This window comes from Nicotiana tabacum, chromosome 14, assembly GCF_000715075.1.
Source record: "Nicotiana tabacum cultivar K326 chromosome 14, ASM71507v2, whole genome shotgun sequence".
Classification (NCBI taxonomy): Eukaryota; Viridiplantae; Streptophyta; class Magnoliopsida; order Solanales; family Solanaceae; genus Nicotiana; species Nicotiana tabacum.
Window position 1 is genome coordinate 24,987,275 of NC_134093.1, and position 66,950 is coordinate 25,054,224.

Here is a 66,950-nt window from a genome sequence, read left to right on the forward strand (position 1 = left end):
ATTGGTTACTTGGCCCGATTACATTTGTCCCACCACCCCGCGAGCATAGCAAAAAACTTGAATCCAAATTGGGGGCTCAATTCATAAGTTCGATATGGAGACAAAAAGTGCTTCAAATCTTGCCGCGATGTTAAATCAAGCGCTTGTTGGGAGGCAACCCAACTTTACTGTTTTCTTTTATTTTTATTTTTATTATATTATTTTTGTAGTGTCTATATATATTTTGTAGGATTATAAGCATAGGAAGCAAAGCCATTGGAAGAGTGCAAAAGCGAGCTAGATGGTGAGAACTAAGTGTGGGGTGCCCACACAAAGGACCATACTTGAGGGAAGTCTGAGTACCTCGTGAGCCGCTATTGCTTCGGCCTTTGTCCTTTCAGGGAGTTTCTTGTCCACCCTCATTATTGTTTTACTTTATTTGTGCATTGGGGACATTGCACTTTTTTAAGTATGGGGTTGAAGAATTCCTCTAGATAATTAGTAGTAGTATGTTAGAAAAATGTTAACTTCTTATTTTGATTTTAGCTTCTTATTTTTTATTTTCGTAGTTGTGCAGTATTTTAGTAGCTTAAATAAAGAAAAATAAAAATAAAAAAAGGTAGAAAAATTGAACTTTTCCCGACGATGGATCTCCTAGACAGTTTTCTTGAGGGATTAAAGTCTAAACAAAAATCCAATAGGATTGACAAACCGACTACAACCCTGGAATCTATATCTCCCTTGGTCAAGTGTTTAAATTTTGCAATAGTAGCCGTAATAAGAAAACTTGGATAGTTAATTGATTTTAGTTTGCTTAGTTAATAATTAATCTAAGTCTCTATGGGTTCGACATCCGACTTTCGAATCACTTTATTACTTGACGGCCATGTATACTTGCATGTACGTGGAGAACCAACAATAGCCATCTTGTTTTCTCAATATAACACTCTAACACAGAGATACATCAATATAAGAAGGACTAAAATTTTTAATACCAATGTATTTGTAATGAAACAATAAAGAAGAATATTGCAAAGAAAGAGAGAGAATTCTTATTGATTTGGGATGAATTACAATAGAATAGAACACCTCTATTTATAGAAAAAAAATGGCTTAGCCACCAGGTAACACATCCTAAGATCTCTCTAAAATATAAACATTCATCTTAAATATAATTCTATTTATAACACTCCCCCTTGCATGTCTATTCAATAGATAATGTGCCTTGTTCAAACTTTAACTAAAATAAAACCTAACGGGAAAAAATTCTAGTGAAGGAAAAAGCGTACACATGTTTAGAAATACGCTTTTTGGTTGCCTCGTTAAAAACCTTGCAAGGAAAACCTAGTGGGACAAAACTCTGTAAGGAAAAAAGAGTACAATGCTTATTAGCTCCCCCTGATGAGAGCATCAATTCACATCCTTGAGCCTTCGCATCTCAATCTTGTACACTAGTTTCTTGAAGGTTGACATCGGTAGAGATTTGGTGTTTAAATCAGCCATATTATCACTTGAACGAATCTGCTGCACATTGATATCATCATTCTTTTGAAGATCATGTGTGAAAAATAACTTTGGTGAAATGTGCTTTGTCCTATCTCCTTTGGTGAATCCTCCCTTCAATTGGGTTATGCATGATGCATTGTCGTCATACAAAATCGTGGGTAGTTTATCACGCTCCAAACCATATTTTTCTCGAATAAAATGTATTATAGACCTCGACCATACACATTCTTGACTTGATTCATAAATAGCAATTATCTCAGCATGATTAGATGAAGTAGCTACGATTAATTGATTGGTCGATCGCCAAGATATGACAGTGCCTCCGCATGTAAACACATAGTCTGTTTGAGATCGAGTCTTGTGTGGGTCAGATAAATACCCAACACCGGCATAACCAAAAATATTGAGACTACAATTATTGTCATAAAATAAGCCCATATCGGTAGTCCCTTTTAGATACTGCAATATGTGTTTGATTCCATTTCACTGTCTCCTTGTAGGAGTAGAGCTATATCTTGTTAAGACATTAAATGAAAAAGTTTTTTCAGGCCTTGCAATATTAGCAAGATACATTAGTGCACCAATTGCACTAAGATATGATACTTCAGTACCAAGAAGCTCTTCATTCTTTTCTTGAAGTCGGAACAAATCTTTATCCACATCAAATGATCGAACGACCATCGGAGTAATTAATGGATGTGCTCCATCCATGTAAAACCATTTCAATACCTTTTCTTTGTAGGTAGATTGATGAACAAAAATTCTGTTTGCCAAATTTTCTTTTTTCAAAACGAAACATTGCATTGTCTTTCCGAGATCTTTCATCTCGAATTCCTTCTTTAAATAATCAATTGCCTTTTGGAGTTCTATAGGAGTTCCAATAAAGTTTATGTCATCAACATATACGACAAGTACAACAAATTCCAATATTTTTTATTTATTTATAAAAACACATGGACAAATAGCATCATTTATATAACCTTCCTTTAATAAATACTCACTAAGGCGGTTATACCACATTCTTCGTGATTGCTTTAGACCATACAAAGATCTTTGTAATTTGATTAAAAATATTTTCCGAAACTTTGAATTATGTGCCAGACATTTTAAATCTTTCGAGAAATTTCATGTATATCTCATTATCAAGTGAGCCGTAAAGGTAGGCTGTAACCACATCCATTAAATGCATGTTAAGCTTTTCATGGACAACAAAACTAATGAGATAACGAAATGTTATTGCATCCATAACAAGTGAATATGTCTCTTCATAATCGACTCCAGACCTTTGTGAAAATCCTTGTGCAACAAGGCGTGCCTTATACCTTTATACCTCATTTTTCTTACGTACAAAGACCCATTTATGGCCAACAGGCTTAACACCATTAGATGTTTGGACTACAAGCCCAAAAACATCACGTTTCGCAACTGAATCCAACTCGGATTGGATTGCTTCTTGCCATTTTAGCCTATCACGTCTTTGTCGACATTCTCCAATAGACTGAGGTTCAAGATCCTCACTATCTTGTATAATGCTAGATGCAACATTATATGCAAAGACATAATCCACCACTATATCCAATCGATTAATTATATGCGTGTAATATTTGATTTGCTATTTTCTGCAAATGAATAATATTTTGCACCTCTTTTTCACAAATAGAGGCATGTGGATCAAGATGAGACAATGATGGATTTTTCTACGAAATTTCCCATTTGGTTTAACAAATATCTCCCCTAATTTTGGGAAAAATGCCTCATCGAATCGACAATATGCAAATCGAGTAGTGAACAAATCTCCCGTTAATTTCTTGAGGTAGCGAATAATGGAAGGCGATTCAAAACCAACATATATTCCTAACCTTCTTTGGGGACCCATTTTGGTGCAATATGGATGTGCTACAAGCACATATACTGCACATCCAAATTTTTTTAAATGGGATATATTAGGTTCATGACCCAAAACTAATTGTAATGGGAAATATTTATGATAATTTGTCTTGTCTGAGACGAACTAGCATTGTTGCATGCAAAATGGCTTGACCCCAAACAGAAGTGGGTAACCTCGTTTTCGTGAGTAACAATCTTGCTATCAATTGCAGACATTTAATCAAAGACTCTTCAAGGCCATTATGAGTATGAACATATGCTACAAGATGTTCCATTTTTATCCCAATTGATAAGCAATAATCATTAAATGCTTGGGATGAAAACTCAACAGCATTATCAAGTCTAATAGACTTAATTGGATTATCGGGAAACTATGCATGTAAATGAATTATTTGTGCCATTAATTTTGCAAACGCGAAGTTGCGAGATGACAATAGGCACATATGAGACCATCTAGAAGATGCATATATTAAAACCATAAAGTATCTAAATGGCCCACTAGGTGGTGAATAGGTCTACAAATATCCCCTTGTATACGTTTCAAAAACACAGGGGATTCAATCCCAACCTTTGTTGGTGATGGTCAAATAATTAACTTGCCTTGATAACAAGAAATGCAAGAACATTAATTATTTAAAAGAATCATTAAATTCTTTAATAGATGCCCATTTGAGTTTTCTATAATCCGTCTCATCATAATTGACCCAGGATATCCCAATCGATCATGTCAAAGTACAAAAGTATTGGAATCAGTAACCTTTTGATTTACGATAGAATATGCCTCAATTGCACTAATTCTTGTCCAATACAGGCCACAAGAAAAAGATGGAAACTTCTCAATAAGCCTTTTCTGGCTAGAGACATTCTTGGTAACGATGAGATATTCAAGGTTATTCTCATCTATTGTATCAATATGATATCCATTTTGGCGGATATCTTTAAAACTCAACAAGTTCTCCTAGACTTGGAGGAGAACATTGCATTATCACTATGACAATCTAGAATAGCATGACATGGAGATAACCAATCCATACCCAATATCACATCAAAGTCAACCATACTGAGCAACAATAGATCCACTCGGGTCTCCAGACCCCCAATAGTCACCGCATATGACCGATATACGCGGTCCACAATAATAGTATCGCCCACAAGAGTAGATACATGTACAGATGAAACTAAGGACTTATGGGGCATATCCAAAAAATGAGCGAAATACGAGAAAACATATGAATACGTGGAACCAGGGTCAAATAATACCGAGGCATCTCTGTGACAAACTGAGACAATAATTGTAATCACAGCATCTGAAGCAATAACATCTGGCAGGGAGAGCATAGAAACGGGCCTGACCACCCCCTGATCTGCCTCCCACTCTAGGGCGACCCCTAGCTAACTGACCTCTACCCCGAGCTGACTAGGCGGGTGGTGAGGTAGCTTGTGCTATAGTCGGAGGCTGACTCCTCTGCTGAGATAGACCTCCATGATGATGAGGACACTGCCTCCACATATGCCCAAGCTCCCCACACTCAAAACAACTCCCTGCTGCTGGCGGCGGAAACTGAAGGGAACCCCTAGCACCGAGATGACTAGTAGAAGAACCTGGCATGGAAGAGCCCTGAACAGGTGGAGCACGGGATGAACTCTGAATTGGAAGGGAACTAAGTGATGAGTGGCCCTGATGAGAACTGTGAGAACCATGGACAGATGATGCACCCCGATGAAATGGCCGAGCTGACTGAGCCTGTCTGAAATGACGACCTCTACCGTGCTGGAATTGACCCCCAAAAGGAGAACTGCTGAATCCACCCTGACCACGAGGCCTCTTGGCCTCCCGCTCAACCCTCTCCTGACCGCGAACCATCTCAATCTGCCAAGCAATATCGACAACCTCATCAAAGGTAGCACCCGAAACCCGCTCCCTGGTCATGAGCAACTGTAGCTGATAAGTGAGGCCATCAATAAACCTCATGATCCTCTCTCTGTCCCTGGGAACCAACCAGATAGCATGACGGGCCAACTCGGAGAACCGCATCTTATACTGCGTCACAGACATATCACCCTGGCGATGCCGCTCAAACTGTCTACGCAGCTCCTCTCTACGGGATCGAGGCACGAACTTCTCCAAAAAGACCACGGAGAACTGTGGCCAAGTAAGGGGTGCTGCGCCAACAGGCCTACGCCTCTCGTAAGTCTCCCACCATCTGAGTGCAGCCCCAGAAAACTGAAAGGTAGTGAAAGAGACCCCACAAGTCTCCAAAATACTAGCAGTACGGAGTATCCTCTGATACCTTTCCAAAAAGTCCTGAGCATCCTCTCTATCTGCGCCACTGAAAGGTGGTGGCCGGAGTCTCTCAAACCTATCCAACCTACGCTGATCATCCTCAGGCATGGCAGGAACCACATAATCCTGAGCAATAATAACCGACTGTGCTGGTGGTGGCTCTGGAGTCTGAAGTCCCTAAATAACCTGCTTGGGTGTGCGAGCGACGGGAGTCTAAGTGCCTCCCCTGGCCTGAGAAGTGGTTGCGGCCGTCGAAATAGAGACCGCCTGAGCAAGGCGAGTACATGCTGTCAGAATCTGAGCTAAGGCCTCCTGAAGGCCTGGAATCACAGTAGGCACAGGTGGTGCCTGAGCTGGTGCATCAACAACTGGAACTTGATCCTGATCTGGGACAACCGGTGGATCTGTAGGTACTGCCCCAACTGTTGTATGGGCTACACCTCTGCCCCTACCACGGCCTCTACCGTGGCCTCGGCCTCTCACGGCCCTGGCTGGTGGTACTAGTGGCTGTCCCTCCTGACCGGTAGTACGAGTCCTCACCATCTAAGAGAGAATGAAACAACAGATGTTTAATTACTAGAAACAACAAATTCGCACGACAAGAATCCAAGATTGTGAAGTTTCCTAAAGGTTCTCCAGCCTCTCAAAGATAAAGTACAGATGTCTCCGTACCGATCCGCAAGACTCTACTAAACCCGCTCATGACTCGTGAGACCTATGTAACCTAGGCTTTGATACCAATCTGTCACGACCCAAAACTAACCCCTGTCGTGATGGCGCCTATCGTGGAACTAGGCAAGCCGACTCATTTCCAAAACAAACTGATATTTTAATTTTAAAGATAATTCCAAGTTTATTTAACATAAAACCCCCATTTAAAGAGTTCAAATAAAAAAAAAATAGAAATGCGGAAAAAAAAGCCCGACATCAGGGTGTCACTAGTCATGAGCATCTACAACAATTTGTCTAACAATATCAAGGCTAACTCATCCTGAAAAATAGCTAAATATAACTAAAGGAAGATAAGAGGGAGAAGAGCAGGGGCTGCGATCGCCAAACAGCTACCTTGCTATCTCCAAGAAAAATCTGCAACCAAAACACTCAATAATCGCTACCGTGTCTAGCTATACCTGAATCTGCACAATGGGTGCAGGGAGTAACGTGAGTACGCCAACTCAGTAAGTAACAACAATAAATAAAGATTGAGTAATAGTGACGAGCAATAAAGCATATAACGTTCATATCAGGAAATCTCAGTAAAATACTACATGCTTTTTAAAAAAATACGGATTTGAATCAAATTATCTAGTTTAAACCCAATTCCAGTAAAAATCATTTAAAGACATTTTTTCCAACAGTTTTTCAAACAAAGGCTTAATGCAAAGGTGATAAAAAATGATGAAATCATAAACAGCCCCTCGGGCAAAACATCACTCATATACAGCCCCTCGGGCAAACCTCACAGTCACTCGTGCCACTCGGGCATACCTTACAATCACTCTTGCCACTCGGGCATACCTCACAATCGCTCATGCCTCCCAGTCACTCAGCACTTATACTCAGTAGGTACCTGCGCTCACTGGGGGTGTGTACAGACTCTGGAGAGGTTCCTTCAGCCCAAGCGCTATAATCTGCACGGACAACTCACGTGCGATAATAATAAAATATGCTGCAGGCGGGCAACCCCAATCCACACTCATCCTCACCAATCAGGCCCTCGGCCTCACTCAGTCATAAGTATGCTGCAGGCGGGCAACCCCGATCCACACTCATCCTCACCAATCAGGCCCTCGGCCTCACTCAGTCATAAATATCTCAAACCACTCGGGCATTTCAGTAAAACAGGGTATTCGGCCCAAAATATTTATATGCATCAAAATAGAGTCATAAAAACTGAGTTATGCGGTAAACAAGTATAAACATGACCGAGTATATATTTTTAATTGAAAACAATGAGAGGATGGTAAGAAACAGCCCCTAAGGGTCCAAACAGCATTGGCGCAAGGCCCAAACATTGCATTCAGCCCAATTTACAGAAATTCTTTCTAAAACATATAAGTATCAAATTTCAACAAAGTATGCAACTTTACAGTTTCTACGGGACGGACCAAGTCATAAATCCCCAACAGTGCATGCTCACATGCCCGTCACCTAGCATGTGCGTCACTTCAAAATAGTAGAATGATACAAAATCCGGGGTTTCATACCCTCCGGACTAGATTTACAATCGTTACTTACCTCAAAACGTGAAACTTTTTACTCTGCTATGCCTTTGCCTCGCAAATCGGCCTCCGAATGCCTCGAATCTAGCCACAAATAATTCATTTCAGTCAATAAAATTTATTGGAAGTAATTCCATAAGAAAATACTAATTTTTCATAAAAATCCGAAATTTAGCTCAAAAATCGCCTGTGGGGCCCACGTCTCGGAACCCGACAAAAGTTATAAAATCTGAAAACCCATTCAACCACGAGTCTACCCATACTAATTTTACCAAAATTCGACCTCAACTCGACCCTCAAATCTACAAATCTTATTTCTAAGTTTCTAAGTTCCAATCTCCGATTTACACCTCAAAATCATGTAATCTAGTCGGATTATTCGATGCTAATTCAATATTATGGACTAGAAATGATCACAAGGGACTGACCTCAAGTTTTCCTTAAAAATATATCAAAAAATCGCCTCTCCTCAAGCTCCAATTTGTCAAAAATGGCAAATGGGACGAAGTCCATATTTTTATAATTCCGCCTAGACAACCTCAGTTCCGCCTCGATCTTGGCCTTCGATAGAGGTCCTCGATCCTGGTTCTCGATCCTAGGCCTTCGATCATCACCCTCGTCCCTGGGCTCGATAATTACTTCGATCGTGGCCCTCGACTCTGGGCTCGATCATGGCCCTAGACCCTGGGCTCGATCATGGCTTCGATCGTGGCCCTCGACCCTGGGCTCGATCATGGCCCTCGACCATGGGCTCGATCTGGGCTCGATTCTGAGAGATTTCTGGTCTTGAATCTGGCAGAAAATAATTTCGAACAGAAGGAAATTGCAGCAGCTGTTGTAGTTCAATTTTTGATCCGTTAACCATCCGAAACTTACCCGAGACCCTCGGGACCTCGACCAAATATACCAACAAGTCCAAAAACATCATACGAACTTAGTCGAATCCTCAAATTACCTCAAACAACGCTAAAATCATGAATTACGCCCCAATTCAAGCCTAATGAACTTTGAAATTTTTAATTTCTACAAACAACTCCGGAACCTATGAAATCACGTCCGATTGACCTCAAATTTTGCACACAAGTCCTAAATACCATAACAGAGGTATTTCAATTTTCAGAATCGGATTCCGACCCCGATATCAAAAAGTCAATCCCCAGTCAAACTTCTCAAAAATAAAACTTTCGGTATTTCAAGCCTAATTCCTCTACGGACTTCCAAATAATATTCCGGACACGTTCCTAAGCCCAAAATCACCATACAGAGCTATTGGAATCATCAAAATTCAAATCCAAGGTCGTTTACACATAGGTCCATATCCGATCCACTTTTCTAACTTAAAATTTTTAATTATGAGACTAAGTGTCTCATTTCACTCCGAGTTCCTTCCGGACTTGAACCAACTAACCCGATATAACATAATATAGCTGAATAACACAAAAAGAAGTAGAAATAGGGAAAACGGGATTATAACTCTCGAAACGACCGGCCGGATCGTTACATTAAGTCATTAACTCAATAATGACATTGTAATTTCGAGCAAACTCTGATTATGATACAAATAATTCCTGTTAATAGATTGTGACTGAAAATTAAAAAATTTAATAGTTTTCAGAAGAGGACGTGTATTTCCGTGGGGTATGTCACACTTCACCGCTGTCATTTTCCCTTCCAGTTAACAGTTCTTAATTCTTAACTTTCAAAATCCTCTTCGGAACTTACAAAGGAAACAAACTGAAAAGACCAAGAAATATACTAATTTATTATTGGTAAGCAGAAAGAGGCCAAAAAGAAAACAAGATGACGAAGTTCCACGAGATATCACTGGAATTACAATCACATATAACTAATTACCCACATGCATTATGCAAGTAGAAAAAGGTCATGACAACATGTTATGCACCAAAACATGTATTATTATTGATGATTTCTTTAAAACAAATACTAGAACTCCATTTAATCAAATGAACTAACACTATTTCATAAAATAAATAGTACTAATTTGTACTAATGACTACTCATTAAAAAAATGTGATTAGATGAAGTTTATTCACTAGCTACTACGAATAGGTAAAAAGAAAAATAAAACTACTCAATCATCTTTAACCACGGATCCATCACCGATCAAGTAGTCTATTTTTCCATCAGGGTGCTCAAAAAAGTCTGCCACATCCAAGTGGGTGGTGTCAAATTTATTGGCAGAGACAAAATTAGCTTCAGGGTCTTTGATCTTTAAGGATGCTTGATAAAGCTCAACCAAATGTCTTGGTGTACGACAAATATTTGCCCAATGTCTTTTTCAACCGCAACGATAATATTTAGTTTCTGAACCCTTTGCTTTTGGCTTCTCATCTTTCCCTTTTCACTTTTGGTGGTTATTTTTCTTTGGGGGATGATTAACACCAGGAAATTTTTTTCCTTGGCCACGGCCACGAACAGGGCCACGACCTTCTCTACGCTTAGTATAATGGGAATTCACCTCATCCACTTCAAGCAATGGTGTAGACCCAGTGGGTCGATTAACGTGATTTCTCATGAGCAATTCGTTATTTCGTTTAGCCACAAGGAGAAGAGAAATCAACTCAGAGTATTTCTTGAAACCTTTCTCTCGCTAATGCTATTGCAAGACCATATTGGAGGCATGAAATGTTATGAACATTTTTTCAAGAATATCATAGTTAGTGATACTATCTCCACAGAGTATCAATTTAGAACTAATTCTGAACATCCTAGAATTATATTCAGAAACAGACTTAAAGTCTCGGAGCCTCAGATGAGCCCAATCATATCGTGCTTGTGGAAGTGTGACCAACTTTAAGTTCTCATATCTTTCCTTTAAGCCATTCCACAAAATAAATAGATCTTTGACTGTGAGATATTATATTTTCAACCCTTCATAAAGGTGATGACGCAAGAAAATTAAGGCCTTAGCATAGTCTTGGGTAGATGATTTATTTTTATCTTTTATGGCATCTCCAAGACCCATTGTATCTAAATGAATTTCAACATCCAAGACCCATGTCATATAGTTCTTGCCCGAAATTTCAAGGGCAACGAACTTTCGTTTCATAATATCAGTCATAGTTAAAAGATGAGAAAAACTATACCTTAGTCTTCTCAAAGAGCTTCTTGAGATGGTAGAATCTCGTGCTGATAACGTGTAAGGAAACACCTCTGTTTATAGGAAAAAAATGGCTTAGCCACCAAGTAACAAACTCCAAAATCTCTCTAAAATATAGACATTCACCTTAAATATAATTCTATTTATACCATTATTGATTTTTTACAATATTGCACCCTATTTTGCACAAGATAAAACAAACTACAACTTATAGTACTCTACAAGGGTAATTAAGGTTTAGAGTCGCCACCTGGTATTTAAGGTATACTAGGACACCTATATTACACTATATAATGTACACTAAATTATGGTATGCAAAATCGTTGAGATTCCAAGTAAGGATTCAGGTTATCTCGAGGGAAAATGTCATGACTCAAAACTCAACCTGTCGTGATGGTGCCTATCATGATACTAGGCAAGCTGACAACTCACACATACCAACACTTTCAATTTAAAAATATACTAAAACAAGTTTAAATAAGTGAAAATCTCATAAAACTAGATGAAAACGCCTCAACTCATTACAAAAGTTTTTCCCAAAATCTGGGTGTCACTGAGTACATGAGCATCTATATAGTAACACAATCTAATACACTGTCTAAGAAAGTAGAATAGAATAATCAAAAACTGAGCGATAGGGGAGGAGAGTCAAGGTCTACGGATGCCAAAGCAGCTACCTCGATAATCTTCGAATAGGTAAAACTCCATGATAAACAACAACCATGCCAGGAAATTTCTGGATCTGCACACGAGGTGTAGGGTATAGTATGAGTACAACTAACTCAATAAGTATCGTAAATAAACGAGGCAAGGTAAGAGTAGCTAAAATTAATGAGGATACTAGTTATTCCAGTGTAATTTTGCCTTTTTAGACAAGCATAACACAATATTTAAAACTAACTCATAAGGCTTCGTGAGAAGAATATCTATGTGTGCATGTGCACTTTTTCTCAAATACCATGCTCAAACAGTGTTATGGCTTGTAGAGGAAGGAAACAAGTAAATTAAATAAATGATCAAGAAATACAAGTTCCATACACTGCACGGACAACTCACGTGCTAACAATAGAACCTGCACGGACAACTCACGTGAGACACGGATAACTCACGTGCCAATATTAACAATATATGGATCTGCACGGACAACTCACATGCTTCGCGGATAACTCAAATGCCAATAATATCAATACATGGATCCCCACGGACAACTCACGTACTGCACGGACAACTCACGTGCCAATAACATATCCGCTGGCATAGCCGCATGCCCCTAGTGAAAACATATCATACAAAAGAAATAAAGCACGTATACAAGTATATGATGAATGAAATAAGATTCTCATGTCCCTGGACTTGTGTAAATGACACGCTAAAGTGTAGGCATGTGCAAAGTGTGCTATCATAGCTCAAACCGACAATTTCATCAATGAAAAGCATTTACCAAGTTCGTTTTGGGGTTAAACCTCTATGTAGCCTCATTGTGGCTCAAATAGATCACATAAACTGTTACAGCATGTGAGATAACATAGCCTAAAGCTTAATAGTCATTTCTAGGATTATAAGAGCCCGAGCACAACCCAAACATGAATATATATTCCCGGTGCCCGCATGTGGGCTCATCCCTATGCATGTGCATACACAAAAGCACGTGGCTATCATAATAATTCAGCCAACTAGTACCTCAACCGAGTTTAAATACGATACTTACCTCAAGCAAATGGAATCACTGCGCTAGAAAGCCCTTGCCTCGCGTATCGGCCTCCGAACGCATCGAATCTAACCACAAACAATTTGATACAATCAACTCAAGCTATTGGAATCATTTCCATATGAAAATTCTAAATTCTTAATCAAAAGTCAACCCACGGGCCCACATCTCGGAATCCAATAAAAGTAACAAAATTTGAAAGCCCATTCAACTATGAGTCAAACCATACCAAATTTACCAAATTCCGACACCAAATCGTCATTCAAATCCCCAATTTTTACTATTCAATCCCTAGCCTAAAACTCCCAAAATTCCACCTCAAAAACACATAAACTAGGTGAGAAATTCAATGGGGAAATAATATTATTGCATAAAAATGATCAAGAGTGACTTACCTCAAGAAACCCCTCGAAATCCCTCTCAAAATCACCATAGTCCGAGTTTGCAAAGTCCAAAATAATAAAAATTACGAAAACCCTTTGACCTATATTCTGCCCAGAGATTTTCGCACATGTAACCCTTTTTTTCGCTTTTGTGGTCAAGTCTCCGCATCTGCGGAACTCACTTAAAACTCTGCCCCATCACTTCTGCTGCCCCCAATCCCGCATTTGCGGGCTTGCTCCTGCACAACAAGGTTCGCTTATGCGAACTACCATTTCCAGCTCACCCTCCGCTTCTGCGGAGCCACACACGCATATGCAGCATTTCCCTCGTACATGCGACCCATCAGCAGCCCAGTGAAACTCACTTCTGCTACACCATCCCCCCACCTGCGGCCTCGCACCTGCGACCATGACCCTCGCAGGTGCGATCACCCCAGTTCAACACTTTTAAGCTATTTCTCAAGTCTAAAATTCACGTCCGATTGACCTAACATTTTGCACAAAAGTCATAAATGACACAACGAACATATTGTAACTCCCGGAACCAAAATCCGAGCCCGGTAACCACAAATTCAACTCTCGGTCAAACCTCTGAACTTTCGAAACTTCTAATTTTCCAACTTTGGCCGTTTCAAGCCAAAATCAAATACGGACCTCCAAATCACTATGCAGACACACTCCTAACTCCAAAATCACCCTACGGAGCTATCAAAACTATCAAAACTCCATTCCAGAGCCACTACACATAAGTCAACATCTGGTCAACCCTTTCAACTTAAGCTTCCAACCTTGGGACTAAGTATCCCAACGCATTCTGAAACATCCTCGGAACCAAACCAACTACCCCGACAAGTAACATAACGACAATCGAGCATAAAATAAGTAGTAAATGGGGGAACGGGGCTATAACGCTCAAAACAACCAGCCGAGTCGTTACATCCTCCCTCTCTTAAAAAAATATTCGTCCTCGAATGGGTCTAGAATCATACCTGGAGTCTCATATAGGCGTGGATATCTGCTCCGCATCTCCCGCTCGATCTCCCAAGTAGCCTCCTCGACTGGCTGACCTCTCCACTTTACCTTCACTGAAGTTATGTTCTTTGACCTCTACTTTCGAACTGTGCTGAAGTCCAAAACATGAGATGGATCGCCGACATACTTCCGGAGCATGAAAACATGAAACACTGGATGAATAATCGACAGACTAGGCGACAAGGCAAACTTGTAAGCCACCTCTTCAATCCTCTGAAACACCTCAAAAGACCCAATATACCGAGGGCTCTACTTGCCCTTCTTATCGAATCTCATAACACCCTTCATGGGTCAAACCTTGAGTAATACATTCTCCCCCACCATGTAAGAAACATCGCGAACCTTTCAGTCGGCATAACTTTTCTGTCTAGACTGCGCCATGTGAAGCCGATCATGAATCACTTTAACCTTTTCCAAAGCATCCTGAACTAAGTCAGTACCCAATAGCCTAGCCTCACTCGGCTCAAACCAACCCACCGAAGACCGATGCCTTCGCCCATACAAAGCCTCATACGCAGCCATATGAATGCTCGATTGGTAGCTAATGTAATAGGCAAACTTGGCAAGCGGCAGAAATCGATTCCAAGAACCCTCGAAATCTATGACATAAATGCGTAGCATATCCTCCAATATCTTAATAGTATGCTCTGACTATTCATCCGTCTGAGGGTGGAATGTTGTACTCAACTCAATTTGCATGCCCAACTCTCATTGCACTGCTCTCCAAAACTATGATGTAAACTGCGTGCCCTGATCCGAAATGATGGACACCAGCATACCATGAAGGCGAACAATCTTGTGGATGTAGATCTCAGCCAACCGCTCCGAAGAATAAGTAGTCCCAACTGGAATGAAGTGCGCGGACTTGGTTAACGATCCACAATCACCCAAATAACATCAAACTTCCTCGAAATATGTGGGAGCCCAACTACAAAATCCATGATGATAAACTCCTATTTCCACTCCGGAATCTCAAGCCTTTGAAGCAATCCGCCCGATCTCTAATGCTCGTACTTCACCTACTGATAGTTTAGGCATCGAGTACAAACCCCACGCTGTCTTTCCTTATTCTGCTCCGCCAATAGTGCTGCCTCACGTCCTGGTACATATTTGTGGCACCCGAATGAATGGAATACCGCGAACTGTGGGCCTCATCAAGAATAAACTCACGTAGCTCATCCACATTGGGCACACAAATCTGACCCTGCATCCGCAACACCCCATCATCCCCAATAGTGACCTCCTTGGCATCACCGTGCTGAACTGTGCCTTTAAGGACAAGAAAATGGGGATCATCATACTGGCGCTCCCTGACTGATAAGGCTTCGTGAGAAGAATATTCGTGTGTGCATGTGCACTCTTTCTCAAATACCCTGCTCAAACAGTATTATGTCATGTAGAGGAAGTAAACAAGTAAATCAGATAAATGATCAAGAAAATACAAGTTCCACACACTACACAGACAACTCATGTGCTACACGGACGACTCATGTGCTAACAATATAACCTGTACGGACAACTCACGTGCGACACAGACAACTCACATGTCAATAGTATCAATATATGGATCCGCACGAACAACTCACGTGATGCACGGATAACTCACATGCCAATAATATCAATACATGGATCCGCATGCACAACTCAAATGATGCACGGATATTCTGCCCAGTGCTTTTCGACCTATATTCTGCCCAGTGCTTTTTGCACCTGTGACCCTTTTCTTCGCTTTTGCTGTCAAGTCTACGCATCTGCGGAACTCACTTAAAACTCTGACACATCACTTTTACGGCCCCCAATCCCGCATATGCGGGATCGCTCCTGCACAACAAGGTTGGCTTATGCGAACTACCATTTCCAGCTCACCCTCTGCTTCTGCTGAGCCACACACGCGTATGCGGAATCGCAGATGCGGCATTTTCCCTCGCATATGTGACCCATCAGTAGCCCAGTCAAACTCGCTTCTGCGATGCCATCCGCCCGCCTACGGCGTCGCACCTGCGACCATGACCCTCGCAGGTGTGATCACACTATCCCAACACTTTTCAGCTATTTCTCAAGTCCAAAATTCGATCCTCTAACCATCCGAAACAAACTTGAGCCCCCCGGGACCTCAACCAAATATACCAACAAGTTATAAAACATGATACAAACTTAGTCAAGGACTCAAATCACATGAAAGAACATCAAAAATACGAATCGTACCTCAATTCAAGCCTAACGAAAACTAAGAAATTCAAACTTCTAAAATCGATGCCGAAACCTATCAAATCACGTCCGATTGACCTAAGATTTCGCACAAAAGTCATAAATGACACAACGAACATATTGTCACTCTCGGAACCAAAATCCAAGCCCGTAACCACAAATTCAATTCTCGGTCAAACCTCTCAACTTTCGAGACTTCTAATTTTCCAACTTTGGCCGTTTCAAGCCAAAATCAAATACGGACCTCCAAATCACTATCCAGACACGCTCCTAACTCCAAAATCACCCCACGGAGCTATCAGAACTATCAAAACTCCATTCCAGAGCCATTACACACAAGTCAACATCCGGTCAACCTTTTCAACTTAAGCTTCCAACCTTGGGACTAAGTGTCCCAACTCATTCTGAAACATCCTCGGAACCAAACCAACTAACCCGGCAAGTAACATAACGACAATCGAGCATAAAATAAGTAGTAAATGGGGGAACGGGGCTATAATGCTCAAAACAGCCAGCCAAGTCGTTACATCCTCCCTCTCTTAAACAAACATTCATCCTCGAATGGGTCTAGAATCATACCTGGACTCTCAGATAGGCATGGATATCTGCTCCACATCTCCCGCTCAGTCTCCCAAGTAGCCTCCTCGATTGGCTGACCTCTCCACTGCACCTTCACTGAAATTATGTTCTTTGACCTCTACTTTTGAACCGTGCTGAAGTCTAAAATATGAGACGGATCACCGACATACTTCCGGAGCATGAAAACATGAAATATTGGATGAATAATTGACATACTAGGCGACAAGGCAAACTTGTAAGCCACCTCTTCAATCCTCTGAAACACCTCAAAAGACCCAATATACTGAGGGCTCAACGTGCCCTTCTTATCGAATCTCATAACACCCTTCATGGGTCAAACCTTGAGTAATACCTTCTCCCCTACCATGTAAGCAACATCGCGAACCTTTCAGTTGTCATAACTCTTATGTCTAGACTGCGCCATGTGAAGCCGATCTTGAATAAACTTAACCTTTTCCAAAGCATCCTGAACTAAGTCGGTACCTAATAGCCTAGACTCACACGGCTCAAACCAACCCAACGGAGACCGATGCCTTCTCCCATACAAAGCCTCATACGGAGCCATCTGAATGCTCGATTGGTAGCTAATGTAATAGTCAAACTTGGCAAGCGGCAAAAATCGATCCTAAGAACCCTCGAAATCTATGACATAAATGTGTAGCATATCCTCCAATATCTGAATAGTACGCTCTGACTGTCAGTCTGTCTGAGGGTGGAATGCTGTACTCAACTCAATTTGCATGCCCGACTCTCATTGCACTGCTCTCCAAAACTATGATGTAAACTGTGTGCCCCGATCCGAAATGATGGACACCGGCATACCATGAAGGCGAACAATCTTGCGGATGTAGATCTCAGCCAACTACTCTGAAGAATAAGTAGTCCCAACTGGAATGAAGTGCGCGGACTTGGTCAACCAATCCACAATCACCCAAATAGCATGTCACGCCCCGAACCTAGGAGCGAGACTGGCACCCGGTGCCTCACCGAACCTAGCATACCAAATTGCCACTAAGGGACTCTGAACATATAATGTCATAATTTGGCCATGGGGCCACCTTGCAATAAAATTTGTGAAGCAAAATATAAAACACTGACTAAACATCAATATAAAGTTGGATTGACAAGGCCTTCATAACTACTACAACTGACAAACCACCAAAATATCTATACCAGGCCTATAAGACCAAAATAATACACTAACTGACAGGATATGTCTACAAGCCTCTACTGATGGATATATTGTGATCGAAACACAGCCCCGACCTACCCATAACATATATACATACATATAGAAGATGTACACGAAAACCTTGACCCGATAACTCCGAAGGACGTGGAGCTTACCGATCAGGCTGAACTCTGGAAACACCTACTGAGGAGGTCTACCTGTCTATCTATCTGAACCTGCACGCATGAAATGTAGCGTCCCCAGAAAAGGGACGTTAGTACAAAATAATGTACCGAGTATATAAGGCAATAACATAATTGAAAGTTGAAACTGAACTGATAATATAATAACTGAAAGTAACTAGGAGTCAAAGATGATCTGGAGATATACTTACCTGCTGATACTAACTCAACTCCTTCAATATAGTAAGTAAAATAATTGTTCGGCCTTATAAGGCTCGGTATATATAACTGCTCTGCCGTAGTAGGCTCGCTCATAGGCGCTCGGCCATACTAGGCTATGTATCTTGACCATGCTGGGCTTGCTCATAGGCGCTCGGCCACAGTAGGCTCGGTATATAACTTTCCATCTGATAAGAGGTTGCCTAATAGGGGCCTGTCCATCGATTATAGCTCGATGGTAATAAAAATACTGTAATACTGTATATATATAGGCTCTCTGGTCTCTTGACTGGAAGAAGACAATACTCAATTAAAATATGAAGTCCCAATAAGGAGAATACTGTAATTTATGAGACTAGGATAGTATATATAAATTTAGGAGTATGAACTTCTCTTTATGCCTCGTTATCAAACATATATAATTACAAGATCATGCCAAAATGAAGGAAGGGCTTAGCCATAGCATACATTATCACAATCTTTCCAATCACCAAGTTGAACTTGTCTCTTCTCACCTTAATCTACAATAATGATAATAATAGTATCATTAAGTTACGAAAGGTACAACTATCACACAACGAACGACAAGCTTATTTTGTATTAAAACGGACAACATCTCCCCTATAATCCTTACTTCCTCTTAATTCAGGATAACATCAACAACACCAAAAACAACAATAATAACATACATACATTATTTTCCAACCTTATGTACACCACACAATATATACAAAATAGCCCAACACGCCCCAATCTATTTATACACAAAACGACTACCGTAGTAGTGTCAACAACCCGAAAATGTTACGATGAACGACCAGCCAAACATATTGCATTTATGTGGTGTTTCTCCGCATCCTTCCTCATCCCAAACTCCACAAAACAATAGTAAATCACGCATCCCAACAACAATACCAAACAATCCACAAAACAATCCACAAAGCAGTCTGCTACAAGTGAATAACTCGAACTCACGGCTTCCGATCACCGTCCCGTGAGTTCTTACAAATATAGAATAACTTACTATACATCTACAGAAGAAAACAATAAATGAAAAAGGGCAGTAAACTTACCTTATTTGTTGGATAACTCATCTTCTATCTTGGTTCTTCAAACTCTAGGCTTTACCTTCAATTAGAATTTGAAAGGGAGAGAAAATCAATTGGGATTTGTGGGAAATTTTTGGGTGGATTTTGGCAGAGACTAAGTCTGGTTATTTTGCCCTATTTTCATCCTAATATATGAAGGGGATAGGCATTTAAAAAGGCCTATTTGAACGACCCTAACTGGCCCATTTTTGGACGACCCGAACTGGCCCAGTTTTGGATTCTCGTTTAAGCAAGTAGGTGACAGTCTGCGCAGTCTTGCAAAAATGCCCATATCTCTCTACTACGATATCGTATTGACAAATGGTTTAATGCGTTAGAAAATAAACTCATAGATATTTAATTTATGGGTGGAACACCCCATAACTATAAGTATATTGGGATAAAATCGTAGTTACATTTGACCCAAAGTTTCAGTAAAACTTAAGAACGTAACTTGTGATGACTTTCATCAAATTTTGTTCCACCACTCGCTTGACTTCAAAACATAACACACGACTATCATAATAATAACATAACTCATAACATAACCTACTTATCATATTAAACACCCTGGTCTTACCCCAAAAGTAAATGCTATAACATTCCCAACTTGTCGACTTTCGACGAAATATTATTTTCTTCAATCCCTTTATATTCTGAACCTTCCAACCCTCTTTGAACTTGTTGTTCATGATCTTCAATATTTGTAACTTCCGAGGTAACATTATTAACTTGCTTTATATATTTTCAAAGATGATCTCATTTTTGGGTCCTACATTAGTTTGCTCAAGACGCAGTTTTACGTACGAAAATATAGGGTGTAACATCATTCCCCCCTTGGGAACATTCATCCTCGAATGTTTAGTTTTATAGACTTTGGAAAAATTTTGCCAGAGTTTCCTTCGTACAGTAGTCTATAACCAACCTGCATGCAGCCAGAAAATATACTATGCATGCCACACGTGGCCAATGTCTATAAATAACAACACTTTACCTCACACAGTCGTAATTCATAAATACTAAAAGTCAGGAAATAAGAGCTTACCTGATGACCTACTAGCCTGAATAGAGTTGTGCGGTAGCATCCCATCTCGAGCCATATCTTTAGTTTGAAATAAGTGGGGATATTTATACTTCATTTCTTCCTCCGCTTCCCATGTCATATCTTCTACATTCTTGCTTCTCCATAAAACCTTCACGGAGGCTACCTCCTTATTTCGTAGCTTGCGGATTTGTCGGTCTAGGATGGCAACTGAAATTTCCTCGTATGAAAAGTCCTCTGTAATCTGTACATCATTCGTGGGTACCACTATGGTAGGATCACCAATGCACTTTCGTAGCATAGATATGTGAAAAATTGGATGGACTGACTCCAGTTCTGAGGGAAATTCTAACTCATAAGCTACTTGGCCCACTCTCTGAATGATCCTAAAAGGCCCAATATACCGTGGGCTAAGCTTTCCTTTCTTAACAAACCTCATCACGCCCTTCATTGGGGATACCTTTACGAATACCCAGCCATTAACCTCAAACTCTAAGTCTCATCGCCGCACGTCAGAATATGACTTCTGATGACTCTGAGCTGTCAACAATCATTCTCGGATAAGCTTTACTTTCTCTACTGCCTGCTGAACTAGGTCTGGCCCACGTAACCCAGATTCTCCAACATCAAACCACCCTATCGGATATCTGCACTTACGCCCATATAAAGCCTCGTATGGAGCCATCTGGATACTGGGGTGGTAATTGTTATTATATGCAAACTCGACAAGAGGTAGATGTTCATCCCAACTTCTTTTAAAATGCAACACACATGCTCGTAACATATCCTCGAGCGTCTGAATTGTGCGCTCGGCTTGCCTATCAGTCTGTGGATGAAAAGCTGTGCTGAGATTCACCTGAGTCCCCAGACCTCTTTGAAATGACCTTCAAAAATGTGTTGTGAACTGGGCCCCACGGTCAGATATAATATATACTGGTACTCCGTGTAGCTGCACTATCTCCTTAATATATAACTTTGCATAATCTTCTGCTGTATATATAGATCTGACCGGTAAGAAATGAGCTGATTTTGTGAGCCTATCGACTATCACCCATATAGAATCGAACTTACGATGAGAATGAGATAAACCCGTGACAAAGTCTATGTATAAAAAGGAAACTTTTTACAGTGCGGGGGTCCTGTCCCTTGGACGACTTGAGTAATGGGAGAATGGCAACTGGGCCCTGCAGTGGTAGAACCTCTACCGCCTCCCATTTCCACGTCGGGATCTCTATAGTCTGCATTAGCCCTCCATGCTTCTGATGCTCTGCCTTCACCTGCTAGCAACTAGGAAACTGGGTGACAAACACAACAATATTCTTCTTCATATCGTTCCACCAGTATACATCCTTAATGTCATGATACATCTTCGTTGACCCAGGATGAATGTAGTACCACGAATAATGTGCCTCTAACATAATCCTGTCTCATAGCCCTGCTACATCTGGAACACACAGATGACCCCTATATCTGAGAACCCCATCTCCCTTGAGCTCTAACAACGGCTTCTTCTGCTGCAGAACTCGCACTCTCAACTCGACCAACTCTAGGTCCTCGTACTGCCTTTCCTTGACTTCAGCTATGAGAGATGATTTTGCAGTGTTTTGGACTGCAACTCCACCATCGTTGGAATCTACTAACTGAACCCCCAAACAAGCCAATTGATGAATCTCTCTAGTTAATTGTATTTTCTTGGCCTTTATATGTGCTAAGCTACCCATAGATCGACGACTTAAGGCGTCTTCTACAACATTAGCTTTCCTTGGATGGTAGAGAATTTTAACATTGTAATCTTTCAATAACTCAAGCCATCGCCTCTGTCACAAATTCAACTCTTTTTGCTTGAATATATATTGCAGACTTTTATGATCTATAAATACATCAATATAAACACCATATTAATAATGCTGCCATATCTTAAGTGCATGGACAACCGCATCTAACTCGAGGTCGTGGATTGGATAATTCTTCTCGTGCTTCCTTAACTGCCTTGAAGTATACACAATTACCTTTCCATTTTGCATCAGGACACATCCTAACCTGACACCCGAGGCATCACAATACACGGCATAACTCTCTGGACCCTCTGGAAGTGTTAGAACTAGCACTGAGGTCAACCTGTTCTTAAGCTCTTAGAAACTCCGCTCGCAAGCCTCCGTACACTGAAACTTAGTTGCTTTCTGCGTCAACTTCGTCAATGGTGCCGAAAGGGAAGAAAAACCCTCTACGAACCTCCGGTAGTATCCTGCTAAGCCTAGAAAGCTACGAACCTCTGTCGGAGTGGTAGGTCTAGGCCAAGATTTCACGGCCTCAATCTTCTGAGTGTCTACCTTTATACCTTCATCGGATACAATATGCCCCAAGAATGCTACAGACTTCAACCAGAACTCACATTTAGAAAACTTAGCATACAACTTACGATCACGAAGGGTTTGGAGTACCGCTCGCAAGTGGTCCACATACTCATCCTCTGAACTTGAATAGACCAGAATATCATCAATAAATACTATCACGAACAGATCTAAAAATGGCCGGAATAGGCTATTCATCAAGTCCATAAATACGGCGGGTGCATTCGTCAACCCGAAGGACATGACAAGGAACTCGAAGTGGCCATATTGGGTCCTGAAGGCTGTCTTCGGAATGTCTTTCTCCCGAACTCTGACCTGGTGGTATCCCGATCTCAAATCTAGATTTGAAAAGAATCTAGCCCCCTGCAACTGATCAAACAAGTCATCGATCCTTGGAAGTGGATACTTATTCTTAATAGTTACCTTGTTCAACTGCCTATAATCAATACACATCCTCAATGAGCCATATTTCTTCCTCACAAAGAGTACCGGTGCACCCCAAGGTGAGGTACTGGGCCTGATTAAACCTTTTTTCCAGCAAATCTTTTAACTTCTCCTTCAACTTCTTTAATTCAGCAGGTGCCATTCTATACAGAGGGATGGATATTGGTTGTGTTCCTAGAAGCAAATCGATGCTAAAATCAATCTCTCACTCTGGAGGAATACCTGGAAGCTCATCTGGAAACACATCTGCATAGTCTTTGACTACGGGAATAGACTGAAGTATAGGTATCTCAGCATCTGCATCTCTAACTCTCACAATATGATAAATGCACTAGGTATCTCAGCATCTGCATCTCTAACTCTCACAATATGATAAATGCACCCCTTTGCAATCATTTTCCTCGCCTTCATATAGGAAATAAACCTACCTATGGGTGTCGCTGTATTACCTAACCATTCAAGGACTGCCTCACCCGGAAAATAAAATTTGGCTGCCTTTACTCGGCAATCAACTGTGGCATAGCAAGCTTCCAACCAGCCCATGCCCATGATAGCATCAAAATCCATCATCTCTAGCTCAACTAGGTCGGCTGAGGTCTGACGACTACAAACTGTCACCGTACAACCTCGGTAAACCCGTCTAGCAATAATTGATTCTCCGACCGGTGTAGATACCGTAAAAGGATCACTTAGTATTTCAGGCACTATACCAAACTTCCTCGCGACAAATGGGGTAATATATGATAAAGTAGATCCTGGGTCTATCAAAGCATAAGCATCGTGAGAGCAAATAGTCAATATACCTATCACAACGTCTGGTGAAGACTTCTGGTCCTGTCGACCCGCTAAAGCATAGATACGGTTCTGATTAACACCTGAACTGGAACCTCTACCTCTGCCTTGACCTCTACCAGCCGAAAACTAAGACTCATACCCTGAAGTATGCACAAACATAGATGATCATGTTGCTGAACTTGCTGGTTGTGCCATACCCCCAAAATCTCTATTTGGGCAATCTCACATCATATGCCCCAGATTCTCACATGTAAAACAAGAATCAGAATCTGCTCGGCATTGGCCCAAGTGTCCTCTACCACAGATGTCACACCGTGGCAGAAATGACCATGTCTGCCTTGAACCTCATTGTCGCTGCAAACTCGATGCCCGTGAGCTATCACCTCGTCCTGACTTAGTATAGTGGTCATACCTGTAACCCTGTAACTGAGGTGGCGGAGGCCTAGGTGGCCGTCCGAAGTACTGGGGCCTATAACTACCCTGAGACTGCTCTTGAGACCTGGGAAATCTCACCCTCTTACGCTGCCCTTGCTCAATCTTCTCTGTACCCTACTGTCGACGCCTACCCTTTTCTATATTCTGAGCGAATGCCTGAATCCGGGAGATATCCATACTATCATGCAATGCAGCGGTGGCACATGCCTCGATCAACTCTAGGGCTAACCCTGATATAAACCCGTGGATGCTGTCACGCATAGTAGCAACTATGGATGGTGCATATCTGGCTAATGAGTCAAAATTGAGACTATACTCTAGGATACTCATATTGCTCTGCTTGAGGGCTAAACACTGATCAACCCGAGCATGTCAAATATCCAGCGGTAAGTACTATTCAAGGAAGGCATCTGAAAAATTCTCCCAACTAGCTGGAGGTGCATCACGTGCCTTGGACCTCTCCCATCCCTCATACCAAAGGGTGGCTATATCTCGGAGTCGAAAAACTGCTAGCTCAACTGCCTCCTTTTCGGTGGCATGCATAACTCGAAAGATCCTGTGAAGTTGATCTATGAAATCTTGTGGGTCCTCCCTCTGATATGTCTCTGTGAACTCTGGGGGACTCAAAGCAATAAACTCTTGGACCCTTGAACTCCCAGACCCCTCAGAAGATCCTGCACCAGTTGATGCACCAGCTTGTTGCTAGGTAGCTACCAATTATGTCAACAAATGCACCGCACTCCTCAAGTCCTGATCTGATGGAAGTGTTCCCCTGGATGTGTGGTATCCCTAGGAATCTCCTCAGGTGGTGGAGGAACCGGTAATGGCCGAGTAGGGGTCTCGCCTTGGGCCTCAGATTGGGACCCATCTACTGGCGGTACCCTGCTGGTCCCCTCACCTTATGTTGTATCTCCCCTCTGGCTAGTCGTAGTCTTCCTAGTCATTGTCATCTGTGTATGCAAACACCATCACGTAAGTTTAACTCAAATTTCCTATAACTCAATTCTACAACATGATTTAGATTTGAAAGAAGGGTAACCAACTCCTAAATGCCCTGTAGTTCCCTGCTTATATAATGTGGTGCACAACATATCTATAAACAAGATCCTATTTGACACGGCTTGTATACTCTTTAGGACAGAACTGCTCTGATACCAAGTTTGTTACACCCCGAACCTGGGAGCGAGACCGGCACCCGGTGCCTCACCTAACCTAGCGTACCAAATTACGACTAAGGGACTCCGAACATATAATGTCATAATTTGGCTATGGGGCTACCTTGCAAGACAATTTGTGTAGCAAAATATAAAACTGAATGGAAACTAGCGCTGACTAAACATCAATATAAAGTTGGACCGATTAGGCCGTCATAACTACTACAACTGACAAACAAACAAAATATACATACTAGGACTACAAGCCCAACATAGTGCACTAATTAACAAGATATGTCTACAAGCCTCTACTAATGGATATATTGTGATCGGAATAGGGACCCGACCTACCCATAACATATATACATACATACAGAAGATGTACACGAAAACATAGACCCGATAACTCCGAAGGACATGGAGCTTACCGATCAGGCTGAACTCTGGAAACACCTATTGAGGAGGTCTACCCGTCTATCTATCTGAACATGCACGCATGAAATGCAGCATCCCCAAAAAAGGACGTTAGTACAAAATAATGTACCGAGTATATAAGGCAATAACGTAACTGAAAGTTGAAACTGAACTGATAATATAATAACTGAAAGTAACTGGGAGTCAAAGATGATATGGAGATATACTTACCTTCTGATACTGACTCAACTCCTTCAATATAGTAAGTAAAATAATTGTTCGTCCTTATAAGGCTCGGTATATATAACTGCTCTGCCGTAGTAGGCTCGCTCATAAGTGCTCGACCATACTAGGCTATGTATCTCGGCCATGATGGGCTCGCTCATAGGTGCTCGGCCACAGTAGGCTCGGTATATAACTTACCATCTGATCGGAGGTTGCCAAATAGGGGCCTACCCATCGATTATAGCTCGATGGTAATGAAAATAATGTAATACTATATATATAGTCTCTCTGGTCTCTTGACGGGAGTATGAACTTCTCTTTATGCCTCGTTATCAAACATATATAATTACGAAATCATGCCAACATGAAGGAAGGGCTTAGCCTTAACATACCTTATCACAATCTTTCCAATCACCAAGTTGAACTCGCCTCTTCTCACCTTAATCTACAACAATGATAATAATACTATCATTAAGTTACGAAAGGTACAACTATCGCACAACGAACGACAAGCTTATTTTGTATTAAAACAGACAACATCTCCCATATAATCCTTACTTCCTCCAAATTCAAGATAACACCAACAACACCAAAAACAACAATAACAACATATATACATTATTTTTCAACCTTATGTACACCACACAATACTACAAAACAGCCCAACATGTCCCAATCTCTTCATACACAAAACGACCATCGTAGTAGTGTCAACAACCCGAAAATGTTAAGACGAACGACCAAACCAACATCCTGTATTTATGTGGTGTTTCTCCACACCCTTACTCCTCCAAAACGCCACAAAACAATAGTAAATCATGCAGCCCAACAACAAAACTTAACAGTCCGCAAAACAATCCACAAAACAGTCAGCTACAAGTGAATAACTCGAATTCACGGCTTTCAATCACCGTCCCGTGAGTTCTTACAAATATAGAATAACTTACTATGCATATACAGCTGAAAAGAATGGATGAAAGAGAGTAGTAAAGTTACCTTATTTGTTGGATAACTCAGCTCCTATCTTGGTTCTTCAAACTCTAGGCTTTACCTCCAATTAGAATTTGAAAGGGAGAGAAAATCAATTGGGGTTTGTGGGAAATATTTGGGAGGATTTTTGCAGATATTAAGTCTAGTTATTTTGCCCTATTATCGGCATAATATATGAAGGAGATAGGAATTTAAAAAGGTCTCTTTGAACGACCCTAACTGGCCCATTTTTGGATGACCCGAACTCGCCCAGTTTTGGATTCTCGTTTAAGCAAGTAGGTGACAGTCTGCGCAGTCGTGCAAAAACGCCCATATTTCTCTACTACAATATCGTATAGACAAACGGTTTAATGAGTTAGAAAATAGACTCATAGATATTTAATTTGATGGGTGGAACACCCCATAACTCTAAGTATATTGGGAGAAAATCGCAGTTACATTTGACCCAAAGTTTCAGTAAAACTTATGAACGTAACTTGTGATGACTTTCATCGACTTTTGTTCCACCACTCGCTTGACTTCAAAACATAACACACGACTATCATACGACTAACATAACTCATAACATAACCTCCTCATCATGTTAAACACCCTGGCCTCACCCCAAAAGTACATGCTATAACATTCCCAACTTATCGACTTTCGACGAAACATTATTTTCTTCAATTCCTTTAGCTTCTCAACCTTCCAACCCTCTTTGTACTTATTGTTCATGATCGTCAATATTTGTAACTTCCAAGGTAACATAATTAACTTGCTTTATATATTTTCAAAGATGATCTCATTTTTGGGTCCTACATTAGTTTGCTCATGACGCAGTTTTACGTACAAAAATATAGGGTGTAACATAGCATCAAACTTCCTCGAAGTCTGTGGGAGCCCAACTACAAAATCCGTGATGATACACTCTTATTTCCACTCCGGAATCTCAAGGCTCTAAAGCAATCTGCCCGGTCTCTAATGCTCGTACTTCACCTACTAAAAGTTTAGGCACTGAGCTACAAACCACACTCTGTCTTTCTTTATTATCCTCCACCAATAGTGCTGCCTCACGTACTAGTACATCTTTGCCGCACCCGGATGAATGGAATACCGCGAACTGTGGGCCTCCTCAAGAATCAACTCACGTAGCTCATCCACATTGGCCACACAAATCTGACCCTGCATCCGCAACACCCCATCATCTCCAATAGTGACCTTCTTGGCATCACCGTGCTAAACTGTGTCCTTAAGGCCAAGAAAATAAGGATCATCATACTGGCGTTCCCTAATGCAATCATATAAGGAAGACCGAGAAACCATACAAAATAGAATCCGACTGGGATCTGAAATATCTAATCTCATGAACTGGTTGGCCAAGGCTTAAACATCGGCTACAAGCGGTCTCTCACAAATAGGAATAAATGCAAGGCTAATCATACTCACCGCCTTTCTACTCAAGGCATCAACTACCACATTGGCCTTCCCGGGATGATACCGAATGGTAATATCATAGTCCTTTAGCAGCTCCAACCATCTCCGCTGTCTAAAATTTAGATCCTTTTGTTTGAACAAGTGCTGGAGACTCCGATGATTTGTAAACACCTCACAGGACACACCATAGAGATAATGTCTCCAAATCTTCAATGCATGAACGATGGCTGCCAACTCCAAATCATGAACATGGTAGTTCTTCTTGTGGGGTTTCAACTGACGTGAAGCATAAGCAATACCTGCATCAACACACACCCGATACCGATCCGAGAAGCATCACAATACATTGTATAAGATCGTGACGCTGAAGGCAAAACTAGAACTGGAGTTGTGGTCAAGGTAGTCTTGAGCTTCTGAAAGCTCTCCTCACACTCATCCGACCATCTGAATGGAGCACCCTTCTGGGTCAATTTGGTCAAAGGCGCTACAATGGGAGAGAAACCCTCCACAAAGTGACAATAATATCCGGCCAAGCCGAGAAAGCTCTGAATCTCAGTAGTTGAAGACGGTCTGGGCCAACTCTGAACCACCTCTATCTTTTTTGGATCCACCTTAATCCCCCTCACCGAACACCACGTGCCACAAGAATGACACCGAACTAAGCCAGAACTAACACTTTGAGAACTTGGCATATAGTTTCTCCTTCCTCAGTCGTTGTAGTACAATCCTCAAATGATGGACATGCTCCTCTTGGCTATGTGAGTACACCAAGATATCATCAATGAATACAATGACAAACAAGTAGAGATATGGCTGAAATACACTGTTCATCAGGTGCATGAATGTTGCTGGGGCGTTGGTCAGCCCAAAAGACATCACAAGGAACTCATAGTGACCATAATGGACCCTGAATATCGTCTTTAGAATATCTGAGTCCTAAATCTTCAACTAGTTATATCTAGACCTCAAATAAATCTCAGAGAACACCCTCGTTCCCTGAAGCTGGTCAAATAGATAATCAATGTGCAGCAAAGGATACTTGTTCTTGATTGTGACTTTGTTCAACTGCCTATAGTCGATGCACATTCGCATAGTACCATCCTTCTTCTTCACAACTAGAACCGGTGCACCTCAAAGCGACACACTAGGCCTAATAAATCCCTTATCAAGATGTTCCTAAAGCTGCTATTTTAATTCCTTCAACTAAACTGGTGCCATAAGATACGGAGGATTAGAAATGGGTTGGGTGTCCGACACCAAGTCAATACCAAAGTCAATATCCCTGTTGGATGGCATGCCCGACAGGTATGCAGGGAACACATCGGAAAAGTCTCGCACCACCAGAACATAATCAATAATAGGGGTATCAACACCAACATCCCTCATAAAGGCCAAATATGACAGACACCCCTTCCCAACCATCTGTTGGGCCTTCAGATAAGAAATCACCCTGCTGGGAACATAATCTAGAGAACCTCTCCACTCGATCCTTAGCAACCCCGGCATCGCCAACATCACTGTCTTAGCGTGACAATCCAAAATAGCATGTCATGGAGACAGCCAGTCCATACCCAAAATCACGTCGAAGTCAACCATACTAAGAAATAAGAAATCAACTCTAGTCTCCAATCCCCCAATAGTCACTACACACGACCGATATACATGGTCCACAATAATAGTATTGCCCACCGGCGTAGATATATGAACAGGTGAAACTAAGGACTCACGAGGAATATCTAAATAACGAGTAAAATAGGATGGTACATAGGAATAAGTAGAACCGGGGTCAAATAATATGGAAGCATCCCTGTGGCACATTGAGATAATACCTGTGATCACTACATCTGAAGCAACAACATTTGGCCTGGCAGGAATAACATAGAATCAAGCCTGACCACCACCTGATCGACCTCCCCCTCGAGGGTGACCTCTAGCTGCCTGGGCCTCACCCGAGATGGCTAAGTGGGTAGTATAACTGCTGGCGCTGGTATCCTCGACCGAGAACTCTACTGGGGAACCCCACTCAACAATATAGGGCAATCCTTCTTAAGATGACTCAAGTCCCCGCACTCGAAATAACCCCTCCTTTGATGGAGCTACTACTCTTGATAACCCGAGGAACTGCCTGTAGAAACCTGAGTAGACGAGGCATGGTGAAAACTCTACGTAGGTAATGCACTGAATGATGACTGACCCGAACGAGCACTGTAAGAACTATGGCTAACTAATGCACCACGATGAGCTGGCCGAGCCATCTGAGCGGGCTTATAAAGACGACCCCTGCTGTGGTGGGACTGGCCCCTAGAAGAAACACCGTTGAAACCACCAGAACCACGAGGCCTCTTGGCCTCCCTCTCCTCATGCTCCTGGCTAAGGACCAATTCTAGCCACCGAGAAATGTCAACCACCTCGTCGATCCTAGCACCTGATACACTCTCCCGAGTCATAACAAAATGCAACTGTTAGGTGAGACCATCAATGAACCTCCTAATCCTCTCCCTCTCAGTGTGAAACTAACCAAACTGTGTGATGAGCTAACTCTAAAAACCTTATCTCATACTGGGTCACAGACATGCCCTCCCGACATAGCTGCTCGAACTTCCTGCGTAATTCCTCCTTGCAAGTCTATGGCACAAACTTCTCCCAGAAGAGGACGGAGAACTCATGCCATGAAAGTGGTGTTGCACTGACCAGCCTGCTTCTCTCATAGTTCTCCCACCATCTGAAAGCTGCCCCAGTCAACTGAAAAGTAGTAAATGAGACCCTACTGGTCTCCAGAATACCCACTGTGCGAAAAATCCATAGGCACCTATCCAAGAAGTCCTGATCATCCTCTGACTCAGCCCCACTGAATGATAGAGGTTGGAGCCTTCCAAATCTCTCTAGTCTCTTATGCTTCTCATCACTCATAACGGGACTGACCTGGGCCTGAGCAACTACAACCGCCTGGGCTGGTAGTACTCCCGGTGTCTGAAGTCCCTGCATAACCTGCTCTAGAGTGCGGGCGACGGGAGTCTGATTACCTCTCCCGTCCTGAGAAGTGGCTCCTGCGGCCGAAACTGAAATTGCCTAGGCAAGGCTAGTGCAAAATGTGAATATCTAGGACAAAGCCTCCTGAAGACCTAGAATCACAATAGGCACAACTGGTGTTTGAGCTGGCCCCACCAGCTCAACCACATATGGAACCAGCTCTTGAGCTGGAGTAATTTGCGGGTCTACAGGTGCTGCTCTAGCTGTCGTACGAGCTGCACCTCGACCTCTACTCTGACCTCGGCCTCTTGTGGCCCTAGCTTGTGGGACTGTGGCCGTCCTCTCGATCCGGTAGCACGTGTCCTCACCATCATTGAGAGAATAGAATAATAGAAGTTTAGTTCCCAGAATCAATAAATTCGCACGACAAGAATATAAGAATGTAAAGTTTTCTGAAGGGTTCGACAGCCTCTCGAAGATAAGTACAGACATCTCCCTACCAATCCGCAAGACTCTATTAAACCTACTCATGACTCGTGAGACCTATATAACCTAGGCTCTGATACCAACTTGTCACGACCCAAAACCCAACCTATCGTGATGAAGCCTATCATGATACTAGGAAAGCCGACAACTTACATATACCAACACTTTCAATTTAAAAATATACTAAAACAGGTTTAATTGAGTGAAAATCTCATAAAACTTGATGAAAACGCCTCAACTCATTACAAAAGTTTTTCCCAAAACCTGGGTGTCACTGAGTACATGAGCATCTATGCAGTAAAATAGACTAATACACTGTTTAAGAAAGTAAAATAGAATAATCAAAAACTGAGAGATAGGGGAGGAGAGTCAAGGTCTGCGGACGCCAAAGCGACTACCTCAATAATCTCCGAACAAGTAAAACTCCACGATCAAAACCACCGTGCCCGAAAATGCCTGGATCTGAACACGAGGTGCAGGGTGTAGTGTGAGTACAATCAACTCAATAAGTATCGTAAATACACAAGGCAAGGTAAGAGAAGCTAAAATTATTGAGGATACTAGTTATTCCGGTGTAATTCTGCCTTTAATAGACCACCTCAACACAATATTTAAAACTAGCTCATAAGGCTTCGTGAGAAGAATATCCGTGTATGCATGTGCACTCTTTCTCAAATACCCTGCTCAAATAGTATTATGTCATGTAGAGGAAGTAAACAAGTAAATCAGATAAATGATCAAGAAAATACAAGTTCCACACACTGCACGGACAACTCACGTGATGCATGGACGACTCACGTGCTAACAGTAGAACCTGCACGGACAACTCACGTGCGACACGGACAACTCACGTGTTAAAATTATCAATATATGCATCCGCAAGGACAACTCACATACTGCAAGGATAACTCACGTGCCAATAATATCAATACATGGATCCGTATGGACAACTCAAATGATGCATGAACAACTCACGTGCCAATAACATAATCCGCCCGGCATAGCCGTATGCCCCTAGTCCAAACATATCATACATAAGCAATAAAGCAAGTATACATGTATATGATGAATGAAATAAGATTCGCATGTCCCTGGACTGGCGTAAATGACATGCTAAAGTATAGGCATGTGCAAAGTATGCTATCGTAGCTCAAACCGGTAATTTCATAAATGAAAAGCATTTAGCAAATTCATTCAGGGGTTAAACCTCTATGTAGCCTTATCACGACTCAAATAGATCACATAAACTGTTACAACATATAAGATATCATAGCTTAAAGCTTAACAGTCATTTCTAGGCTTATAAGAACCCGAGCACTACCCGAACATGAATATATAATCTCGGTGCCCGCACATGGGCTCATCCCCACGCATGTGCGCACCCAAAAGCACGTGGCTATCTCAACAATTCAGGCAACTAGTGCCTGAACTAAGTTTAATTACAATACTGACCTCAAGTAAATCGTATCACTCCGCTAGCAAGCCTTTGCCTCGCGAATCGGCCTCCGAACGCCTCGAATCTAGCCACAAACAATTTGATACAATCAACTCAAGTTATTGGAATCAATTCCATATGAAAATTCTAAATTCTTAATCAAAAGTCAAAAATTCAACTAAAAGGTCAACAACGGGTCCACGTCTCGGAATCCAATAAAAGTTATAAAATTCGAAAGCCCATTCAACTACGAGTCCAACCATACCAAATTCCGACACCTAATCGTCACTCAAATCCCCAAATTGAACTCTCCAATCCCTAGTCTAAAACTCCCAAACTTCCACCTTAAAAATACATAAACTAGGTGGGAAATTCAATGGGAAAATATTATATTTTTGCATAAAAATGATCAAGAGTGACTTACCTCAAGAATCCCCTCGAAATACCTCTCACAAATCTCCTTAGTATGAGTTTGCAAAGTCCAAAATGATGAAAATCACGAAAACCCTTCGACCTATATTCTACCCAGTGCTTTCCGCACATGTGGCCCTTTTCTTCGCTTCTGTGATACTGCTTCTGCGATCAAGTCTCCGCATCTGCGAAACTCACTTAAAACTCTGCCCCATCACTTCTGCGGCCCCCAATCCTACATCTGCGGGCTCGCTCTTGCGCAACAAGGTTCACTTCTATGAACTACCATTTCCAGCTCACCCTCCGCTTCTGCGGAGCCACGTATCTGCGGGCTCATAGATTCGGCATTTCCCTCGCACATGCGACACATCAGCAACCCAGTCAAACTCGCTTATACAATGCCATCCCCGCACTTGCGGCCTTGCACCTGTGACCATGACCCTCGCAGGTGCTATCACACCAGTCCAACACTCTACAGCTATTTCTCAAGTCCAAAATTAGGTTCGCTAACAATCTGAAACCAACCCGAGGCCCCCTAGACCTCAACCAAATATACCAACAAGTCCTAAAATATGATACGAACTTAGTCAAGGTCTCAAATCACATCAAACAATATCAAAAATACGATTTACACTTTAATTCAAGCCTAACGAAAACTAAGAAATTTTAACTTCTACAATTGATGCTGAAACCTATCAAATCATGTCCGATTGACCTCAAATTTTGCATAGAAGTCGTAAATGGCACAACAGACCTATTCCAACTCCCCGAACTAAAATCCCAGCCTGGTAACCATAAAGTCAACTCTCGGTCAAACCTCTCAACTTTCCAAGCTCCCCGAACCAAATTCCGAGCCTGGTAACCATAAAGTCAACTCTCGGTCAAACCTCTCAACTTTTCAAGCTTCTAAATTTCTAACTTTTGTCGTTTCAAGCCAAAATCAACTACGGACCTCCAAATTACTATCCGAACACACCTAAGTCCACATATTACCATACGGAGCTATCAGAACTATCAAACTCTATTCCAAAGTCGTTTACACACAAGTCAACATCCGGCTAACCTTTTCAACTTAAGTTTCCAACCTTGGGACTAAGTGTCCCAACTCATTCTGAAATATCTCAGGAACTAAATCAACTACCCTGGCAAGTCACATAATGACAATTGAGCATAAAATTAGCAGTAAATAGGGGAACGAGTCTATAACCCTCAAAATAACTGGCGGGGTCGTTACAGAAAGGTATTAGGTATCCCTCAAGATCCACAAAAAGTGGTTCCTGCGGACTCAATCAAATAAATAAGGGAAGGTTCAAAAGAAAGATTTATTTGATATATACAAAGAACGGTAAAATAGCTCGAATGAAGAGTAATTGAACAAGAATGTCACATGGTGAAAGATAAATGTCTATGTATGATAAATTATATACGAAAGAAGAATAAAGTAAATGAGAATTATATTTTTATAAATTGACAAAATGCAAAGCAAAAATGTAGTTACAAGTGAAGTATTTTTTTAAATTAACTAGATGAATTGTAAATAAAGAATGCACTTGGAAGAATTTGATTTATGTTCAGAGATAAACTATTTTGAGTAATGAGCTAAAAGAAAAGGAAAGCTTACTTTAAAGTAACTGAACATAAGTGGGAAAGAATCACCTTTGAGTAGTTTTGTATAATGAATAGGACAAGAAATAATTGGTTTAACATTTACAAGAAAATTAAGAAAGTAAATCAAATAGAGGACAATTAATTATGGCAAGCGAATAGTAAAATATTTATAGTTAGGTGCATATATAATAAAAGCTAAATGGACAAAGTGTATGTAATAATTGCATCTTGAAAATCCATGCACAAGACCTAAAGAGAAGAATTTAGTATTTTAAAAGAATGTTTTAAGTAGATGAAAAATTGATAATGTGTGTATTTGACTAAAGTACATAAAAATGTAGTAAAGAATAATAACAATAAACAAGATAAGGTTAAATGATATACAAACACAATGTCATGCACTGTCAATTAAATGTGTAACGTATGGAAGCATTTGTTTTGAAATGAATGAAAAAGTATAAGAAGTTGGTAAAGAAATAAAAATATAAGAGAATATGTAGTGATGAGTGGAATATGTGTAAATTGACTAAATGAATATTAATTAAAAATATGCTTGAAAGAATTTAACTTATATACAAGGGTTAACTATTTGAAGTGGGAAAGCTAAATGTAAGAAATAGAAATTTATTCTAATTGATTAACAAAAGGTGGAAAAGAATAATATTTCAACAACCTTAGTACACAATGAATAAGGTGAAAGAATGAATTTGATGAATAAAGAATGAATGTGGTATAAGAAAATATGTCAACATGTTTATGACATAGAAAATCATCGCATCAATACAAAGAAATATTTGCGCCAAAAATGAGTTATCATTTCCTTTAGAGTCATGGTCTTGAAACACAACTCATGCAAACCAAACTCAAATGACTACAAGGCCTAAGTCTCTTAACAGAAGTACAATAATTCAATTACAATTTCTTTACAATTATGTCCATCCAAAGTGTATCAATTAAAGAACAACTTACATATAGAGTGGCTCAGAAATGTGCTCATATAATTTAAGAAAAAGAAAAAATTATTTATTTTATTTTTTGCAAGAAGATGACATATTTTCATTTTTATGGATATAATTAATCTAATTAGTTAAGTATACACCAGTCCTAGATTAAATAACCACATCATAAAATATATTCAAACATCCCATACACACTTTATGAATTATTTGACACACAATATCACTTCGATTATTAACTAGATGCAATTCCCTAAGTGTTTAGCAAATAAGCAATATCAAAGTAAGCAAGCAAACACAAATTCTATCTACAATTTTTACTATACTTTACGTTTTAGGTACATCCGAGAACGTGAAATATGAAGCGGGGATTTGCCGGGGTAAGTTTCGTCTTCGGGTTTCGTCTTCCGAAAGCGACTCCACATAATAGTACCTCGCAACAAGAGAAGTAAAATTGTTAGTAAAATAATATGCAAGAATCAAACTAATAGAGTGACATGTTTATGAAATAATTTTTGTTTTTAAAATACTTTTTTGAAAAATTTCTCTTGAAGTGATTTGAAAATGTTTTTGTTTGTTGAAATATTGTTTGGAATTTCTTTTTGAGAAAATAGTTTTTGGAAAATAGTTTTTAAAAAAATAGTTTTTAAAAAAATAGTTTTAGAAAATAATTTAAAAAATAATATAGGAGGCTCATATATGTGTAGTATCCGTTTAGACATGAGAATGAGAACCACCTTGTTAGCGACTACGGTAGCTAATCGTATCGCCTTCCGAAGGACTATTGGTTCGTCTCGTTCTCATCTTTTTTCCTTCCGATGTTTATCGTCATCGCCTCTTTATTTAGGGCCAGTCCGGATGGTCAATTGGCGGTCATGGCCTCAATAACACGGTCATGTTCTAAATTCCTTACTGTACAGTGTCATGTTTAATATCAGTGTTGCCCGCCTCAAAATGATATTTTAGTAGCGTAACCAACACTGACAAAGAACCAACAAATCTTTCAACGAAATATTGCAAACGAAATCGACCATAAACTTCCACATCATAACAGCATTATCAATGATTGCAGGAAAATAAGTCAAGCTAGAGATGCAACATATAAAAATAAAGAGACTACAACGCTGCAACAAGAGCAAGGGCCAATGAACAGACCGCCAAAATTCTATCTAAAAATGGTAATAAACAACAAAAGAGACAGAGATTCGTCGGAGTAAATTATTTGCGATCAAACTCGCCGGAGAAAGGACCTCTGGTCGAATCTGGTCTAACATGCAAGGTAAAATAAAAGGAGAAAACAAAGGATGAAGCGGAAATTCGCCGGTAAATCTGGAACACTCCCCAAACTACCAATAAAGTTCACATTTCACGTAAGCAAATCAAAACCAGGCTCAATGAAGAACTGGTTCGCTGGATTTTGACTTTCTCCCTGATAAACGGCCAAAAATGCATATTGTTCGGTGTACTTTTATCTCATAACTTGTGTGGTTATGGTAGGTTACATGAGTTTTTGTAGTGAATTATGTTTATTACGTGCATTCTTATGTGTAGGAGCAAGTTGGACGAAATGTGAGCAAAAAGAAGTTGATTCGTGACCAAAAGACAAAAGAATGACTTTGCTCGTTCACTCTCGCGTGCACACGAGAGAGTGAACGAGCTATTGAGGAAAAACATGGAAAAAAGTGAAGTATAGCAAAAACGCATGGAAGTGCACGAGAGACCTAGAAGAAAAAGAAAAAGAAAAGAACTTTGCTCGTTCACTCCCGCGTGCGCACAAGAGAGTGAACGAGCTAACCTAAAAAGGCTGTTTCGAAGTGGGCTTGTATTATTTCACCCCATGTTAACCCTATCCCATATAAATAGTCTTTAAACTCACTTTTGCGAAAGGGAGACGTAACTTGTGAAGGAGGAACGTGACTTTTGAAGGAGGCAAGAACATCACGTGGAATAACTTTTGGTGGAGAAAATCATCGAGTTGTTCATTCCTTTATCTTTTTTTTGTAATTTGTTTATGCAAAATACTTGAAAAATTGTTGCTACGAACATGAGTGGCTAAGCACTCTAGTTTCTAGGGTTGTAGTTGACATGAGTATTAATGTTTATTAATTACATCTCTGTTAATTCGAATTATCATCTTGTGGTTGTTTCTTTAATTCTAGTTTTAACTTGTGAATTGTTGTAGCTACCAACTCACCCTACTATCTATGCTATGCTTGGGAAAGCCATGTTTAGATTAGACTAGAATTAAAGAGAGCTTGTTTCTGAACCCGTGGCTCGGGGAGCGATTTCGCGGTTAGGATAAGAATATACCTAATAGTCTTGCTTAATTGAACACCGTATTATATTCGTTCACGATAGACTCAATACCATACGAATATAGGATTGATATATTGTGGGCAGGCGAGTAGTATTGTGGGAACATGCTATTCATATAAACGATCCGGTTAATTAGCAACCATAGATAATCTGGATTAACGAAGTGTGATTATTGAACTTAATAGGATTGATAAACCAACCACAACCCTGGAATCTTTATCTCCTCTGAATTAAAATCTCATCATACACATTTGCATTCTTGATAAATTAGTTGTTACTTGTTTCATTTCCACAGAAGTAGATTAATAGAAAAACATCGCTCTTAAATATCTTGGACAATTAATTGATTTTAGTTTTCTTAGTTGACAATTGATCTAAGCCTCTGTGGGTTCGACGTCCAACTTTCGAGTCACTTTATTACTTGACGGCCACGTATACTTGCGTGTACTTGGGGAACCAACAAATATTTGGCGCCGTTGCCGGAGACCTAGTTATTGATTGTTTAGTTAAATTAAGCTTTTATTCGTTATTTGTTCAAGTTTTAATTTTTAGTTTGCTTTATTTGTGATTACGCAGGATCTTCTCTTGAATGCGGAGGAGTAGAAGCGCAAACAATCTCCTTCCTCTTGATCCTGAAATCGAACGAACACTTCATATAGTGAGGAGGGAAGTTAAAGCTAGAACTAGAATTGAAAGAGAGTTGGACATCGTAGTTCAAGCACTGCCAATAGAGATGGCGGGTAATGAAGAGCATCCGGTGATAGAGGCTGTAAGGCCCAATCTGGATCTTATGATTCAAGTGATTGTGAAGCTTGATATCACGACTCACTTTGAACTCAAACAGTACATGGTACAGCTGATTCAATGCACATGGCAATATGTGGGTCTATCTCATGAAGACCCACAGAGGCACATTCAGAACTTCCTGGAAATTACAAACACTTACAATTATCCGAACGTTTCCAAGGACTATGTCAGACTGACACTGTTTCCCTTTTAACTGATGGGGGAAGCTAAGGAATGATTACAAAAGGAGCTCGAGAACTCAATCCACAATTGGGATGATCTAGCAAGGAAATTCTTAATCAAGTTTTTTCCCACAAAGAAGACAAAGTCGCTGAGAAGCCAGATTCTTGGGTTTCAACAACGAGATGGTGAGATTCTTCGACAAGCTTGAGAAAGATACAAGAAGCTACTCAGAGACTGCCCACACCATTGTCAGACTAATGAGGTGTTGGGTCACACTTTCGTTGATGGGTTGGACGAGGCATCAAAGATGAATCTTGACTCAGCATGTATGGGTAGTTGAATGGTAAGACCGTATAGTGAGATCCAGATCCCGCTAAACAATTTCATTGCTAATGATAATAATTGGTAAGGAGATGAGGAACCACGAAGAACACTTAAACAAAAGGCAACAGGTGTGATTGAGCTTGATGATTTCTCAGCAATGAGGGCAGATATAGCGAGACTAGCAAATCAGATGAATAAAATGACAATGCACCACACACAACATATGCAACATGTGCAATAGATGTCTACTTGCTGCGAGTTATGTGGTGAAGTTCACACAAGTGATATATATCCCTCAATCAATCTACTAGACAAGCTAGAGGGAAGATGAATCAACATGCTCAATATGGTAACACATACAATCCGAACTGGAGGAATCATCCTAACTTCTCTTGGGGTGGAAATCAAAATATTAGACCTCAAGCAAATTACAATCATCCACCTCAACCTCCACAACAAGAAGAGGAGAGTTTGACTGACATGATGAAAAAGCTCTCGATAGACAATCAGAAAGTTATGGCTAAGAATCAACAAGTCAGGGTTGGGAATCAACAATTGCGCACAGAATTCAGAAATCTAGAGAGTAAGTTTGGGCAAATAGCTAACAATCAAAATACTAGACCTGCTGGAGCTCTTCCAAGCAATATAGAGAAAAATCCTCAAGTCAATGCAGTGACGCTGAGAAATGGGAGAGAGTTGGTAGAAGTGCCTAAGAAGAAAAATGAGTAGTCTGGGCTAGAAGAAGAAAGAGTGCCAAAACCTGTAGAGGTAGATGAGAGAAAAAAAAAACAGAGCCTAAGCAAATATCAGAGAGGGTGCCACCACCTTTTCCTCAAAGATTAAGAAAGAAGAATGAAGACCACATGTTTCACAAATTCCTAGATATGCTGAAGCACATACGCTTGAACATCCCTTTGGTGGACATACTCCGTGAGGTCCCAAAATATGCAAAATATATTAAGGACATAGTGTCAAATAAAAGAAGGTTAACTGAGTTTGAGACCGTAGCACTTACTGAGGAGTGCACTTCTAGGATTCAACATAATCTTCCACAAAAGCTTAAGGATCCGGGTAGTTTTACCATCCCCGTGAGGATTGGTGAATTTGATGTGGGTAGAGTCTTGTGTGATTTGGGTGCAAATATCAATTTGATGTCGTTGTCAGTATTCAAACAATTGGGCTTAGGAGTCCCGAGACCCACCACAGTGATGCTACAGTTAGATGATAAATCTTATGTTTATCCTGAGGGGGTAATTGAGGACGTCTTGCTGCAGATTGGGAAGTTTATTTTTCCTGCAGATTTTATCATCCTAGATTACATAGCTGATGAGTTAGTTCCTATCATCTTGGGACGACCTCTTTTGGCCACTGGAGATGCAATTATCAAAGTCTGAGAATGTAAGATGACCCTAAGGGTGGACAATGAAGAAGCAGTCTTCAATGTATATCGAGCCATTCAGTTGCCTCGTCATTACAAGGACCTGTCCATGATTTCGATGGTGGAGATAAATGAACTAGTCGTAGAGCCAAGTGCGTTTAAAGAAGATGCACTGGAAAAGGAATTGATGTTTTTCAATCACTTGGAACTTGAAGAAGAGGTTGAGGAGATGTTGCAAATTTTGGATGCATCGTGCGAATATATACGAGAAAGAACCCAATCCGAGCCTCTGGATAGGCCAATCGGCCCACCTTCTAAACTCTCAGTTGAGGAGGCCCCAAAATTGGAACTTAAACTCTTACCATCTCATCTTCATTATGCATATTTGGGAAATTCTAACACTTTACCTTTGATTATTTCTTCTCATTTGTCTGAATTGCAGGAAGAAAAGCTCTTAAGGGTGCTGAGGGAGCACAAGCATGCTATTGGTTGGACAATGTCTGACATAAATGGTATTAGCCCTGCATTCTTCATGCACAAAATACTCATGGAGGAGGGACACAAGTCTAGCGTGGAGCATCAATGCCGCCTAAATCCAATAATGAAAGAGGTGGTAAGAAAAGAAGTAATTAAGTGGCTCGACACAGGTATAGTATTTCCTATCTCTGATAGCAAGTAGGTAAGCCCTGTTCAATGTGTACCTAAAAAGGGGGGGTATAACTGTTGTAGTAAATGAACAAAATGAATTAATCCCAACTAGGACTGTGATTGGTTGGCGAATATGCATAGACTATAGGAAGTTGAATAATACTTCCCTCTCCCCTTCATTGATCAAATGCTTGACAGGTTAGCCGGACATGAATACTATTGTTTCCTTGATGGCTATTCGGGGTATAATCATATTGCTATTGCCCCGGAATATCAAGAAAAGACCACTTTTACATGTCCTTATGGCACTTATGCATTTAAGAGAATGCCATTCGGGTTGTATAATGCACCTGTGAATTTCAAAGGTGTATGATGGCTATTTTCACCGATATGGTGGAACGGTTTGTGGAGGTTTTTATGGATGATTTTTCTGTGTTTGGTCCTTCTTTTGATGAATGCTTGACCAATCTTGCTAAAGTGCTTTCCAAGTGTAAGGAGACTAATCTGGTACTAAATTGGGAAAAATATCATTTTATGGTATGCGAAGGTATAGTGTTGGGACACAAGGTATCCAAAGATGGACTAGAAGTTGACAAGGCTAAGGTGGAAGCAATTGAAAAGTTGCCACCACCGATTTCAGTGAAAGGAGTTAGGAGTTTTCTGGGACATGTAGTTTTTTATCGTCAATTTATAAAGGATTTCTCAAAAATTTCTTCTCATTTGTGCAGGTTGTTAGAGAAGGATGTGTCGTTCAAGTTTGATGATGCTTGTCTGAAAGCATTCGAGGAGCGGAAAAGAAGTTAGTGAGTGCACCAATCATAGTGGCTCCTGACTGGAACGAGCCATTTGAGCTGATGTGTCATGCCAGTGATGGTGCAATTAGGGCCGGATTGGGCCAGAGGAGGAGCAAAATATTTCACTCCATTTACTACGCAAGCAAGAATCTCACTCCCGCTCAAATAAATTTTACTGTGACAGAAAAGGAGTTGCTTGCTGTAGTGTGGGCGTTCGATAAATTTCGGGCCTATTTGGTTAGCACCAAAGTCATCGTCTACATAGACCATGCAGCCATCGGGTATTTGTTTGAAAAGAAAGATGCTAAACCAAGGCTAATCCATTGGGTTTTACTCTTGCAGGAATTTGATTTGGAGATCCGAGACCGAAAAGGAATAGAGAATCAAGTGGATGATCACTTATCCAGGTTAGAAACATGAAATCATGTAGCTGATGGAGATGTCATCAAGGAAACATTCCCAGATGAGAAAGTGTTGGCCATTACTGCTGGGGAGGTGCCATGGTATGCAGATTTTGTAAACTATCTGGAAAGTGGAGAGATGCCGCCTGATCTTGAACCTTATGCTAAAAAGAAGTTCTTGCGAGATGTGAGGTCATATGTGTGGGATGAGCCATTTCTGTTCAAATCTTGTATTGATCAGTTAATGAGAAGATGTGTGCCCGAATCTGAAATAAATGTTATCTTACATGAATGCCATGCATCGCCTTATGGTGCTCATCATGCAGGTGACAAAACAACAGCTAAGGTGTTGCAATCGGGTTTCTATTGGCCTAGGGTGTTTAAAGACACCCATGAGTTCGTGAGGAGATGTAATAGGTTCCAGAGAACAGGAACAATTACGAAAAGGCATGAGATGCCATTGCACGATATTATGGAGGTTGAAATTTTTTATGTTTGGGGAATTGATGTTATGGGTCTGTTTCCCTCGTCCAGTGGGTGTAAGTACATTTTGGTGGCCGTTGACTATGTGTCGAAGTGAGTGGAGGCCATAGCTCTTCCTACCAATGATGCCAAGGTTGTGGTCAAGTTTTTGAAAAAGCATATCTTTACAAGGTTCGGCACTCCGAGAGTGATGATAAGTGATGGGGGCACCCATTTCTGTAACAAGCTCTTGGACAATGTCTTAGCGCAATATGGGGTCAAACATAAGGTTGCAACCGCTTACCATCCTTAGACTAGTGGGCAAGTTAAAGTCTCAAATAGAGAGATAAAGCAGATCCTGGAGAAGACGGTTAGTGCAAGTAGGAAAGATTGGGCTGTAAACCTTGATGATGCTCTATGGGCATACTGGACCGCCTACAAAACTCCAATCCGAACTTCCCCTTACAAGCTGGTTTATGGGAAATCATGCCATTTACCGGTGGAACTTGAGCACAAGGCCTATTGGGAAATAAAGAAGCTGAACTTTGATGCAGACTTAAGGGGTAGAAAGTGGGTGATGCAATTGAACAAGCTTGATGAGTTTCGCTTGCATGCGTATGAGAATGCCAAGTTATATAAAGAAAAGACCAAGCACTGTCATGATAAGAATATCTACCATCGCGAGTTTGAACCGGGCCAATTGGTTCTCTTGTTCAATTCGAGGTTAAGACTCTTTCCGGGGAAGCTCAAATCGAGATGGTCGGGCCCGTTTGAGGTAATGAGAGTCACTCCACATGGTGCAATTGAGATGCGCGTCTTAGGTGGCGAGAGAATGGTCTTAGTGAACGGACAAAAAGTAAAGCATTATTATGGAGGTGACTTTGATTGTCAGAAGTAGAAGGTGTTACTTGACAATGATTAGACGAGATTCTGTGTCGTGCCGCAACGTTAAATCAGGCGCTTGTTGGTAGGCAACCCATCTTTACTGCTTTCTTTTATTTTTATTTTTTATCTTATTATTGTTGTAGTGTTTGTTTTTGTTTTGCAGGATTATAAGCATATGAGGCAAAGCCATTAGAAGTGTGCAAAAGCGAGTTAGATGGTGAGAACTAAGTGTGGGGTGCCCACACAAAGGACCATGCCTGGGGGAAGTCTGAGTATCCCGTGAGCCGCTATTGCTTCGGCCTTTGGCCTTTCAAGGAGTTTCTTGTCCACCCTCGTTATTGTTTTGCTTTATTTGTGCATTGGGGATACTGCACTCTTTTAAGTGTGGGGTGGGAGATTTTTCTAGATAGTTAGTAGTAGGATGTTAGAAAAATGTTAACTTCTTTTTTTTGTTTTCGTAGTTGTGTAGTGTTTTAGTATTTTAGTAGCTATGAAAACAATCAGAAAAAAAAATGAAAAAAGTAGAAAAATTGGACTTCTCCCGACGATGGATCTCATTTGACAGGTTTCTCGAGGGATTTAAGTCGAAAGAAAAAAGAAAAAAAGATTTTATTTTGTTAGGCATTGTAATAATTCCCCCTAGGTTCTTCTTTGAGTCGCAGTTCTTTTCCAAGGATTTTGTTTGAACCGGGTGTAGTTAGTTGTATTTTTTTAGGAGTAGGAGCCATTGTATTGTGATTGGAATTGAAGCAATATCTCTTGACTTTGTTATGCTTTGAGAATAGTGAGTACTTTGGTTGTGACGCTTAGGCTTAGTTTTTGACTCTTGTATAAGAACCTTAAATTGTATGATCTTAACTTTGCTTAACTGCATTGACTAAAGTGTCTTGATGAGTCCAATCCTGAGTGAGTTATGTGCCATGTGTGTGTGACATTTGTGTGTCATTCTGTGCATTGTATTTGATATCTAGAACTTGCCCCGTGTGTTTGCAAAGCGAAATAGTAGTTTTGTTCAGTCTTGAAAGTGATATAGGCGTTTCTTTGTTGAGCCAGATATATATATTTTACCCGCCTAATTGTTATGTATCATAGTTAACCCCTTGAACATGTAATGCTGTTTCATTGGCAACTACATTACAAGCCTTATCCATTTGTTTGAATTATCCATCTATTTGAACCTTTCACCTCTCATAAGCACTTGAATTGTAATGAACTTTGTAAAAGTTAAAGTGTGGGGTTTTGGTTTGGCTTTTGAGTGGAACCAATAAAATAAAGAGAAAGGTGCACTATTTTGAAAAAGTAAGAGCCACTTGAATTGAAAAAAAAATGTAGTTGTATTGTGTGAAAAATATTCCTTGATAGTGGTGACTCTTAATATAATTGTGCTTAAAGAAGTATGGAGTTAATATTCATTGATGTGAAGGTGGAGTTATGGTTTGACATAAGTGTGGGGATTTAAATGTTAAAGTGTATATATTAAAGTGCTTAGGGAGGTGTATTTACTCGTATATCTAAATGTATCCTACCCGTCCCGCAGCCTACATTACAACCAAAAAAAGTCCTAACTGATCCTTGACTGAATGAGCTCGATTAGTAGAGTAGTACACTACGGGCAAGCCTAGGTTCATCTTTTTGGGCATATGAATGTTATTTCTGAGAGTGAGTGAATTCTTTCTATATTGAGTTCCTAATTGTTCTTTAATTTTATGTGTGTGGAACTACTCTCTTTTGTTGTGTGAGGGCACTTGATTCATGAAGGAAAGATAGTGTCGTTTACCTCTATGTTAGAGTAAGTGAGTGGGTTGTGAAAATGTGTGGTGCTTGTGAGTCAAATCTTGAGGTGAGGATTTTACACTATTGTGATTAGTATATTTTAAATATTCATGGTATGATGAGTTATGAGAGTGGTTTAAAAAGGTCGTGTTGTTGTAAAGTGTAGAAAGTTGCTCGAGGACGAGCAAGAGTTGAAGTGTGGGGTGTTGATAAAACGGCCAAAATTGCATATTTTTTGATGTACTTTTATCTAATAACTTGTGTGGTTACGGTAGGTTACATGAGTTTTTGTAGTGAATTATGCTCATTACATGCATTCTTATGTGTAGGAGCAAGTTGGACGAAAAGTGAGCAAAAGAAGTTGATTCGGGACCAAAAGACAAAAGAATGACTTTGCTCATTCACTCTCGAGTGCACACGAGAGAATGAACGAGCTATTGAGGAAAAACTTGGGAAAAAACAGCGAAGTATAGCAAAAAGGCATGGAAGTGCACGAGAGACCTAGAAGAAAAAGAAAAAGAGAAGAACTTTGCTCGTTCACTCTCGCGTGCGCACGAGAGAGTGAACGAGCTAACCTAAAAAGGTTGTTTCGAAGTGGGCTTGTATTATTTCACCCTTTGTTAACCCTATCCCATATAAATAGTCTTTAAACTCACTTTTGCGAAAGGGAGACGTAACTTGTGAAGGAGGAACGTGACTTTTGAAGGAGGCAAGAACATCACGTGGAACAACTCTTGGTGGAGAAAATCATCGAGTTCTTTATTCCTTTATCTTTTCTTTGTAATTTGTTTATGCAAAATACTTGGAAAATTGTCGCTACGAACATGAGTGGCTAAGCACTCTAGTTTCTAGGGTTGTGGTTGCCATGATTATTAACGTTTAGTAATTACATCTCTGTTAATTCGGATTATCATCTTGTGGTTGTTTCTTTAATTCTAGTTTTAACTTGTGAATTGTTGTAGCTACAATCTCGCCCTACTATCTATGCTATGCTTGGGAAAGCCATGTTTAGATTAGAGTAGAATTAAAGAGAGCTTGTTTCTGAACCCGTGGTTCGGGGAACGATTTTGCGATTAGGATAGGAATATACATAACAGTCTTGCTTAATTGAACACCGTGTTATATTCATTCATGATAGACTCAATACCATAAGAATATAGGATTGATATATTGTGGACAGGTGAGTAGTATTGTGGGAACATGCTATTCATATAAACGATCTGGTTAATTAGCAACCTTAGATAATCTGGAATAACAAGTGTGATTATTGAACTTAATAGGATTGATAATCGAACCACAACCCTGGAATCTTCATCTCCTCTGAATTAAAATCTCATCATACACATTTGCATTCTTGATAAATTAGTTGTTACTTGTTTAATTTCTGCAGAAGTAGATTAATAGAAAAACATCACTCTTAAATATCTTGGACAATTAATTAATTTTAGTTTGCTTAATTGACGATTGATCTAAGTCTTTATGGGTTCGACATCTGACTTTCGAGTTACTTTATTAGTTGATGGCCACGTATACTTGCGTGTACTTGGGGAACCAACACTCCGATCAGATCCTTTTTATTTTTATAGCATAATACCAGTGGTGAGCGAAGGAGCATTGAACAGGAAAGTAAAATGACGGGTTGTGTATCGTTCCATATAGGAACATTGTTAGTACGAGTCTGGGTACCGTTCCATTTAGGAGCGCTGACAGAAAAGTGCAATGACGGGATATGTACCATTCCGTATAAGAGCATTGTTAGTACGGGGCTGGGTACTATTCCATTTAGGAACGCTGACAGGAAAGTAAAATGACGGGTCGTGTACCTTCTGTATAGGAGCATTGTTAATACGGGGCTGGGTACCGTTCCATTTAGTACCACTGACAGGAAAGTAAAATGATAGCCTGTGTATCGTTTCATATAGGAGCATTGTGAGTATGGGGCTGGGTACCGTTTTGTTTAGGATCACTGAGAGGAAAGTAAAATGGCAGAATGTGTATCGTTCAGTATAGAAGCATTGTTAGTACGGGGCTGGGTACCATTCTATTTAGGAGCGCTGAGAAGAAAGTAAAATCTCCACGCAATGGGAGAGATAATAAAGTAAATCTCCGCACGATGGGAGCATTTTTTGATTTATTTTGAAAAAATGATATCGAACCCAGGGAGGGTCCTTGATTGATGATTTTTTTTTTGGAAAATGAGATCCGACCCGGGAAGGGTCCTTGATTTATGATTACTTTTTACTGTTGGAAAATGAGATCGGATCCGGGAAGGGTCCTTGATTGATGACTTTTTTTTTCAAAAATGAGATTGAACCCGAGAAGGGTCCTTGATTGATGATTTTCTTGATTTTGTTTTTGAAAATGTGACCGAACCCACAGGTTGTCTACGTATATCATCGAAACGAAAATCAAGTTAAGTGTAGTTCGGGAAGTTTAGAGACAAAGGGGAGATGTTTTGGATTTTTGAATTTCCTCAAGGAAAGAGAATGATATTTTTGGATTCTAATGTTGAAATTTCACGGGGAGACTTCTAGAGGAGTACCAGATGAAGATGTGTGCATGTTTATTTTCTTTTGACTTTTTAGAAATGATCTTTTCGCAAAGATCCTCGGTTAACTGTGGCCTGAGTTGCCAGACTTGTCCGATTTGTCTAGTTAAGGACGAGAAAAACCGGATCCATTATAGGTTGCCTACGTATATTGACACAAGGTCAAGAATCAGGTACGCGTAGTTCGTGAAGATTGGAGAGTATGAGATGTAATCATGTTCAACACTTATTTTACTCTCCTATTTCAATGCATTGCAACTAACAACATTAATTGCATCAAGATATGTATGAAATGTAAGGGTATAGACAAACTCAGAGCGATGCCTCGTTGTACCCATGATTGGGTGTGGTATCTTTGGAGTTGAAGAGTGTCTCCCTCCAGAATATGTGCCCCAGTTTCTCCTTCGAATAGTTGCCTTGATGCCCCTGACTATTCCCGAGACAGTTGTTGCAGTTGTCTCCCAGTTGACTGTAGAGATGTTTTGTTGCGACCTTCCAGCTGTCCACAAGAACCTTTTGGTGATCGTCCCTGACTATTAGCGGGGGCTATAATCTGATCAAGATATAGAAATATTGTGAGAGTAGTGCCGCCACAAAATGATGGGATCAAGAATTATAACTAACACTTCCGTGAATGTTCAGTTGATATTCCACAATGTCCGATGTCGGATTCTATTTCTCGTGCAGTCCCAGGGTGATGCACCATTCGACGGTCCGGGGAACCATTTGATAATCGTCCCCGGTTGACAATCGAGAACGATGTTCTGATCTGAATATAGAAAAATGGTAAGAGCAGCGAAGTCATGAAAAAATGATGGAGTTGATTGTAAAACTACTACTCCCCTGATTATCCAACTGATGCTCCACTAAGTCCGAGACCAGATGTTATCTCCCGTGAAGTTCTCCGATAATGTATTTGCAAAACTCAAAGGAGAAAATGTTAGAGTCCCTCTCAGGTGAATTTATAACATTAAAAGGGTGTAGAGTTAGGCCGTGTGGCCAGTGATGTATTTGATGGTGGGTAAAAACTTGATGTTGACATTCCGTGACAGTTCCAGAGATGATGTTGTCCTTCCTGCGTACAAAGAAAAATTCTTAGTTCGAGGGAAAGGAATTGATTCATGTTGACTTGAGGTTTTTCTTGTCCTTCTTCGTTTGTCCAAGTCGTGCGAGCATGACATTTCTCGAAGGTAGACTAACAACTTTCCCCTGCAACAAAAGTGGGTTGACTTGTATCAAATCCCTGAATTTGAAAAATGGGACTAAACACCATGACTCCATAGCCAGGTGTTTGAAGAAAGGACTTGCATCCCATATGTTGGAATTTAATTCAATTGAGGGTTAGAGTAATGTTGGTACGGTAATTGATGTTTAGATTTTTTGGTTAAGTTTGGTTGACGCTCTCCGAGATATATGGGTTGAGAGCATCATTGCACTCTTCTAAAAGAACTGCCCCAATTTCCAATACTGAGGAAATCATTTTGAAACAGTGGGGAGACTGAACCCTTATGTAGGGTTGCCTACGTATCCTGCTAAGGCAGGAATCAGGTCAAAACCTAGTTCGGGCCAACTAGTGAAATTATAAGATCAGGTCAAAATGAGTGATTGTTTCTTGAGAAGAAGTGTGATTATGAATGAAAATGCTTGGGTGTGTGGATACTGGTAACGTCTGAATAAGATATAGATGGTAGCATAGCGCATGGATCGGATTTAAATGACGGGAATCAATGAAAGTGTAAGGTATGGTTGAAAAGAATATGTCAGATCAATGGAAGATGTACTAAGCTGAATTGATGTATGTTTGGAAAAGGATGGTAGATTCCAAAGAATGGTATGATTGTAATGGATTGTCGTAAAGACCGAAATGGATATGCGTATTTGAAAGGTCAAGATTCAACACAAGTCAACCAGAGTTTAGTCACACAAAGAGAACCTAACAGTGTGTAATGACCCGACCGATCGTTTTGAGTTCTAGCGCATCGTTTGGCAGTTTGAGGCCATGAGTAGCTTCACTTCATGTTATATGACTTGTACATGTGGTCAGAATTGAATTTCGGGAATTTCGGAGTTGTTTCAGAATGAAAATTCTAAATTCGGAAGCTTTATGTTGGAAAAGTTGACTAAGATTTGACTTTTGAGTAAACAACCTTGGAATTGGGATTTGAAGGTTCCAATATGTTCGTATGATGTTTTTGGACTTGGGCATATGTTCGGGTTGAGTATCGGGTGGTCCGGGAGCATTTCGACGCTTATTATGGAAATTTTGCATTTTGAAAGGTTAAGAATTTCTTAAGTTTGATTTGACGTAGACTTTGATGTTATCGATGCTTGTTTGAGGTTACGAGCCTTGGAAAAAGTTCGTATCATGATTTATAACTTGTACGTAAAGTGTGAGATTATTCCGAAATATTTAAATATGAAACGGGCGCGTTCGTCAAAATTTGAATGTTTGAAAGTTGAAAGAAGGTTTCTATCGTCGATTTGTAGTTTTTATGTTTTTTGGTGCAATTTGAGGCCTCGAGTAGGTTCGTGTTATTTTTTGGGGCTTGTTTATGTGATAGGACGGGGTCCCGGGGGCCTCGGGTGTGTTTCGGGATGGTTTCCGGCCATTTCTCCCTATTTTGTTGTTGTTGTTGTTGGTTCTGGTTTTGTTCTTCGCGAACACGAAGGGAGTCACTGTTCGCTAAGAAGGAAAATTGGTGGCTGCCTTTTTTGTGCTTCACGAACACGAAGGAGGACTTGCAAACGCGAAGGAGAGTTATGGGTCAGTGGGACTTTACCCTACGCGAACGCGACAAGGTAGTCGCGAATGCGGAAGGACAACCGCGAACGCGAAGGAGGAGTTCCAGGCTGGGGGCAAGTTGGCCATTGCGAACGCGTAGTCTTGGATGTGAATGCAATGATGTGGACTGTCAGGCCTTCGCGAATGCGACCATGGGCACGCAAACGCGATGAAGGACGGGCTTGGGTAGAATTGTTTTAAATCAAGATTTTTGCTCATTTCACTCATTCCCCTCTTGCTTGGGTGATTTGGAGGAGCCATTTTCATCATCAATCTTGAGGTAAGATATTCCTACATATTGTGAGTTAAATACACAGTTTATATATGGATTTAAATATGAAATTTGTGAAAATTATGGGATTTGGAGGAAAACCTAAAATTTAGTATTTTGGATTTTGACCACAAAATTGGACATGGAATTAGGAATAAACTATAAATTCGAGTTCGTGGAGCTATGGGTAGTGATTATCTTCAAGAATTTTAGAAATCCGGGCATGTAGGCCCGAGGATTTACTTTGTTGACTTTTTGAGTCGAGTTGAGAATTATTATAAATTGTTAAATTATACGCATTGGTGTATATTTTGATTGATTTGCACTTGGTTTGACTAGTTTCGGATCGATGGGCAATGGTTTGAGGTGTTAGAGAGGCGTTGGAGCCGGTTATGGAATTTCGGAGCAAGGTAAGTCTCTTGTCTAACCTTGTGAGGGGGAATTACCACATGGGTGCTATATTTATTTTGTGCTACTAGTTGTGGGTGCTACGTACGTACGAGGGGACGAGAGTGCGTACGTAGCTGAAGCATGTTTATGTCCGGGTAGACTTAGGACTTTATCATGTAATATTTGAATTGTTTGGACTCATTTTGCTAGTTGTATTAATTGGAATTAATTGAAATTGATTTAGAAACATATTTATATTAGGTCGAGCTTTATCACCTTGAGTTGTTGCCAAGATATTTGATAAACGTAAATGGGCGTATTCACTACTATGCACCTATATCTGTGTTGTAAGCATGTGACTCGTAATTCGATAAGTTTCTTCCTTTCTTGTGGAGCGGGCTGAATGCCTCGACAGTGTAATAGATGCATCTATGGTTCATTCCGCTCGACCCTCGACAGTGGACATATTATTTTAGATCGGGCCATACGACCTCTGCATAATCGTGCGTTATATCGCTAGTCATCCGAATATTCAAGAGATTATTCTTCCACTGATGTTTGGCACTTTATATGGTATTCCTTATCCATTTGATATTGGCACTTGATACATCAAAGCAATTGAGATAGATACGAGACTGGGAAATTTATATATACTTAAAAGAAATTTTTGGAAGGTTATGTAACTTACAGTTTTACTCCATTATTGTTCTTGTGCTTCATATTTGCTTATGATTTATTATATTGCTTTATTGGAACTCTAGTAAGTGTCGATGTTGACCCCTCGTCACTACTTCTCCGGGGTTAGGCTAGATACTTAGCGGGCACGCGTTGATTTATGTACTCATGCTGCACTTCTGCACTAAATGTGCAGGGTCTGACATGTTCAATTGGTGGTCATCTTGGCACGTAGGCGCATATGCTAAGGAGACTTTACGCTTAGCTGCATTCCAGGCTATGTACCGCAGCCCAAAGAGTCTCCATCGTACTATTTACTTTATCCTGTCTTATATTTACATTCCGGACATATGTTGTATTATTATTGTACTCCTTAGTAAATGCTCATGTACTTGTGACACCAGGCTTTGGGATGATTCTAGAGTTAGTTTATGGTTTGTTTAACCTCAATACACTTTTACTCGTATAATATTTAAATTATATTAATCTACGACTTTAACGCATTTATGTCTCCATCTATCAAGATTCATGATTTCAAAAATAATAAAATGAATAACTAAGTTGTTAGTTCACTGTTGGCTTACCTAACGGCAACGTTGGGTGCCATCACGACCTATAGTGAGTTTTTGATTATGACATAGTGGATAACAAATAGAATATACATGTAGCATATGAAAAATACATAACAATGCCAGGCAAAGAAAATATACCAAATATACAAAGAATATGTAGCAAGTAAAGGATATACAAGGATTGATTCAGCTAAAGCAAGTTGTAAGATGTGTGTACAGTGACCTAGGAAATCTAAGAGTAGATTTACCTAGATTCGATCATGAGTTGAGGACGACTGCGAGATGGCACATAGTTAACGTCGTATGCCAATCTCTGAAACTAGAGAGTTTTGAAAGAAGGTTCGGAGGGATGAAAGAACAACCTCGCGTAACTTGTGTGTGATTGTGCACAACCAAGAGTCGATAGAAAAGTGATGACAATTCAATAAGGCAGTACCATAAGCATGTGCCAAAGAATATACAACATGGGTATCTGTGAAAGCATATAAAACATGGGTATGTGTAGAAAGAACACATAATATAGGCATATTCAAAGAACGTGCAACATAGAAATGACAAAGAATATGTAGCCTGAAGCACGCAATAGAGAATACACGACTTGAAGCATGCAACATAGAATATGTTTCTTGAAGCACACAACAAAGAATACACAACTCGAGGCAAACGATAAAGAATATACTGCTTGAAATGCATGAAAAAGAATATGCCATATTGAAGCATGCGACGAAGAATATACAACTCGTATCAAAGAATATACGATTCAAAGCAAAAACTTGAAGCAAAGAGTATACGATTGAAGAATAGAATATACAACATGAAGCATGTGACAGAAAGAATAGAAGTCGGAGTATTGGAGAAACCTGTAATCCCTCAAGTAATTGATCGAATTTGCTGTGGTTAGAACCTGAAGTATCCCTAGCAGAGCCGCCATGTTGTTGCACCCTATTTTGCACAAGACAAAATAAACTACAACTTATAGTACTCTACAAGGTTAATTAAGGTTTAGATCCGTCACCTAGTATTTAAGGTATACTAGGATACTTATATTACACTTTATAATGTACACTAAATTATGGTCTGCAAAATCGTTGAGATTCCAAGTAAGGAGTCAAGTTATTTCGTGGGAAAGGTGTTAGGCATCCCTCAAGATCCAATAAATATAGTTCTTACGGACTCAATCAAATAAATGAGGGAAGGTTCAAAAGAATGATTAATTTAATATATATACAAAGAACGGTAAAGTAGCTCGAATGAAGAGTAATTGAACAAGAATGTCACATGATGAAAGATAAATATCTATGTATGATTAAATTATATACGAAATAAGAATGAAGTAAATGAGAATTATATTTTTGTAAATTGACAAAATGCAAAGCAAATATGTAGTTACAAATGAAGTATTTTTGTAAATTAACTAGATGAATTGTAATTAAAGAATGTATTTGGAAAAATTTGATTTATGTCCAGAGATAAACTATTTTGAGTAATGAGCTAAAAAAAAAAGGAAAGCTTACTTTAAAGTGACTGAACATAAGTGGGAAGGAATCACCTTTGAGTAGTTTTGTGTAATGAATAGGACAAGAAATAGTTGGTTTAGCATTTACAAGAAAATTTAAAAAGTAAACCAAATGAAGGACAATTAATTATGGCAAGCGAATAGTAAAATATTTATATTTAGGTGCATATGTAATAAAAGCTAAATGGACAAAGTGTATGTAATAATTACATCTTGAAAATCGATGCACAAGACTTAAAGAGAAGAATTTAGTATTTTAAAAGAATGGGTTAAGTAGATGAAAAATGGATAATGTATGTATTTGACTAAAGTACATAAACAAATGTAATAAAGAACAATAACAATAAATAAGACAAGGTTAAATGATATACAAACACTATGTCAGGAACTGTTAATTAAATGAGTAGCGTATGGAAGCACGCCACGATCCAAAATCTGACTAGTCATGATGACACCTAACCCAACCCGCTAGGTAAGCCAGTTTAACAATAATCCAACTTCAAATGAGATTTACTGAGAAAATAATGATGAAATGATTGAACTCTTATACAACTTCCCAAGAACTGGTAGTACAAATCATGAGCTTTTAAGATTTAGAGTTTACAAAGCTGGTATGAAATAAATACATCATCTGTTCGAAATATACATAAATATATTCAAAATGCTAAAGTTACCAAGAACAAGAGGTAGCTATGACAGGAACGTAGGTATGTTTTCAATTCCAGCTCCCGCCACACACGACAACATCAATATCCAAAATATGCATGCAAGGTATAGAAGTGTAGTATGAGTACAACCGACCCCATGTACTCAATAAGTAATATACCTTACCTTACCTTGAAAGTAGTGACGATCTGGGACAAAGGTCAGAGTCTAACACCAATAACCAACAACAACTCATAATAATATAATAAAAGTGGTACAAGAAATAACTCAAAGATATAATGCTCAGCTTGTTCACAGTTCCGAAAATAGGCATGCTTTTTAAGTATAATAGTGAAAACTCAAATCTTTTACTAAAACCACCAAAATATGAGTAAATATGAAAAACTGTGATTATTCCCAAAAACATTCAACGACAGGTAAGATGTTTCATTATCAAATGGCATAAGAAAAGTACATCTCTATGCTTACATGTCAATGTGTATGTGAAGTCATGAATGATGCAATACCATACAACATGAGGAAAATGCATCTCTATGCATGTATGTCAAGTGTGCATGTCGAATGAAATGCAACACAGAGATAAAACCATATGTATACTCTTAGAGTATCAACTCACTCAGTCCTCCGAGTCACTCAGTCCTCTCAATCACTCGGCACTCGCACTCGCACTTAGTAGGTACCTGCGCTCACTGTGGGTGTGCAGACTCCGGAAGGGCGGATCCCGACCAAGCACTAATATAAACCAATCAGGTCATAAATCAATAAAGAATGTTGCGGCATGCAGCACGATCCCATAAACATCCTCACAATCAGGTCGTCATCCTCATTCGGTCATCAATCTCTCCAGTCGCTCGGCCTCACGAATCTCATGCCAATCGGTCCAAACAATGATAATATGATGTGAGACAAATGATAAGAGAGACTGAGATATGATATAAAATGAATGTGTATGACTGATTATGTAATTGCAATTTAAGCAAATAACTCAACAGCAGAAATGACCTTAGTGGGTCCCAACAGGATAAACATATAGCCTAAACATGGTTTCTAATATGGATCACAACTCAATTACACTAGCACGTAGAATCTCATGGATAAAGACAAGATTAGATAACTATACAGTACCACAGAAACAAACGAGTCATAATTCACACGGTGCACGCCCACGCACCTGTCACCTAGCATGTGCGTCACCTTAACACCAAACACATAACACGTATATTCGGGGTTCATACCCTCATCACCAAGTATAGAAGTGTTACTTATCTCGAACAAGCCAAATTCAATACCGAGCAAGCCACACAGTACTCTAGAAATGCCATCCCGCACGCATCAACCTCTGAATGACTCAAAACTAGCGAAAAACAACTCAAGAATACCAAATAATGTCAAAGGAAACAAACCCAATTGATAAAGGTCAAATCTTTAATCAAAAGCCCAAAGTCAGCCAAAAAATAAACCCAGGCCCGCACCTCGAAACCGTACAAAACTCACAAAATCCAACAACTCATTCAATTATGAGTCCAACCATACTAGTTTCACTCAAATCTGACTCTAAATTGATGTTCAAAACTCAAAAATTTGCCCAGGATAGATTCATGAAATATAATCAAATCCGAGTAGAGAACATTTGCCCCAATCCGTATGGTGAAAGTCGCTTCAAATATTGTCTCAATCCGAGCTCCATAGCTCCAAATATGCAAAAATGGCCGATACCCCCAAAAATAGAGTACTTATAATCACTGGACGAACTAATGAATCGTGATCGCGGAAATACCATCGCGATCGCAAGGAAGATGCACTGCCCCAAAAATACACTATGCAATCGCAGAACAAGCTTCGTGATCGTGAACCACAAACTGCTCAGCCTCAAAAAGTCTCTACGCGAACGCGACCCCAAGCTCGTGAACGTGGCCCCAGGCTCACGAACGCGATGAAGAAGCCATGAAGACCTGCCCAGCTCAGCTCTACAATGTGAACGCGTACACACTTGCGCGAACACGATGCTCAATCTGCAAAAACCTACGCAAACGCGGACAAGTATTCACGAACCCGAAGAAGAAATACTCAGCTCTAGGTTTTTCCCCTACGTGATCATATCCCTCAATCCGCGATCGCAGAGAACACTGGGTGCACCAGACTTCAGCAGAAACCAACAATGAAATATAAAGAATAAATGGTCCGAAATCAATCCGATACACGCCCGAGCCCCTCGGGACCACGTCCGAATATTCCAACAAGTCCCATAACATGTCATGGACCTACTCGAGGCCTCAAATCATGCATAACAATATCAAAACGACGAATCGCGCCTCAAATCAAATATAATGAACTTCGAATATTTCAACTTTCAAAACTCGTGCCGAAACATATCAAATCAATTCGGAATGAACTCAAATTTTGCGCACAAGTCCCAAATGACATAGTGAAGCTATTCTAATTTCCGAAACCACAATCTGAATCCGATATCCTCAAAGTAAACTCTTTGTTAAACTTATGAACTTTTCAAACCTTTAAATTTTCAACTTTCGCCAATTAGTGCCGAAACCTTCTAGATATATTCAAATGCAAATTCGAGCATACGCCCGAGTCTAAAATCACCATTCGGACCTAACAGAACCATCAAAACTCCAATCTGAGGTCATATACTAAAAGTCAAACTTGGTCAACTCTTCCAACTTTAAAGATTCAATCACGAAATTCATTCTTCCAAATCAATTCCTAATAACCTGAAAGCCATAACCGACGATTCACACAAGCCATAATACATCATAGGATGCTGCTCAAGACCTCAAATAGTGAATGGAAAGCAAATGCTCAAAACGACTGGTTGGGTCACTACATTCTCCCCCACTTAAACATACGTTCGTCCTCGAACGTGCCCAGAGCAGTTCCAAAGCCCTCAAATCGTCATGTAACCTTACTATGCACATACCCGGGGGTGATCCCATGTCACCCCAATCCATGTAAGCCTGACAACACATCATAACTAAAGATCATTACTTTAACCTTAGTCAATAAGCCATAGAATCCAATTTCTAGCATCCGAAACTTCCTACAAGACCCGAATCTCGCATTTACACATTGTATAAAGCTGAACAGGCTATATCGAGCCATAATCTTAACCCAAGATGTATTCACATAATATACCACATAACTCAAATACTCATAGCAAAAACTTCCGACCACAATAGTTGCTCAAAACAAATCTGGTACCGGTAATAAACCTAATATCAAAAAAAACCTCATTCTAAAACCTTCGTACACTGCCGATGATGGATGAAACACGCACAAACTCATAACAACTCATCAGATCAACAAGTCATGGAGCTCTCTCTCATTCGACAAGAACCAAAGCCAAATTCTAAAAATTTTCCTCCATACATACTGTAATCAAATCCGATAGTACCCATTTTGGCTCCCATGACCCCATTTCATAAAATAAAGCCACTTCACTAACATGCCACACCAATACGACCTCATGCCACAAACTGTGCAATCTGTGCACCAATACAAAACAATTCAAGTATACTCAAACATGGAAAATGTCTCAAATGAGAGAACCATCCCACAAGCTCAACAAGTACCACCACAACGCAATGCTAAGAACCCATCACACCGTAGAACCAAAACATAAGAATCTAACACAAAGGATCATATCCCATCATAACGCTGCTGCAATACGTGACCCATCCAAACACCGATCCATATGAAATACCTCGAGCCCCAATGCTCAAACTCAACAACCATAAGCAATACGACACCAAGTACACAAGTGCATGACCATAACCATAGAGAAGCAAATAACACCATATACCACAACCAAGATTGACCATAACCAAGGCACAATCAACCATTCAACACCTCAATCATTATCTTGCTCGAATTTCGCTATAAGGCCCAAACAGAACCGCACCATGTGTGCATATGACTAACGAATCACAACCCCTCGTAGCATGGAAGAGTAACACATAGAACATATCATATACGAATAAAATCAATTCTTACTGAATGGCGCATTCCTCAAAAATAGCAGTACGGAGTCAACAAATCTGACCCGGTGTAGAATACACATCCTCATTGGGCCTACCAATGCCCCCCCAAATCAACTCCGGTAATCCCCGAATGGACAAATAGCCCACTGAAATTCCACAACAACCTAACCATAACACGTAGTATAATAAATCTAACTTTGGCCACATCTTCACAGTCCACAACCCCAAAAGAATATGCTTTTGAGAACTCCAAGCCTCCAAATCTACAGAACACATGAATTACCATAGTCGATCCCAACTCCACCACTCGAACGACTAACACATCTCCCATACACAATCATCCTATGAGAAATACTTCTATTATTCCCTAGCGTTACATTGAAAATTCTGAATATCAGTTGTCTATAAACCAGGCGAGTACCATAATACAAATGAAGCATTCGAAGTTAGAACACAGTGCGCCTTCTGAAATACGCAATCTTCTCAGGCAATACCAAGTAGTCATAACACTCATTTAATAATCGGAAATCGTCCATGCTGTCCAAAATTCACTAACTTCCCTCCAAAACCAAACTATTACCTTGTACATACAAATCTCAATCCCACAGGACGCATTGCATCTATCATGCCATTATGTGAAAATCACGAGAATCTCATTATCAACTCCGATTCACAAGAAAAATACATACCCGATCAGTCAAAAACCTTCCACTTGATCCTATCCAAGAGAAAATCACAATATGCAATGTGATCCTCACGCCAATAGGAAATATCCATCTCAAACCGTGGTAGAACCATCGAGAACTCTTCAAAACCCATTTGTATATAACCAAGTCATCAGAACTGAATCTCTCTAACTACACTAAGCCACGCAGGTCACCAAACCCAAGCATATTGCCATAAAACACCTATAGAGACTCACCACATCATAAGTACCCAAAGAACCGATCATATCCATTATGGTGCTGATCCAACCTACTACCAAACTGCCCTACTTCTCCGAGTTCCCTCCAAATTACCCTCAAGTTAACACATCTCCTTGTCAGAACACCACGATCCTTACCCAAAGCTCACCACAAGAGATCCTAGCATAAAACCGCACCACCCTAAGGCCCATAAGTCATTGTATTCCCTCTTAAGCACCCCAGAAGTGCCACAACTGAGACACCCACTCTGAAGAGACCTTTTGTGAATCAAATTCCATTTCCTTCACCTTTCTGATACAAGAATATAGAATCGACAATGATATATAAATACCACGAGTCTCGACACCATCCAATGTAAATCTCAGATTCTAGCCATATACAAATCTGAAAAATTCTCAATTGCTACATATAAATCTTAAATCCATTAGAACCTTCTCGAGGGTTATCCACTCTGCACAAATCTCAATTGCACTGCCCAAGCGGACCAAACGACTTGTGCCCCATTAGCACAAAATTACCCAATAAAGTAACCCCGTCTTAACACAACCAAGTAAATTCCTACTCTATGCGCACTACATCCTTCACCAATAACAACTCAAATCATCCCACGATTTTCATATACCCAAAATGTGTAATATAACCAGTATCTAGAAATTCCCTTACTCGAGTTATTCTCAATCTCAACCTCTGCCAGTTAGAATTGATCCACAAGTATGCCTCAGATAAAAACTAATATTTAACACATAACCAGGAAACCAAATCGTCAATATCAGGCTCTACCACTTGGCTCAAAGCCAAAGATCAAAACATTCGATAACTCACAATACCCATACTCTATTACTGCCAATAACCGCGGTGAGATTCAACTAAATTCTTCACAAGATCTTGCAACACCAACCATAAAATACCTCAAATCATCCGCTAAGCTCACCTTCATCCTCGTGATAGTTAGGTCAACCTACTCAAGCGATTCAAACCAAATCACAATACACATAAACCACTGGTAGCAAGAAACTCTCCACATAACCATCATAAGGGTCACACATTCGTAGATTACCTCGAAGGTGATAACCCACCTGCTTAGCCTCAAATTGACATCTCTCTATAGCCATTCACAGCCACAACTACTACGCAATAACTTAATCTTCCTGAGTCAGAACTCGTCAACAAGACGTGAAAAATCCACCTCGTTCCACAAATGAAATAACACAAAATAATCTATCTAAAACCTTCATAACTCAAGACCGTATGACACATCCACAGAAATCGAGTATTCAATAGTCCTTTTCACATCTCAAGCAAACTCTTCCCGTCACATTCAAACCATCTAAACACATCCCGCAACCACTGATCAAGCCACCAATCCCACTTATAGGGACACCACTAGATATAGAAGTTCAAAAGCACATGCTCACACAACTGAAACTACTGAGCCTAAGATGCGGTCCAAACCGGGCCTCAAGTCCTCCAAACTGGCCCATCACCAAAACACCAAAAACACATTTAGCATCTCATCTATGGAATCCACAAGCCATCGATGTACAACCAATACCGAGCTCCCACATGCACATACACGTGAGTGGTATGAATTCAAAGATATACGCTTCAAGTTGAATCATTGCCGGATGATAAGGAAAGAAATATGGGAAGTTTATCCTATTTGCCTAGCAGCTTCTTGAAGATAGGTATGGACGTCATCATGCCGATCCGCAAGACTCTACTAGATATTAGCTCATGACTCATAGAACCTATGAACCTAGAGCTCTGATACAAACTTGTCACGAACCAAAATCTGACTAGTCATGATGGTCTGCGAAAATAAAGTCTGGATAAGGAATTTTGTTGACCAGGGAGAAGGTGTAAGGCATTCCCTGAGTCCCGTGGTTCTAGCATAGTCGCTTTATTGATTTAAACTTGGCTTAAATTAATTTTGGATAAACTGTAATTTATTTGTTTTCATATTTTATCTATCCACTTTTAATTATTAAAATATAGAATTATCTTTGGAACGAATCAAAGTGTATGAATCTGTTTTGTTTATTGTGCTAAAATCATGTCACGCGTACGTGTACACAATTAATGGCTTTTTGTTATATTAAGATTATTTTGGCCAAAGTTGCGCGAACGCATACCTTGGTTTTTACTTTGGATATCGTAATTATGTCACGTGAGCGTATACATAATCATGATGATTTGATTAATTAAGAGCATGCCTAAAAGCATACTACCACATTCATGAGTTATTTTCCTAAACTACTTTGAGATTAATGTAAGGTTATGAATTATGGAATTATTTGTTGTGGAAAAGGGTGTGAAGTAGCTCTAAAGGTGAGCTAGCTTGTAACTTTAAAGAAAAATGGACCAGTATGTTATTTTTATGAAGTGGTCCTGACATAATTTCAGCGTATTAGGGCCCAGAATTATTCAAAAAGGTCCAAACCAATCCTTATTGTGAAGAACTAGTTCTAGTAGCCCACTAAACACACTAAAACATTCTGCTGATTTGCCGATTTAACTCATCTAACAATTTAGAGCATTTATTCAAGAACAGAGGCTACACACATCACAAAATAGATAAACCAACTAAAATAACTTAGATGAAAGGTAAGAAATGCTACTCAAATAAAGGAAAATCACAAATCAGTCAAAAATCTCACCAAGCTATTGTAACAAAGTGAAATAAGAATGGAAAATTGAGAAGCAGACCTTTATTGATGAACAAAGTCAAAAATTTGCAACTCAAACGGACTAAACAGAGCAAAGACCGCCAGACTGGAAAACTGAAGCTATGAATTAGAGCCTCGACATAGAAGCCTCGTCGGATCTTTGACGGAGTTTGGTCACTTGATTGTTTTTCACCGGAATGGATGGATGTTTTACAACAGATTTCAAGACTGTTTAACGTCAGTTTTGGCTGGTTTTTGTGAGGTGTATGAAGGGTATCAGGCAGGTTTGAGCTCATGGTTGCTGGGTTTGGGGAGTGTTTTTCAGCTCGTTTTGGAGCTATTTTGGGGGTGATTTCGAGCAGATTTTGTGGACAGTTCTCAGGTCATTTTTGGAGTTGAAATGGGGTGGCTTTGGAGGTCGATTTTTAGCAGCTTTTCTATGGCATTTTTATGGAGTTTTAAGGAGCTTTTACATGGTCTTAATGGAGGATGGTGGCTGATTTATTTTATGGAGAAGATGGAAGTTTTCATGGGTTTTTCATGGTTGAAGCTTCTGTGCTTTTTGCCATGAAGCTTGGAATGCAGAAGCATATTCTGTGTTCTCTATTTTTGTTTTCTTCCCCGGTCCTTTTTTGGTGTGTTTATCGGAAGAGATGAGGTAAGGAAGATGAGTGTATGATTAGGAAGAAGAAGAGGAAAATTGCTACCCCTTTTTCGTGTGTGTATTTTTTTTTTGTGTGTTGTCCATGAAGGAAATGAGGATATGTGGGTTGTGAGAGGGGAACAAAGTGTGGGGGACAAAGAGTGGAGGGACATGAGTGGGGGACAAGGAGTGGGGGACATGAGTGGGGGAATGAGTAGGAAAGTGGAGTGGGGACATGCGTGGAAAAATGGGAGCGGGAAACATGGTGTGGGAAGTGAGGTATTGGTGAGATTAGTGAAAATAATTCAAGCATGGTCAAAATTTAGGTGCTCACATCATGCCCCTCTTTACTTGGAAATATGAACAGTTTTCAGGCAAAGAAAAGATGAGTGATATGACTAATTTTTGGCCATACCATTGTTCAAAAGGGAAGAGATAAGAGAAAAGAGTACAACCGAGTCCTGGTTTGGACGACCTACATATCCCGGGTTATAAGGGAATTAGGTCGTCTGCAGTTTAAGAACAGTGATGGAATGATGAGTTAGAGAGTCGAGTGAGGTTCCGTGGAGGCTCCGGTCTGTAGTCCTATTATTACATCAAAATCAAAAGAAACTAAAGAAGCCTATCAGCTATGAGTTACAAGATTCCTATCTATAAGTCTGAAGCTTGATCTTGAATCTTGAATGGAGAATCATGCAGACTTTTGATTTGAACCTTGATGCTTGCTAGCTACATGTGCTAGTTCATTCATCTACGGCTTCTTCTGATCCATAACGTGAAATGTAAAGCCCGTAACTTCAGTCATGTCTTGATCAGTCCATATCCTTTCCATCTGCTTCTGCATTTGGATTCACTTCTTTTCCTTTTCTTTATTCTCGATTGAGAAATCTTTTTTTGGTCATCTCGAACCCTGTGGCTCGAGGAAAAACCTGCTAAGATACCAAAACAAACAAACGAACGAAATTTTTCTGCCCCAGTTATCACTAGGAAAATTTCGTAAGTTATTGTGATAAAATTCTAAACTACTTCTTTATTAAAAGCACTAAAGTATTGGGAATGATGTATCCTGGAAAAATATGATAATGATTTTTTTTTGGAATGATGTACCCTTCTCGTCAAAATTATGTCTCAACTAAGGATTGGTGTACCTTATATTGGGAAAATGCGACTAAGGATTGGTGTACCCTATACTGGTAAGAAAACTAGGAAGTGGTGTACCCTACATTTCAGCTCGACTCAACTAGGGAGTGGTGTACCCTATAATGGAAAATATAACCAAGGATTGGTGTACCATGATACTGGTAAGGAAATGTAACTAGGGGGTTGGTACCCTATATTACGGAGAAGGAAATGTAACCAGGGGTTGGTGCCCTCTATTACTGAAAAGAAATGTAACCAGGCATTGGTGCCCTGAATTATTGAAAAGAAAATATAACCAGGGGTTGGCGCCCTGTATTGCTGAAAAGGAAATGTAACCAGGGGTTGGTGCCCAGTATTACTGAAAAAAAATATAACAGGTAGCATGTAGTTCAAGTAAAGTGATGGAATGATAAGTTGGAGAGTCGAATGAGGTTCCGCCGAGGCTCTGTGGTCCTGCTATTATATCAAAATCGAAAGAAACTAAACAAGCCTATCAACTACCCTATACTGGTAAGGAGATCATGGATTGGTTTACCCTATACTGGTAAGGAAATGTAATCAGGGGATGGCGCCTTGTATTACTGAAAAAGAAATGTAACCAGGGGTTGGCGCCCTGTATTACTGAAAAAGAAATGTAACCAGGGGTTGGTGCCCTGTATTACTGATATGAAATGTAACCAGGGGTTGGCGCCCTGTATTACTGAAAAGAAAATGTAACCAGGGGTTAGTGCCCTGTATTACTGATATGAAATTGTAACCAGGCATTGGTGCCTTGTATTACTGATATGAAATAGTAACCAGGGGTGGTGCCCTATATTACTGAAAAAAAATGTAACCAGGGGTTGGTGCCCTGTATTACTGATATGAAATTGTAACCAGGGGTTGATGCCATGTATTACGAAAAAGAAATGTAATCAGGGGTTGGTGCCCTGTATTACTGAAAAGAAATGTAGCCAGGGGTTAGTGCCCTGTATTACTGAAAAAAATATAACCAGGGGTTGGCGCCCTGTATTACTGAAAAGAAAATGTAACTAGGGGTTGGCGCCTTATATTACTGATATAAAATTGTAACCAGGAGTTGGTGCCATGTATTACTGAACAAGAAATGCAACCAGGGGTTGGTGTCCTGTATTACTGATATGAAATTGTAACCAGGGGTTATTGCCCTGTATTACTTAAAAGGAAATGTAACCAGGGGTTGGTGCCCGGTATAACTAATATGAAATTGAAACCAGGGGTTGGTACCCTGTATTACTGAAAAGGAAATGTAACCAGGGGTTGGCGCCCTGTATTATTGAAAAGAAAATGTAACCAGGGGTTGACGCCTTGTATTATTGAAAAGGAAATGTAACCAGGGGTTGGCGCCCTGTATTACTGATATGAAATTGTAACCAGGGGTTGGTGTCATGTATTACTGAAAAAGAAATGTAACCAGGGGTTGGTGCCCTGTATTACTGATATGAAATTGTAACCAGGGGTTGGTACCTTGTATTAATGAAAAGGAAATGTTAC

General features: G+C 40.1%; 2 protein-coding genes across 2 annotated transcripts; both read left to right on the plus strand.

Annotated features, from left to right (window-relative positions):
* Positions 1-41,191: 41,191 nt before the first annotated feature.
* LOC107805636 (uncharacterized) lies at positions 41,192-41,701 on the plus strand. The gene has a single exon (XM_016629707.1). It carries the CDS (start codon positions 41,192-41,194, stop codon positions 41,699-41,701), a length of 510 nt encoding a protein of 169 aa, XP_016485193.1.
* A 1,004-nt stretch (positions 41,702-42,705) lies between these two features.
* LOC142168855 (uncharacterized) lies at positions 42,706-44,888 on the plus strand. The gene is made up of 3 exons (XM_075230022.1): positions 42,706-43,132; positions 43,558-43,874; positions 44,304-44,888. The coding sequence occupies exons 1-3, from the start codon at positions 42,706-42,708 to the stop codon at positions 44,886-44,888; spliced, it is 1,329 nt and encodes a 442-aa protein (XP_075086123.1).
* The last annotated feature ends 22,062 nt before the right edge of the window (positions 44,889-66,950 follow it).

What these genes read in the sequence shown, in the direction of transcription:
- LOC107805636 (XM_016629707.1), top strand. Translation starts at nt 41,192, where the DNA reads ATGCTGAAGCACATACGCTTGAACATCCCTTTGGTGGACATACTCCGT.
- LOC142168855 (XM_075230022.1), top strand. Translation starts at nt 42,706, where the DNA reads ATGGCTATTTTCACCGATATGGTGGAACGGTTTGTGGAGGTTTTTATG. An exon ending in ATTCGAGGAGCGGAAAAGAA is followed by an intron (nt 43,133 to 43,557) that starts GTTAGTGAGTGC and finishes GAAATCATGTAG; the next exon opens with CTGATGGAGATGTCATCAAG. An exon ending in GTGACAAAACAACAGCTAAG is followed by an intron (nt 43,875 to 44,303) that starts GTGTTGCAATCG and finishes TACCATCCTTAG; the next exon opens with ACTAGTGGGCAAGTTAAAGT.